At 41.6% G+C, this 72,089-nt stretch overlaps 1 protein-coding gene across 2 annotated transcripts; it reads left to right on the forward strand.

Annotated features, from left to right (window-relative positions):
• The first annotated feature begins 9,824 nt into the window (after positions 1 to 9,824).
• Positions 9,825 to 43,414, forward strand: LOC121296632 (zinc finger protein 362-like). Of its 2 annotated transcripts, XM_041222385.1 has the most exons (11): positions 9,825 to 9,901; positions 18,293 to 18,354; positions 18,554 to 18,812; positions 19,165 to 19,251; positions 19,841 to 20,002; positions 29,912 to 30,141; positions 32,659 to 32,738; positions 33,183 to 33,407; positions 38,328 to 38,406; positions 38,520 to 38,678; positions 42,402 to 43,414. In XM_041222385.1, the coding sequence occupies exons 2-11, from the start codon at positions 18,298 to 18,300 to the stop codon at positions 42,708 to 42,710; spliced, it is 1,647 nt and encodes a 548-aa protein (XP_041078319.1). In that variant the 5' UTR covers positions 9,825 to 9,901; positions 18,293 to 18,297; the 3' UTR covers positions 42,711 to 43,414. The 2 variants fall into 2 exon arrangements, with proteins under 2 accessions (XP_041078319.1, XP_041078320.1); XM_041222386.1 differs by lacking the exon at positions 19,165 to 19,251.
• Positions 43,415 to 72,089: the final 28,675 nt, after the last annotated feature.

Below are 72,089 nucleotides of genomic sequence, written 5' to 3' on the forward strand. Positions count from 1 at the left end.
TGACCTAACACCACCTGGAACTCCCCCGTGTCTGCCATTGTAGCCCTCACCTGCAGCCTCACCTGCAGCCTCTCTGCCAACTGATTCTGGTAGAGCATGGCTATGGCATTTGCTGCTCGGGCCGACAGCGCTGCCGATGCGTAAGCTTTTTTGAGCATCGCGTCTGTCGTTCTGCAAGGCTTGGTGAAGAGGGCACCTTGCACCAAAACCGTGACCATGTCCCCGCTAGTGGGGATTATGCCTAGGCCTGCTTCTTGGGCTCCTGCAGTAAGAAGCAGAGACTCTGCTGTTTTGGAGGCTGAGGGTGCAGACGCTGGGTTCCTCCAGGAGGAGCACACCAGTTCCAGGAAGTCCTGGCATAGGGGGACGGCATGCTGTGGGTGCCCTTTCTGCTGGTGGAAGCAGTTCCCCTTTCCCTCTTGTTCTGCCGGCCAGGGAACGTCCATGGCTGCAGCTGCATGCTGCATTAGGGCCTGGAACTCTTCCCTCTGCAACACGTGTGGCAAGGGTGTTACAGAGCCTCCCACCGTGGCCTGCCCGATGGAGGCGGCTGGTTCCGAGATGTCCAATCTGAACGAGGACAAGGACAGTTCGTCTGGGCTAGGGGGTCTAGGCAGAGGGGATGGGGAACAAGAATGTCGGTGCTGGAGCTGACTGGTGGTAGGGGGCATCCCACCGAGAGATTTCAATAGGGTCTCCAGCATGGTCTGCTTAGCCCTTACAGTCTCTGCCAGCTCCACGAAGCGCCGCTTGGCCAAGCTTGGGCGCCTTCGAGGCGACTGTGACGATGCACGTCTGCACCTGCGTGGAGAAGGGGAGCGGTGTCTGAGCCGCAACCTTCTGTCCCCTGGGGAATGGGAGCGGTGCCTGCACCGCAACCGCCTGTCCCCTGGTGAGCGTCCCCTCGAGTGGTACCACCTCGGCGGTGACCATCTCGCTTCCCTTGAGAGGTTTCTGTGCCTCTGTACCGGTGGTGGGGTAGGGGAGGGTGACCCAGATGAGCGTGAGAGTTCCCTGGTCACTGTAGCAGGGGGTGTACTGGATGACCTCTGCGGAGGCTCTTGGACCACTGATCTCATTCTCCCCTAGTTGGAGGAGAGAGACTCTGTTGGGGATAGGGCTGCTCTCCGTCGCTTAGTTCTCCTTGAGAACTTCCTACAGGGAGAGCAGTCCAGCTCACCTGCCAGTGCCTTGGCCGTGTGTTCTGGCCCTAGGCACCTGGCGCAGGATCAATGTTCGTCCTGCCTGGGCAGCTTAGCTGCGCACCGGTCACACTGGTGGAAGCCAGCTGAAGACCAAGTCGACTGCACTGACATGTTTTCAGTTGATTATTTTTTTAAAAACTGCTGTGCTCAATGAGAAGCCTGAAGATGCGTTTTTTTTTTTTTTTTTAAACAATCAGTCGGTGCCGAGATCGGCGTCGAGGCACGCGCTGTTGGCAGTGAGGTTGATGTCGAGATGCACGCAGTCGGTGCTGAGTGGGCGGAGCCAAGACGATCGTCTCCGATGTCGATGCCGACGTGTAGCGCGGACGGTGCCGGCTGTTCCCAGGTGCCGAATCAATCGGAGGCGGAATCAATGCCGAGACAGTCTGCGGCGAGTGGACCTGTTCCATGGTCGGTGCCGAGCTGTAGGCGGCTCCGAAGATGTTTACACCGGTGCCGAGTCAATCGGAACCGTGTAGGCGCTGTTTTCTCAACCTTGAAAAACCGCGGTCAATGCCGGGGTACGCAGCTGATTCAATCGTCGTGGTCGCCAAGGGCAAGCGTAGCCGCGCTAGGAAAGCCCGAGGATTGAGAGGGGCACTAGGCCCGAGCTGTTTTTTTTTTTTTCTTTTTGGTCGCTGTGGCCGATGAAATAGGCGTAGAGGACCCCAACAGCTCTCAAACGGTGTAACAACTACACAAGACCTTGTGTAGTGATAAGAGCAATGTAATCTCTTCAGAGGGGTCGAAACCAGCTCTAGCCAGAAAACTGACATGAGAAAAAAGCAAAGACACTCTTTTAGACACACTTGAGCACAATTTTTACTGTGAATTAATCTTTAATTTGCAGATAAATCCAACAAATTAGCCAAATTCGGTATGTAAAAGCAAAAGCAATGTACGACCTGTCTCAGAGAGATGAGAGAGAAAATGGCGATGTGCTATTGTGAGGACGTCCCTCTTCAGCAGGAGGTGGGCGGAACTTCCCCCACACAGCAGGGCCCTGATAGGGCAGCTTTTGTATATTTGCTCAGAGATTGATGGTCAGAGAGGCTCTTCCCATTCGTTAATGGTTGTCATTCGAATTGAATGGGAACGGCAGATCAGAACATGAGAGAGAGAGAGAGAGAGCGAGAGAGAGAGAGGATCAGTGTAGGAATACTGCACATAAAGGATGGGAAAAGGGAGTCTTAAAAATCAATAGGAACTTGTGTATGAAGGTAAAGAGAAAGCTGATATATTGGGAATAAGATTTGAAAAAGTTAATAGTAATGGCAAATTATGATTTAGAATTTTTGCTACAAATAGAGGAGTTTCATAAAGTTCATTATAGAGAAACAGAATATCAAGAAGAAGAAAATGTTAATTATAAATATTGTCATATAAAGAATTAACAGAGGCTATTAAACAAGGGACCAATGCAAGTCCAGGAGATGCCGTGCTGCTATTTTGTTATTATTATCTACTTGTAAAAAAAAAAAAAAAAAAAAAAAGTGTACAAAGTAGTTTTACTGTTAAATACTAAAATTGTGTTGCTGCTGATTAATAGCTTTTTTGTTTGTTTGTTTTTAAATTCTGCAGTTGATTTCGGGTTCTTTTTGGGACAGAAATGAGACTGCGATGAAGGCTGTTTATTTTGGCAATAATTAAATAATCACAAAATAGAATCATAAAGTGACAAAAGGGGACTGGGAGTCAAAAGTGAAAATAAATTGTAGTAGTTTTTCTTTTACCTTACCCTTCCTAGTCTTTTCCCTGCACCCTCCATATATGCCCTCGCCTCCCGCTCCCTCTTTTGCGCCAAACCTGCACTCCCCCCCACACACATTAACAGGCAACTCTTGCACGCACGCACACACCACCATGCAACCTCTGCATGCATAAACCCACCATACAACCTCTGCACGGACACACCACCATGCAATCCCTTCATTCATACACCCATCATGCAATCCCTGCCCAATCACATCACCATGCAACCCTGCATGCATACACCCACCATAAAACCCCTGCATGCACACACCTACCATGCAACCCCTGCATGCATACACCACCATGCAACCCTACACGCACACACCACCATGCAACCCCTGCACGCACTCACCCACCATGCAACCCCTGCATGCACACACCACCATGCAACCCCTGCAAGCACACAGCACCATGCAACCCCTGCATGCACACACCCACCATGCAACCCCTGCAAGCACACAGCACCATGCAGCCATTGCACACTACACACCAGATATAGACTCAGGGGAGCACCCCAAACCACCTCCTAAAATGGCGCAGTGGTTCGCCCAAAAACTCGAGTTATGACGAAAAAATTAACTTTGCTGAGCCATCCTGGACAAAATCAAGTTCCTAACCTCCACAGAACCAGAGATATGCCCCGTCATAAATGTCCAAAAACAACTTGCCAGAGCGTTTTTCTTTTGTTGGTCACCAGACCCGGATTACAATTAAAACCACTTTCCTACCAGATTACAATTGTTTGCGATTCCTTTTGCACCGCATCACCTCTACACCTGTTCACAATCACCGGTCAAATTGCCACACGTGGTGTCAGAACACAAGATGGATCACAACGCATCGACGGAGCTGCTGGAGGCTCTGGAACACAGATGGGATGTAGAGGAGAGAAGGATGGAAGAGCGCTATACTGCGCTCATTGAGCGGGTAGGGCTGGCAATGTCCACAGTGCCAGCTCCTACCGCAACAACCGTTATGTCGGCACCGAATGCTCGGGCGATGAAGATGTCATCGGAGGACGACCCGGAAGCGTACTTGCATTCAAATGGCTGGCTACCACTGCAGCTTGGCCGAGGGAGTTCTGGGCGAGCCAGCTGGGACCCTGCCTGATTGGGGAAGCTCAGGCAGACTACCAGGCTATGAGTGACCTCAACGCCGCAAACTACGACCTGGTTAAACAGGCCATCCTTCGCCACCTCAACATAACGGCAGAAACCCATCGGGCACGCTTTAGGGAGTACCGAAGATCACCGGAAATGCCCCAGGGTGGTCGTAGAGCGGTTGTGTGACCACACGGTGCACTGGCTGACCCCAGAAAGACCGTGGCACAGATTTGGGAGGCAATAGTGGTGGAGCAGTTCTGCCGTGTGGTCGGCGCCGATACCCAGGCGTGTATATGGCGCCACAACCCCAACACCCTGGAGGAGGCCGTGCAGCGGGCGGAAATCATTGAGGACTCCCTAGCTTCTGCCCGGGTTAAGATACTGTCGGCCCCTGCCCTTCGGAGCAGCAGACCTCTACCTCTCTCTCCTCCAACACCACCCGCACCATCCGTCCCGGGACCCAAACCTCCGAGACTGTCGACCCCAATGGGCCCCCTTGCCTCCCCCAAAAGGAGACCAAGGTTGGACCCCAGCTGGGGTAGAGGTGCTGCCCCTGCCCCTTTGCCATACCAGCAGCGGGACAGATTCTTAACCCCTGTTCCCTCTGTCCCCCCTGTTTGTTTTAGGTGCCACTAACCAGGACATGTGGCCAGGTCATGCCCCGCTGCCATGGATTGTGACCTGGTCGCTTGTAATTGGGCACCTGAAATAGGTAAGCGCAGGGAAAATGGTCGGGAGGGGCTTGTATGATCGATGTGGTTTTAGGTAATGTGAAAACCTGCGTAATAGTGGACACGGGTTGTGAGCAAACCTTAATTTGGACAGCTCTCCTGGGTGGTGTGTTGTGGCGGCCACGAGGTCAGGTGGCCATCTCCTGTATCCATGGAGACACGGTGGCATACCCCACCCTAAAAATATACTTATCGGTGGGACTGATAAAACATCACCTCGTAGTAGAGGTGGCGGAAAGGTTGCCACACCTAGTTATTCTGGGCTGAGACTGGCTAAAATTCAAAGAATTGATGCAAATAATGGCAGTCTCAGCCACACATGTAAACATGGCAGAAAGAAAGAAAGGGGAACGAATTGGTGATGTGTTTCCTTTTCACCCTGAAATGTTTTCCCCTATTTTCCATCCTAGAAAAAGGAATAAGGAGAGACAGCGCGATATGGGAGGGAGCATCTTTGAGACAAGGCTGGGGTTTGGTGAGAAAGTGCTTGAATGGTAACAAACAGCAGTCAAAGGGAGACAGAACGCAGTGTGACGGAGAGGGCGAGGTTACTGGGCCAACCAGGGCAGATGCTACTCCGGCCCCTCTCAATGTACCGGACATGTGGTACTCAAGTGTGGACATAGTGTGGGGCCAACATAATGACCCGTTACTAGTCATTCTATTGGTTAGGTCTTCATACTGATGTGTCGAGATATGTAGCCACATGCCCAGACTGCCAGCGAGTAGCGCCGGGTCAAGTGCGCCCAGCCCCCTTGGTTCCACTGCCGATTATTTCCACCCCCTTTGAATGCATTATAGTGGACATAGTGGGTCCTTTGCTACCTTCTGACTCTGGGTATACGCATATATTAGCAGTGGTAGATTATGCAACACGATACTCAGAGGCAGTTCCATTGACATCCACTAGCGCCGCTGCAATAGCCAACGAGTTAGTCAGAGTAGGGATACCCAAAGAGATTTTGACTGATCATGGAACCAATTTTCTGTCTAACACGCTACACCAGGAAGTCTGTTTATAATCCACAGACGGACGGTTTGGTGGAACGCTTTAATCAGACCTTTAAGTCGATCCTGAGATGGTTTGTAACACAAGAGCAGAAACATTGGGCATCGCTTCTTCCCTACCTCCTTTTTGCAGTGAGGTGCCGCAGAGTTCAACAGGGTTCTCCCCCTTCGAGCTCTAGTATGACCAATAGCCTTGCGGCACCCTCGATTTGTTGAGAGAGGGGTGGGAGGAGCACAAAGGCTCGTCCAAAAATGTAGTGAAGCATGTGCTCCTACTAAGAGATCGTCTAGATTTGGTTGGTCGTTTGGCCCAGGACAACCTTAGATCGGCTCAACACCGACAACAGCAGCATTACAACAAAAATGCACTAACCTTTGGACCAGGAGACAAGGTAGTGCTGCTACTTCCCTCATCAGAATCGAAATTGTGTGCTAAATGGCAGGGGCCATATGAAGTGATTCGGGCTATAGGGAAAGTGAATTATGAAATTAGACAGCCCGATCGCCATAATGAACGTGAAATTTATCATGCAAATTTATTAAAGCCCTGGCAGGCATGGGAGATCTTGTTCATAGCCCAGGGCAATATGAAGGATGATTTAGGCCCCTGTCCAAAGACTTTTTGATGGGGGAACAATTGGTTCCAGATCAGCAACGGGAGCTGCGAAAGCTTATTGAGGAGTTCAGCAATGTTTTTTCTGACTTGCACGGCAGAACTAATTTGGTTGAATATGACATTATCTCTCCACCAGGTGTCATCGTGTGAGAGAGACCATACCAGATCCCAGAAAGTCGACGAAGTGGTGTTTGCAAAGAGGTATGGGACATGCTCAAGCTTGGGGTGATTGAGCCTTCCAGGAGCAAGTGGTGCAGTCCTATTGTCATAGTGGCCAAGAAGGACGGCACCAACCGCTTCTGTGTACATTTCAGAAAGGTAAACGCTATTGCCAGGAACATATTGACCTGGAAGATAAATGATGTAGCAGCTGCAACCTATAGCTGAAATCATTTACCAAGGGATCATGTGGGGTAGCATAAAAGGGGCCAGAGAAATGCTAATCTTTTCGTTCGCTTGGGGTTTGTGCTTTAAACCTGGAAGGGCTGAGAGCTGCAGTAGAAACTGCTGAGGAATATTCGTGTTTGTTTGTTTTGAGTGTTAGCAATTGTTTTGTTTATTGTATCACTAGACGGCTAAACACGCTCTAAGCTGTCGCTTTTTGGGCCAGCACAAGCCGGAACTGCACTGCATGAACTGTCACCAAATAACATGTTATCACCCACCACGAGCACTACTACACACACCCAGGACTGGTGACCGTGTTTTAGTATTGTGGGGCGGATAATGTTTATTGTTTGGAACTGTAAACCCATTTGTTTGGCTCCACGCATTACACATTGTTATGTATTGCGGGAGAGTTTTTCTTTTGTTGGTCACCAGACCCAGATTACAATTAAAACCACTTTCCAACCGGATTACAATTGTTTGTGATTCCTTTTGCACCACATCACCGCTACACCTGTTCACAATTACCGGTCAAATTGCACAGGGTCATATCTCAGTGACCCTGGGGCCTAGAACCCGGGTTGATCTTCCTAGGGTTATGTCTGGGGCCCCTCTTTCATAGGGAGCCATCCGTTTTCAAATGCTACATATTCAACAAATGTTCACATTTTCAGCATTTTGGCATGTCAAGGTTGGATTTCCAATAGCTTTTGAGCTCCAGGTTGGCAAAAAAAAAAAGGTCTAAATTGGGGTCCTTTCCAGCTGGGGACACGTTGCTTGGAGGGATCGACAGGGGCCCCACGGTGGACCCTCATACCAATTTTCAAGTCTCGGGGACCCCCGAAACCCAAGATATAGCACCCTGAGAAATGTCTATGGTTAATCCCAATATAAACCACCTTAAGGGCAACGTCTGCCATCTGGCGGCGGGGTGGCTTACGAACCTGTGGGCGGTGATTTTCTTTCTTTCACTGAGTCATATGCACATGAAGAGTGTGCTCCCTAGTTCCTTGCCCCAGGGGTCATGGAGATATGATATACGATAAGAGACTACCCCGCCCCCATGGCAAATCCCATTATAAAAACACCAAGGTAAGGCTCGGCAAATGGCTGTCGTGGGTGGTACGAACAAGAAGGAACCCAATTTCTTTAGCTAAGACTGTTGTGCATCTAAATAGAGTACTACCAAGTTCGTTGGCACATGATTTGTGGAATTTTGGGTACCACCCCCGAACGCGATTTCGTATGGAAATCTGTTCATCATATTATTCTCCATTTTATTGCAACTGAGGTAACGTTCAGTTGAACGAAAATTGTAAAGGGGTACTTGAGCTGAAACTTCCAGGTAGAAGGGGTACAGTTTAAAGGTCTGATAAACCCTACGCATGGCTATATATTGATGGACATTACATAAGCAAATGAAATGTCCTTTTTTTTTTTTTTTTGAATACTGTGTTCCTTCTCAAAAGTGTTTTAATAGTACCCATTATAAAGGAAAACGACCACTTTAATTAATTTTCAAATATTTATTTCAAGTTTCTTAATTGTACTAAGAAATACGTTTTTTTTTTAACATTAACATTTTATTTGTGTAAATTCTAAATTTTTATTTGTATCTATATTATATATATCTATATATATATATATTATATAGAATCTTCTCATTTTTTATCTAATTGATATATATATATCAATCTTAGAAGAGTAAAAAATAGATTAACTTTGATTCATGTAGTTAGGGTTACTCTCAAAATGAATTCACGAGCCAGTTTATGGTAAACTGTTGATGCACTACTTAGAAACTCGGCTGTCAGCTAAGCAGATTATCCCAAAAACTGGGCTGAATTCGAAAATACTGAATTTGGGACGTTATCTAAAAACCAGAGCAGCCCACAATTTGGGCCATTATCTGAGATATATCGGCCCATAATTTGTGACTTTATCTGAAGTGAAGTGGCACAGCATTTGGGACGTAAATGAAAACAGGGACAGTCGATATTTAAAACTGTGATTACATTAGAGATAAACTATTGTATTCTGTAACAAAACTGCAATAGTGTATATATTCGATATTACAATACATCGCGAAACGATTATATACTATTTGAAAGAAAAAAGTACACCACTAGAGAAAAAACAAAACAAAACAAAAAAACGATTCTTAACATTACATGGCAATTCATATAAAGCAATAACCCATAGTTTGTTATATTAGTACTGCAAAATACCACGTTAGATTTTAATTGAAAGGTTGTGGGAAACAGATCCCTCGCTCTCTTTCTCTCCTTGATCGCAATATCAAAAATGCCTACAAGCTTTTCAACTCGCGTGATGACATATTCATGTGATAGACATGGACCAATCAAAACGCGGGACTGTTATGCCTTCCCAAACCCTGAAACGGGCCCCTTGTCATACCTCACTTTCACAGAACTGCAAGTACACTTCCGTTTTAGCTGAGCCTAACCTCCCGAAAATAATAGCTAGTGAGAGAGTATTGACCTCATCTACCGGAAATGTGATAGAAAAATGTTGACTAGACATTATATAATAACTGTATGACAAATTTACAAATATATAATCAAACGAATGTATTCCTTCAGGAATATCTGCATTTAATTGATCAAAACTCACAAATTGGTTATGTTATCAAAGTAATTTGGCCTCAAGTGCCGGAGGTGGTATTGCGTCCATACCATTTAGCAGTATTAGGGATTGTTGACCTTACCTTCCGGAAGTGTGGCAATATACATTCTAATTTGCATTTTCATGTTGACCATTTTACCCTCTTTTGGATTATTAAACTACTTCCGTTAAATTGTTTTCGTTTTTATTGATTCCCCGATTAAATCTGACTCTATTTCCATATATTATTATTTAAATCTAATTCTGTGACCCGCGGTTGTTTCCCGGATCCGGAAAGGAACTCTTCTAGCTGGCGGAGTGACTCTCGCCTATTCGGTGTTTGAATTTTTTTTTTTCTGAGCTTAATTTTTTTCTTTTTTTTTTTTTTTTTTTTTTTTTTTTTTTTTTTTTTTCTTCCCCATTTCAGAGAGAAGATATAAACCCGGAAGTTTTCCCCGGTTGCTTGCAAACGGGGTGAGTAAATGAATGCGCGGGGGTTTATTGGGTGAACGCAGCAGGTATTATCACATTATAAGTAATTATAATAACATACTCAGCAACTAAAGCGGGTTTACTCAACACGATTTACGAGCGAGTTTAGTGATTGATTTACGTGTTCTTTACAGACAATTAATTGAAGCACCGATTACTAACAATACCCAGCTTTAAATGGGTATATATATATATATATATTATAATATATATATTATATATATATATATTAAATTGACGTTGTTGTATTTTAATAAATAACACTGTGGTGTGTGCTTTTAATTCAATAAATGTACTCGTAAAAGCAAGCCCTGGCACCTTTGTCTATATGTATGTATGTATGTATGTATGCATGTATGTGTGTGAATGTGGTGATTAGTACAGCATATACTACAAATGTATTGAAAACTGCAGCGAAATATCGGTACAATTATCGATAGATAATGACATTATAACACAACAATGTAAACGTGTGAAGAGAATAGCGTACTTTTGGTAGATAAAATAATAATCTATAAAAAATACCCTCACGATAAATTCAGCATGCTCGATTTCCGCCAGATAATACATTATTTTGTAACCATTTAACCATTTGTGTACATATAAACACCTACTTGTAGTCCCAAACGTCCTCATATAGTTACATTTTTTATATCGGTTATTCACATTTATGTGTACCTGTATTACCTTTTTCTTTTTAATGTTGCTCCTTTTGATACAGAAATGAGAATATAGATCGATCAATCTATCTATCTATCTATCTATCTATCCATCCACCCATATCCGCCGGCCGCATAGACATTTTACTGGCAGTATAATATTTGTTGATAGTTCACAAAAAATAGTTTTATCAATGTGCGTTTAATATATTAAATAAGGGATCACGAGAAACTGCAATAACAATCAAAATTTAGTCGACAACGTAAGTGTTGCATTACAAAGTAAATGTTAAATGTTCTTCATGCTTCAGTTCAAGATAAATTTGATTACAGTCATAGTAAATTCTAACGTTCACCAAAATTGAACATAAATACCAAATACAAGTTTACTTTATCTAACGTGGTTACATTATGATTTACTATCAGTAATTTGAATCCCTTTTTCATATTTTTTTGCACCTACAATAATAACAACAGAATGTTTTGGACTGTGGAATTTTGTAATAAAATGTGTTTAAAATAACCGTCGCTATATTAAAATTAAAACTTCATTGGTTAGAATAAAATGACAATCGGATGTAAATACAGAACCCCCTTTGCAACACACAATACAATTCCATATTACTTTTTTTTTTTTTTTCAGTGGGGTGAACTTAATGTTGATAGGCATAGTATAAGTGCGTTTAATTAGCCCCCACAGAAGTCCACAACATTTACAGTACTGACTATTGGATGCCATTTTTTAAAATATACATACAATTCTTAAAAAATAAGTTATACAGTTATGGCCAAAACATGACTGTATTTAATTGCATAAGTAATAATATTTGCCTAGCAGAATAAGATTGTAGTTGTGCAATGGGATTCAAATTCACATTGGTACATTTTACAAATGTGTACTAGGCTTGGAGCATTTTGGTACAAATGTAACAGTATTTTTAGAAACATGTTTCACCAAAATGTTGTAGTTTTAAAACGCATTCACATCAAGACAGCACACAGAAATAGTTTGGAAGCTGTGACAAGCTCATGGAAACAGTGACAGGCAACACTGATTGGCTGATAAACTAGCATTTTTGTTTCTTTGAGCAAGGCAACAATGTGAAAGTGCTACCATCACATAGGAGTAACAGAACAACGCTTTGCTTTCAACTTGCGACTAAACTATGAAATCCTTTTGTGACATAATAATAATAATAGTAATAATCTTGCCTTATTTTCAGTAGTCACTGTTTGTCTATTCATGGTCGTTGTCATTGTCTTCTGCCATTTTAACAGAAGCTATGATTGTCAGTTATTGGAAATACTGGACTTGCATTTTGCATTTGTGCCCTGTCTTTTGCCTTTTATACTAAGAGCTCATTTAATTGTGTTTCCGGTGCTCACAGATGGCCTTAGGAATCTCTCCATGGCTGAACTAAAGCTCACACTGAAACCCCACCACACTTTTCACTATACAAATAGTGTGTATGCACTCTAGTGACATGTACAGTGGTACTAGGGAGCAAATGAGTTTTGCAAAAATAAAAACGGGAGAGAGTAAATTCAGTGATTTTTTATTTATTTATTTTTTTCTGTAATCACAGATTCCTGGAAGGACTATTGAATGTATCAAATTATGAATTACAAAACTCTTTACACAACAGCATTGTACACAACACAAATGTTATAAAAATGCAATATTTACTCACACATCCAGACAAAATCTGAGAAAGGCCTCCCATGCTTTCCAGTTGCACAGACAGTCCCGAACATTTATTTGCAGCTTCAAAAATGAGCTGCTTTGAGTGAAGCTAAAGCCGCCTCTGCTTGTGCAGAGGCTATTTGTGTTGCCTGCACTGCAGAAACCCCCATACAATGTTAATGGCACTTTGACAATTCATGCTCTTTGACACTGTCCAACTTTGAGATACTTGTTCTTGCCACAAATTGATTTTTGAGTTTTCTCATGTGACTACAAGTGGCATTCCGAGCAGTATGTGTTCTGGTTGGTATCGTTGTAAACGAACCATTCCTGAGTTTGTCCGTTGTCATCCATCCTCCAGTTTTTGTTGTTGCAAACGCTTTTATGTTTTTCTCCGGTTTTAGATAATTGGTCTTTGTCCATCTGTTTTCTTTTAGGGACTTTTTGATCTGTTCAATATATCTCCCATGATGTGTATGCAGTTTGCCTGAAGATACTCTAGAGTCACTTCATATTATCCAGTCATTGCTACCTGGACGTTTAAATGCTATGCAGGTGTCAAAGTTGAAACCATATATACGTACACACATTCTCTTTATATTACATTCTAATGTATACTGATAGCCCTGATTCCTATTTTCCACACAGAGAACCCCTAAAGAGTTTTAACATCGCAAAGACTTAACTACAAAGTAATGCAAAAAAAACCCCCAAAAAAACACATACACCCCAGAGTATATATTGAAATTAGGGTTGACCATAGATAAACATTTTTGATCAGCTAATTTATGGGCATTCGTTGATTAACCTGTAGATCAAGTGGTAGATTCATCCGTGCACATTTTTAATAAAGATACCGATCTTATAGCAGCTGTCCTGCATAGTAATACTAAAAATCAATAGAATCTAAAAAAAAAAAAAAAAAAAAAAATCCTAATGGAAATTAGTTTTTTCTTTAAAGCATTTGTTTTATTATTTTTATCTTGGTAAATGTCTTTGTCTGTATTTGTACTGCGCTGTTGAGATGGCCCTGCGGACACAAAGCGAATAAACTAAACTACATCTTTTTTTTTTTTTTTTTTACATTATATTATATTCAAAGAACAAAACAAAACCATTATAATAATTTAAAAACAAAACGCAGCTTACTTATGTTGCAGAATCTATTAAACTCACAGATTCCAATACATTGATCTATTAACTCTACTGTTCAGGGATCGGTGTCACAAATGGGAAATTCATTATTTGTTTATTTTATTATTTTAAATCCCCTTCATTTGAAAAATCCATAGATATCAAGGACATTTTTTTAAACAAATTATTTGCATGAATTAAAGCCTATACATCATTCATTTACACTTATGTGTTCTCTGAATTAATATTGAAAAAAATCCTTTTAAAATTGTGTTAGTCCTATTCACAGTCGCCATCTAGAGCGTTCTGTTTATTATGGATGTTTGCTTTTTACCACATTCGGTAACTCCATCCACAGTAATTCTGAATGTTTTCATTTCAAATTATGAAGCATTGAGCTTGTGTTTTTGTGGTATGGCAGTTTTGTTTGGCATAATTATTTACATACAATGGTTTTCTCCTCCGGTTCCTCAAACAATTCCAAACATGGCTTTGCCTCGATCCTTTATTTAGAGATGCAGTTTTATTAAAAATATATTACAAATGAGAAAAAAAAAAAAAAAAAAACACTTTTCTTACCCTGTGTGGACTGAACCACACCACGGCCACTACAGCGTGAACACTGGGTGCACCAATGAAGCGCCAGATCGACCGAGAATAAAACCCACCCCGGTGTCAATCTTTCTGTGGCACTAATTAGAAACTACTTGGAGGCAATTGCCAAACCCCATCTTTTGTATAATATTCACCCTTACTGTGGCACCACAGAAATAGGATACGCAACAGACTCCTGTATATGATGATAGATTACTAAAATTATATATATATATATATATATATATATATATATATATATATATATATGCATGCATGCGTTTGGTGAATTTGTCACATGACCGGTTACACGCCTACCATATTATTCAATGTTTAACCACTTATTTAGAGTTTATACGTTTAAACGTTTAAAATTGCCACCCCTAGTCAGTAATCTAGGTGTGGTTTTCATGTCTGTAATGCTACGTTCCATCTCCGGAATATAGCCCTTGTTCGTTCTATTCTTTGTCTGTCTGATGCGGACAGGCTGGTGCACGTCTGTCTCCTCCTGGCTTGACTACTGCAATGGCCTGCTTGCAGGTGCATCAAAGGCTGCTCTAGGCAGGCTACAGTATGTCCAGAATTTCGCTCCTTGTGTTTTAACAGGATCCAAATTGTTTGTACCTATCACACCAGTTCTATCTTTTTCTTTGAACTGGTTGCATGGTTGGCCTTAACTGTCACGATCCCAGCTACATCTCAGATCTGTTACAGTACTTTCCTGCACTTAATTTGCGCTCTGCGAACTCTGGTTTGTTAAGAATTCCCAGAACTAAGCTTTGTTCTGTGGGTGATCGGGCATTTTGCTGTTCTGCACCCAGGCTCTGGAATGATCTCCCGTAGGCAATCAAGGACTCAAAACCCATAGGTATTTTTAATAAACAACTAGAAACACATCTTATCTGTTGGCATTCCATCAGAGTTAGGTTTTTATGTAATTTGGAATTAAGTATTGCTTTTTTATATTTTAAGTAAAAAAATGTGCATTGTCTGTGTACTTGCTGTGTTTTTACAACAAATGTTTCTGTGTTTTTATTGTTACTGTAAAGTGCTTTGAGTTGCTCTGCATTTAGGTGCAATATAAATTAAAGAATATGATATTATATTGTACAGACCGTATGTACCACAGATAGCTTGATTGCAAAGTGTACACTATTTCTATGCAAGATTAACTCAATGATGCAAAATCATTTAGACTCAAGCCAAGCCAAGTAAAAAAAAAAAAAAAAAAAAAATGGATCTGCGAATGTGGCGTGTGTGTGTGTGTGTATATATATATATATATATATATATATATATATATATATATATATATATATATATATATATATATATATATATATATATATATATATATACAGCTCTGGAAAAAATTGAGACCACTGCAAAATTATCAGTTTCTCTGGTTTTACTATTTATAGGTATGTGTTTGGGTAAAATGAACATTTTTGTTTTATTCTATAAACTACTGACAGCATTTCTCCCAAATTCCAAATAACAATATTGTCATTTAGAGCATTTATTTGCAGAAAATGACAACTGGTCAAAATAACTAAAAAGATGCAGTGTTGTCAGACCTCGAATAATGCAAAGAAAATAAGTTCAGATTCATTTTTAAACAACACAATACTAATGTTTTAACTTAGGAAGAGTTCAGAAATCAGTATTTGGTGGAATAACCTTGATTTTCAATCACAGCTTTCATGCATCTTGGCATGCTCTCCACCAGTCTATTACATTGATGTTGGGTGACTTTATGCCACTCCTTGCGCAAAAATTCAAGCAGCTTGGCTTTGTTTGATGACTTGTGACCATCCATCTTCCTCTTGATCACATTCCAGAGGTTTTCAATGGGGTTCAGGTCTGGAGATTGGGCTGGCAATAACAGGGTCTTGATCTGGTGGTCCTCCATCCACACCTTGATTGACCTGGCTGTGTGGCATGGAGCATTGTCCTGCTGGATAAACCAATCCTCAGAGTTGGGGAACATTGTCAGAGCAGAAGGAAGCAAGTTTTCTTCCAGGACAACCTTGTAATTGTATTTTTTTATAATAGATGGAAACCCTTGTGATGCTATTAAAGAAGACGAGGTTCAGCAGCACAGTTCAGTTTTTTTAAACAGTGTTTCAGTGCTGTACAGACGTTCCATGTCATTATCTGTTTCTCTGAGGTACCAATGTACTATCTTTTTTTTTTAAAAAGTACTCTCATTTTGTTGATCATTAATGAACATTTTGTATTTGAATTGAAAGTGATGGTGTCAAGAGTTGAATGGGTCAGAGTTAAAATATATTTTCCTTTGGAGGAATTATCACTTTTTGACATCACTACTGTGGTATTATGCCTTTTTTTTGTTTAGGAATGGCTCAGGATGCAGATATAGCCTTCATATATATATGTGTGTGTGTGTGTGTGTAAAAGTTAGTTCTCGAATTATACAGAAGTCTGTATGTCTGCCCTGTTATTAGTAAACGCAAAGATCTACAAGACTAAACCATCTGTAAGTGCTGCACTATAATGCTATGTATTGTATGGTTGAGTGTTTGTCTAAAGTTGTGTACTGAATGTTTTGTTGTGAAAATCATGTACGCATAATAGTTTAATATTGGTAGATAATTTTTTTAAATGCAAAACACACTAGTGTGTCACCTTTTTAAACGAAAAAAATACTCTCTTCAATACACTTCGATAAATAAGATGACAACATATTTAAACAAAAATTACTGTCTGCAATACCTGTTTTTGTTTCTCAAAAAAATACATATGGCATCCTGTAATTTTGGATGATTTTCCTCAGGGAACCTTGCCTTTTAAGTTCTAAGATTCGCTCATGCATAAAAGGGCTCAAAAAGGCAAACACTAACTTATTTCCTGTGACACCAGTATAGTTGCGGAACAGTATCGCAATGTATGTTCACACTGGAGTTGTTAACGGCATTGTACTGGTATAACTGTATCTATATGAAACCCAGACAAGAGCACTTTTCTTACCGGTACAGTTGTGATATGACTTGGAACAGATCAAGTGTGGCAGGTGGATCGCAACGACAGCGGAGTGGATGAGTCTGAGGCATGCGCATGCTTAAAAGAAGGATATTGTGTATTAGATTCTCAACTCCGCCTTTACTTCTGTCATGCTTGTTTCATTAATGTGTTTTTTAATTTTTTTATTTACAGATAAGTTACAGGAATAAAAACTGACAGCTAATACCAATAAATACAATAATTGCACCCGTCTACTAGTACTGTACTGTGTAACACGGTCATTTCTGTGTACTGTACTGTGTAACACGGTCATTTCTGTGTACTGTACTGTGTTTCCTGCGCACGTGCCATCTCTGGTACTGCATTAAGAAAAGTGCATTTTTCGTATAGTTTACTGTATGTCATCATTACCACGGGTTATGTTTTTCGTCAAGTTTATATTTTTAAACATCCGTAAAATAAGCTCAGAGCAGCTCAATCCGTCATTAAAAAATCTTCTCCGGAGCTCTATACACCTCAACCCTTTGCACTCAGCATGACGGAGGTCCACATCGAGAATCAGTGGAGTTGAGTATCTTGGTGTGATTCAGAATATCCTTTATGTAAGTGTGGTCAGGGTACATTGCAACGGTATCAGTCTTCAAGTTGTGTTAAAAAAAAGTGAGTTAGGAAAGTGTTATTGTATATTCTAAATCTACACTCATTTGACTAGTATCATTCCGATACTAGTATGAAGAGGGCGTTAGCTTTTTTCTTTTCTAGCATACATTTTTATACATTCATTGAGTGAAAAGTTAGGCTGGTGCCCCCTATAGACCCCAATATTAAAGCCAGGTTGCCCAATAGGCAAGTTTCAAGTATAATTCTACAGGAAAGACCCGGAAACAAGTATCAGATGATTACATTCTAGTCTGAAAGACATGTCATTAAACCTGTTATTCTACTGTACACAACTACAGTAGCTACCCACTACTGTCTATATAAAGTTGTAATCTTGTGTGCTGGCATTGCCTGCTGAGGCAGAGCCTCACTATGCTGTCCTGTACACAGATCAATGCTGGCGCACCCCACTATATAACGCTAATATAAAACCCTGCACAGAACTACAGCAGTTACCCAATATCTCTTTAGGTTGTCTTCAGCAGTAATATTGAGGGAATTATAAATCAAATATAATAAGTAAAGCAAACACAATCAAGGATTTGTCAATGTACAGCTGTCATGCTGTGCACAGAACACAGTACAGATGTAACGGACAGTTGAGGTGTGATTGGTCGTGTTTGTGCTGGAGGGTTTGATTTCTGTCTCTCTTTTCAGGAGCGATGGAAGACTCTCATTTTAATTCTTCGTATTTCTGGTCTCCGGTCTCCACAGGGCAGGTAGGGCACAGTCGTAGACTCTGATGCTCTGAAATGTTTCTCACACACTTGTTCACATGAGGACAGTGCAGAGTTTAATGAGAAGTCCCCAGATCTGTATTTTTAAAACACTTAATATAAACTAATAGAACCATTCAGTCACCTCAGCAACCACTATAAACTACAGGGAATTGTCTTTAACAGTGTTGTTTCTCCTTAGATTGAGAACGCTGTGTTTATCAATAAGATGAAGGATCAGCTTGTCTCAGTAGACAAGGCTGGCAGCTTCGCTCCCCCCAGCGGCGCCTCTCACTACCCCACCACCGTGCTCACCATGCCAGGCTCCGCTGTTACTATGGAGACGGGCCGAGGGGGGGGGAAACCTCAGGAGTCTGGGGGGCACCTCCACCCCCCCCACACATCGCAACAGAACATCACTGTGGTCCCAGTACCATCCACTGGGATTATGACTGCTGCTGGTGAGTTTTATAGTTTAGTGACACACATTGGTTTAAAAACAGACCTGCTGCTTGGATCCTGCAGCAAAGGAGATTGTTTTGAAAATGTCGTTTTAGAGTCAGATTACTAACTTCTGTTTCTCAAAAGTCCAAACCTGTGCTTTTGTACTTCAGCTGTATTGCTCAGTGCAGTTGTGTTGTTGAGTAAAGTGCACTCAATTTGATTTCCCCTTGTAGCAGCTGCCAGGGGTTTGTTATAAGGCTTTGAGGCACCCCTGGCACTGTGACCCTGTATTTGATTGACTGCTACTGTGACCTCTTTTGATAACTTCCTGTTTTATGAAAAGGCTCCATTGTGTCTCCTACTCACTAGATTACCCAGAATACATCACTTCCCCTGCCGTGCAGTGCCTGTCCGCACGAGTACACAATACAACTGTACAGTACTACACAACCACAGGTACAACTACACAGTACAACACACAACTACTTCATACTACTGCACAACACATACAGACACACTCAGCGCTGCAGTACTGCCAAGCCAGTGCTGTGTCTCTGTGTTGCTGTGAGTGTCTGTCTGCAGGGAGTTTATCTCACTGTGCTGCTGTGAGTGTCTATGCAGGGAGCTCGTCTCACTGTGTTGCTGTGAGTGTCAGTGCAGGGAGTTCGTCTCACTGTGCTGCTGTGAGTGTCTGTCTACAGGGAGTTCGTCTCACTGTTGCTGTGAGTGTCTGTCTGCAAGGAGCTCATCTCACTGTTGCTGTGAGTGTCTGCAGGGAGCTCATCTCACTGTGTTGCTGTGAATGTCTGTCTGCAGAGCTCGTCTCACTGTGTTGCTGTGAGTGTCTGCAGGGAGCTCATCTCACTGTGTTGCTGTGAATGTCTGTTTTCAGGGAGCTTGTCTCACTATGTTGCTGTGAGTGTCTGCAGGGAGCTCATCTCACTGTGTTGTTATGAGTGTCAGTGCAGGGAGCTCATCTCACTGTGTTGCTTTGAGTGTCTGCAGGGAGCTCATCTCACTGTGTTGCTGTGTCTTTGTGTTGCAGGTCTTGTGATCACCACTCCCCAGGGAACGCTTGTCTCCTCCGCCCCGCCAGGCTCAGTAGCCGGTCAGTCCTTCTCAGTGTCCGGAGTCACTGGTCATCCTTCAGCTGCCACCATGATAGTGTCCACGCTGCACCCTTCTCCTGGCACAGCGCCACCTGCAGGTAAAAGAAAAATCAGCCCAGCTTCACGACTGATTTATTATTATTATTATTATTATTATTATTATTATTATTATTATTATTATTATCACCTCTGTGTATGTAACATGTATTGCTCTCTAAAAAAAATAGCAGAATAGAAAAATGTAAATATTATAAAGAATAAAAAGTAACAGGAAGTGATTGATGCTGAAATCCTAGCCAAGGATCAGCAACACTCACATTGTTTTATTTCTATCTCAGACCCCTTGATGGAATTACGCAGTGCTATAACTAGGCTTGATGGATTTACACAGTGCTATAATTAGGCTTTCTACCATTCAATTTAAATTTTTTCGCCAAATTGACGATTAATATCTATGTTTATTTTAGAAAGATTTACTGTTTTTTTTAATCTTTATTTTTCAATTGAAGCAGAGAATGTGTGAAATCGAACTTAATGCTTTACAAAAAACAGACTTTTTATGGCATTGAGAAATGTCTCATTTAGCGAAATTGTTTACCATATTCAAATAACTGTAGAAAATGAATTTATAAATAAAAATAATATGCACAGCAGGGTAGAAACCTGAGGCAAGTTAAATCTGATCTAGTTGATGTCTGTGTCTCAGTAGTCCTCTGGGCGAGTACTTAAAACACATGTACACATATACTCTCACACTCAGTGTTGCTTACAAAACAGTCGAGGTATGACACAGGCCCGGTTTTTGGGATGGAACCACATAAGTCTCGCGTTTTGATTGGTCCATGTCTGTCACATGAATATGTCGTCACACGAGTGGAAAAGCTTGCAGGCATTTTTAACATTGCGATCAAAGAGAGCGAGGGATCTGCTTTCCACAACCTTTCAATTAAAATATAACGTGGTATTTTGCTGTACTAATATAACAAACTATGGGCTATTACTTTATGTTAATTATCATGTTATGCATGAATGTAAGAATTGTTTTTTCTGTAGTGGTGTACTTTTGTCTTTCAAACAGCATATATCTATAATCGTTTGCGCAATGTATTTTAATATCAAATATATACACTATTGCAGTTTTGTTACAGGATACATTAGGTTATCTCTAATGTAATCACAGTTTTAAATATAGACTGCTCCTGTTTTCATTTACGTCCCAAATTCTGGGCCGCTTTGTTTAATGTCCCAAATTGCGAGCTGCTGTGGTTTTTAGATAACGTCCCAAATTCTGCATTTTTGAATTCAGTCCAGTTTTTGGGATATTCTGCTTAGCTTACAACTGATTTTCTAAGTCATGCATGCACAGTCTCTTATCGTACCTCATATCTCCATGATCCCTGGGCAAGTAACTAGAGCGCACTCTCTTCATGTGCGCATGACTCTCAGCTAAAAAAAAATCAGCGGCCAAGGGTTCGTTCACCACCCCGCCGCCAGATGGACACCCCAAAGGTGTTTTATAATGGGATTTCCCATAGACATTTTCAGGGTGTTATATCTCGGGTTTCGGGGATTCCCGAAACTTGAAAATCGGTACGGGGATCCACCTCAGGGCCCCTATCAATCCCTCCAAGTGACGTGTCCCCAGCTGGAAAGGACCCCAATTTAGACTTTTTTTGCCAACCTGTAACTCAAAAGCTATTGGAAATCCAACCTTGACGTGCCATCATGTTGAAAATGTGAAAATGTGTTGAAAATGTAGCATTTCAAAACAGATGGCTCCCTGTGAAAGAGGGGCTCCAGACATGACCCTAGGAAGTTCAACCCGGGTTCTAGGCCCCGGGGTCGTTGAGATATGACCCCGAGAAGGGTTGTTTTTGGACATTTTTAACATGGCATATCTTGGGTTTTGTGAAGGTTAGGAACTTGATTTTTTTGTAGCGGGACCCCATGGGGCCCCCGCACAAGGAGTTACCGTTGTCAGGACAGCACGACTCCATTCTTTGGGTGAACCACTGCGCGGTTTTAGGAGGTGGTTTGGGGCACTCCTCTTAATCTATATTACTTTCTTGGTTCTAAATGGTCAGGTTCAAGAGAGATGCATGAAAATGTGTTTTTCAACCCTGCTGTAGACATGAATGAGGCTGAACACCTTGAAAATATTTTTTGCAAAGAATTGCTACAAATTCATGGCATGTTACATTCAGGCTGGTCCCGTGAGTCTAGAACCCTTTGAACGGTGGTTGTAGATGCTCTGGGTCGAGAGATTACTGAAAATGTCTTTTTTAACACTGCCATAGACATGAATGGGGCTGGACAGCCTGATATTTTTTTTGTGCAAAGAATTGCTACAAACTGGTCATGTTACATTCAAGCTGGTCCCCTGAGTCTAGAACCATTTGAATGGGTTGCTTAGTGGTGTGTAGTGTGCAAGGGCTGCATGGGGGTGTGTGCGTGCAGGGGTTGCATGGGGGTGTGTGCACGCAAGGGTTGCATGGGGGTGTGTGCACGCAGGGGTTGCATGGTCGGTGATACATGCAGGGGTTGCATGGTGGTGTGTGCTCAGAAACTCGGCTGTCAACTGAGTCCCAAAAACTGGGCTGAATTCGAAAATTATCTAAAAAGCAAAGCGGCCTAGAATATGTGATGTTATCTGAAAAGCAAGCGGCCCAGAATTTGGGACGTAAATGAAAACAGGGGCAGTCTATATTTAAAACTGTGATTACGTTAGAGATAAACTAATGCATCCTGTAACAAAACTGCAATAGTTGTATATATTTGATATTAAAATACATCGTGCAAACGATTATAGATATATGCTATTTGAAAGAAAAAGTATACCACTATTATAATATGTTGCTTAAACCATAATAACACAATATATTCATAATAAAGCTGAGTTCTTTCCTGTAAACAACAGTAACACATTTAAAGTTTGGGACTCGCTGTCTGTAGCTTGGTGTTTACATTATCATCAGCATGTTTTAAGTGATTGAAAGCTGAAATTACTTTTCTTATATCAATACAGTACTTTAGTAGCATTGTAATAGCACAACTGTATTTATCATACATACCAGTATATAAATTGTGGGGAAACCTCAGCGTTTCCAGAAATACATTTTGAGGGTAATTCTCATATCTCCCATTAAATCTGTATTGAGCCATGCTTGCTCTAGCATTCAGAGATAAAAGGGCTTCATTCACGAAAGTCTACACAATTAGAACTGTCACAATAAGAACTGTTATTGCACATTTAAAAAGTAAAACACAGTGGCGGCTGTGACAAACCGGAAGGCGATCCTTGACACACTGCGTTTCCCTCGTATTTCTTTTGTATTTGTTATGCTCTCATTAGTATCCAACCTAGTAGATTCGGCATCCATCAGTTTTGGCAGATTCTACTGTCCTTGATTAAGCGTTTTTCTCCCACTGTTAATTAAAAAAATAAAAATAAATGTTGCTACCTAGCTAACAATTTCATCCCAAGGGCTGCAGTGAAATGTACTGTCTTTAAATTGGGACTTAAGTGAAGAGCGTGTGTGTGTATGTGAGTACATTCATTATTGTAGATAGTAATTCAGTTATTCAATCTCTCACAGGTAGGGATGTCATGATATGAAAATTCTCTCAGACAATTATTCCGTGGGGTATTATCATGATATTTTACAAAGAACTACAAAAAAAAAAAAAGAGTTCTTACTATTTTAAAATGTTAACTATTTATTAAGGTAAAACATGTTTTACAACATTATAAACCAAATTGAAAAAAAAGTGTTTAATTATAATACAACAGATATTTACAAAACATTCAATATTTTCAATAAAGAACTCTTAGAACTGTTTTTAAACATCAACGAAACATAGATTTCAATTATTGTAGACTTTAAGTTTTGTTTTTTTCCAGATTAGTTTGGATGTTTCTCATAATTGTTAGTCTGCTTTTTAGGATGTTAAAAATGTCTTATTCCCAAATCCAATAGCGACACTATTATTGGGTTAAAGGCATTTCTAAATGGAGCTGTTCAGGTCAGCCTGCCTTAAGCTTTACTCCAGTACCAGTAATTCAGCATATGAAAATGGTGAGCCTCTCCTTACAGCTTTTTAAATGTTTCTCGTTTAGAACGTTCTAAAAAAACAAACAGGTGAAATAGCTGCATTAAGACAAGATTTCAAGACTACGATAACAACGACGTTAGGAGTCAGAGCACATGTGTTTGCTGCTAACCTGTACATCAACAAAATGTTAAACGTTAATTAAATTAATGTTTGAAAATGCTGATATTTAGTTGAAAATAAATAGCTAGAAAACAGCCACAAGATTTCCATTACATGAGAGTAGATGTTAAAACTTCATGCTGATTTGAACACGGCTCTCGTCAAGATAAGCACCAACTAAGACGTATCTTTGCAGTAATATAGTGTGTGCTGAGTGTTGAGGGAGTAGCCAGATATATTTACACACCATATTCACTATATCCTGTGTCTGTTTTAAATAGTGTTAAAATATTTTTTTTAAATGTCTCCTTAAGCTATCTAGCTAAAAAAATATAATTTTGGCTTTTTAATCATAAAACGGGAATACTTAAATGCATTAGGATGATTATTATACATGCAGTTGGTTTTATTAAGACTGCTTTCAATAATCACTGTTCCTAATCTTTAGAGTGTATATCACAATGATCTTTTTATCGTGATATCGCAACACCCCTACTCACAGGATGTAACCCCTAACTCCACAAACCAGCCAGCATTTTTGTAAATAGCTACACATGTAATGAACAATAAAATAAACATTTGATTTGTGTCATTGTGTCAATTTCATGCAGAGCATAATGGTTGGCAAGGTGGCAGCTGAGAACTTTTTCTCTGTCATCACGTCTGGTGCTGTCAATGTCAGCGAAGGTGCTGTCAGCAGTTGCTCAGTAACAAGGTGTAAACAGATGATTGATCGATCTGTAGGAGTGTTTACAAAGGTGCTTTTGTTTTAAAAAAAATAATAATAATAATCTAGATTTATGACTTTTAATTTTTTTTGAAAAATAAGATTCAATCCAAGTATTTTTAGGGACCCCAACTGTTGCTGTTGATTCCAAATTAGGCACTTCACATAAGGAATACTACGTTTACATCAGGACTAGCAAGTTTCAAAAGGTACATTAGATTGTTAAACAGAACTAACTTGCACTTATTATTGTGAGTCTGAGCTTCACCCCTCTCCTGAGTCACTGGAAGGCAAAGCAGACTGGCCCTCTTCATCCTGCCACGGAGGCTTCAGCCGTCTGTCAGGGTATTGTGTGCAGTACTCATTAAGTGTTTTCCTCTTGTGCCCCATTTTCAAATCAAACTAGTAACTGTCACCGTGCTCACCTACACCATAACCCGCTAATTTCAAAACAGGCGCTTTGAATGACAGGCGCAATAGCTGGCAAATGAAAGTGCAGTCAATGCAGGTCTTGATGAGATCTGTCAGAAGAGGATGAAATTACAGTGAAACTACAATAGCCTGTAAGGGACCACTGAGGTGACTAACAGTGACCCCCAGCCATTCAGAGCGGAACGGAGACTGGACAGACAGCAAGTATAAAAACTATACAAACTAGAGATGATTTTTAAATGATTATTTTTGGTAAGAAAAAAAAAAAAAATAGCGAGGGGTTTTACTGACGTTTATCCTATGTAAATTTATTTCAGTCAAAGTATTTTTTGTGAATTTGATGTTTAACGAGCTTTACCGATTTAACCCTTTGCAGTCCCTATTTAGGCTTGTCAGGCACGTCAGGTCTAATTTATTTTCACATGCTCTGTTTAAATTTATTTTTTCAGAGTAAAACAGGTTAAAAAGGCATTGAATAGCAACAGGACACTCAGTACTGTATCTCCATCCAAGCCCCACACCTTGTTCGCTGTATTTTTCACATACCTCTTTGTCAGAAATCTTGCACGTACTATGTACGTACGTGTGTGTGTGTGTGTGTGTGTGTGTGTGTGTGTGTGTGTGTGTGTGTGTGTGTGTATATATATATATATATATATATATATATATATATATATATATATATATATATACTACTCTGAGCACACTCTTAAACTCAGGGGAGACGTTCAAGGAGGACATAAAGATGTTTCGGACTCCTGTAAGTGACTGGGCTTGCAACATATCCAGATGACTTTTTAATAATCAATAAATAATATATTTATTATTTTATTACTATTTTACTCCATTGATAAATCTTTTAAGTTTTGAATGGAACGTCCAGTTATTTATATCTAAATGCAGAATACTATTAACAAATTTGAATGGTATAGTGTTATAGTGACTGAAATCTGACCTTCTTCACTGTTCATACAAATTCCAGTCAAAGTAGGTTTTTAAGACAATCTTTGCTTTTTGCCAATTTTTGGGTTGATTGGTATGAAACACTTGTAAGCATTTTTCAATACTCATTATTTCAAACCAATATCTAACTTAATGTATTAGCACATCCTACGCTTTCCATTCCCATCTCTTCCTGCCAGGTTCTAATTAATTTCTGTTATAGATAGAAAATGATTATTTGTAAGATAAACTCCTACGTTCTGTTATCCGAAAGGTATTTCCGTTCGTTAATAGTAACGAGATCGCTCATTATGGAGAGGATCTTGGCTGTTGAATCACTGATCATCAGAAAAATTCCTGCTTCAATGAGTCATTTTCAACACTGCCTGTACCACAAGCAGGTGAGAATCAAGGTTACAACATCAGTTTGTATTCCTTTTAAGTAAGTTTACTGTTAGAGTTCCAGTTTATACTATTTGTATTTTATTGTCTTGCTTCTTTTAAATACAACATTCTAATAGCTGTATTATTGTAATCTAAATAAAAGATTTACTTCTGACTCGGGCTCCTTTTAGATCAAGTCTTAATAAGTTTTTCAAATAAGATACATGACTGCTCAGTCATCTAAACTATACATTTGTTTAGCTCCACAGTTCTAAGACTTTAAATTGTTGATTTCAGTTAGTCTGTTTTCATCACTTTAGAATACTTGCTTTTAAATCAGAGACCGTCTTTAAATCGGACTCAGTCCTTTCCTTAAATAAGAGACTTGATTATAAGTCTGCTCTTTTAACCAGTTACCCTCTACACTGGTTTTCTAAATCGTTTTAGTTTTTCCATTACAATATTTTTATTATTTTTCTACTTTAAACATCTACACTAATATAACTTGTATATGTTTATTTCAAAGTATGTTTTTCCTTTTTTACACCGCACAGCAGATTTCTCCAGAAAGTTAGCTACCAAGATCTGGCACCTAAATCAAAGAGTGGCCTACTTCTGATAAGGGTCAGCCCCTGACCTTTTTCTGCATGCTTTTTCACAGACTGTACATAACAGCTACTTAATATTTTCTACCAAGTATACATGTCTATTTGAAACAGTACATACAGTATTACTTTGATTGTTACATGTTCATTTAGATCATCCAATTCATGTCTAACAAATCAGCACGTACCCAGGAAGATTCGAACTCTGCGCCAGGCTCAGCTCGGACTGGTTCTGCAAACACCACAACAGACTACACAAATCTGCTTATAATACTTTCTACTAGTTGTATATTCTTTAAAACACATTACAATATTTGTTGCAGTTTCACAAATATTCAGTTTGTTTCCCAAAGTCTTTAAAAGACTGATAACTGCAAAAACTTCTTGTTAGCTAGGCTCCCATTTCTACATTCCCGTCGTCAGTGGGCAAACACATTTTAACTGAATCTGGGTCCATCAAAGAACCACACACCCTTGCAACCAAGGCCTTCCATGCAAAAGGATCTATTGATTTATAGCACAAAAGGGCCGTGCCAGAACTATCTGACATCTTTATAGATGTGCATACTGATAAATCCTCTCCTGATCACTCGTTTTATCACCAAACTCCTCAATAATGTGATCCAAGTCATTATTTTATTACTGTAACATTGCAAAAAGCTCTCCAAATGTTTGTGATGTTCTTTTAGCGCTGGGTGCAGAAGCAGCTATCTCCTTTGTTTATGTCTGTGTTATTTCCCTAGTTCATGGGGGCTATGTGAGCCGCACTTTATTTTTTCTTTTTGGCTTCATTCGGCTCATTTCGGTCTCACTTGGTCATTGAAAGATTTTTTTGGCATTTTCCGGAGAAAGAGACCTGTGCTTTACGTCTTTTTCATGAGGGTCTGACATCGGACCGCAAAGGGTTAAAATTAAAAAGTAGCAAACCTAGCTATAATACACTGATGATATATAGTGCCGTGAAAAAGTATTGCTCTGTCTGATTTTCTGCATTTTTGCATATTTTTGACACTGAATGTTATCAGATCTTCAACCAAAATGTAATATTAGATAAAAGAAACCCTGAGGGAACAAGTAACACAAATTTTTAATACTTATTTCATTTATTTATTAAAGAAAGTTATGCAACACCCAATGCCCCTGTGTGAAAGAGTAATCGCCCCCTTACTCAATAACTGGTTACACCACCTTTAGCAGCAATAACTGCAACCAAACACTTCCTGTAGTTATTAATCAGTCTCTCACAGTGCCGTGGAGGAATTTTGGCCCGCTCCTTCATGCAGAAATGCTTCAGCTCTGTGACATTTGTGAGTTTTCGGCATAAACTGCTTGTTTCAGGTCCTGCCACAACATCTCAATGGGGTTTAGGACTGGACTTTGACTAGGCTATTCCAAAAGTTAAAATTTCTTGTTCTTCAACCATTCTGATGTAGACTTGCTTGTGTGTTTCGGATCATTGTCTTGCTGCATTACCCAGTTTCAGCTAATGGATGGATGGCCTGACATTCTCCTGTAGAATTCTATGATAGAGATGATATCATGGTTCCTTCAATGATAGCAAGTCATCTAGGTCCTGATGCAGCAAAGCATCCCCAAATCATGACACTACCGCCTTACCATGCTTGACTGTTGGTATGAGGTTCTTACTGTGGAATGCAGTGTTTGGTTTTCGCCAGTCATAACGGGGCAGTAACTTTTTCACACCTGAAGATTGCATCTTTGATTATCTTGCACACCAAACAAATGAAAGAAGCACCAAACTTTGGTATCATTTTTTCTCTTAGACTCCCTCTATATACTACTACAACCCACAAAAAGATCTAACCAAATTCAATGTGAAAAATGTGCAAACATGCAGAAAATCAGACAGGGGGCAAATACTTTTTCACAGCACTGTATATGCAGCGCTCTGTTTAGATTTTTAACTACTGGCCCCTTGGGCCACTGAGGTAGTGTTTTTACTGGCCCAGATACAATTTTATCTGGCCCAATATATTTATATATTTTTTATGATGGTTATTATTTTCAGTATGTTTCTAAGTCTGTATGGTAACCAAAGAGAGCCCACATCTCAAAAGAAAGCAGCTAGACAAAGCCTTTCAATATGTTACTTCAGACATTTAACGTGCACACATTTGTGTGCTTTTCAGAAAATTAAAATACTGTATTCAAGACTTGAAAATTTATGTGTACAAATGATGCTCATTTTTTCACAAACAAACCTGGTCACAGCAACTCTTAAACAAATAAAGCTGTTGTTTTATCTGCAAGTCTGGGGAAACTGACACCTCACAAGGCAGAACGTTCACTATCATAATGAAGCCTCCACTAAGTGTTCATCTTCATTTTTTTTCCATAATTACTTTCTTTATGATTTATTGATTTCAGCACTTTCCTTTTGGCTTATTGGTTGCTTAGTTGTAGAAAACCCGATTTGTAAAAGATTTGCTATGTCAGGAGAACAAGTACCAACAACACAGCACTTCGGTACGCAGTCTCAGAGTCTGACTGTACGACAAATATGACGCGCAGCGGGAAAGTTAGGTTTAGTTTGTAGTTATGTTTTTTTTTAATTGTTTGTAAATAAATGTTCAGCTTTTTGGCACACTGGCCCATTTTCCTGGATCCAGGAAACAGAACACATGTGCACTATATATTCTCATAATTAGTGTTTTTATTCGAATAATCCTATTTCCTCTCCCCAGACGAGAAGCCCAACCCATCCCCATCCTCCTCGCAGCTTCCCCCTCACCCCTCTCCCTCCTCCTCTCACACCCACCCAGTGTCCTCTGCCCTCCACACCCCGGGCAAACGCGGGCGCAAGAAGAAGCAGCCAGGAGGGGGCGGAATCAACAGAGCCGTCATGACAGCACACTCCGCCATCACCGGCGGCAACCAGGCCATGATACTGGCACACTTAGCAGCAGGGGTGCAGGTGAGAGAGAGACTTTTTAAATTTTTATGTTTTATTTTAACAAAACTTTATTTAAATTGTCTTTTAACTAGTGTAAGAAAAAAATCAACAAAAAGCAAAAAAGCAGACAATTTTCTAAAAATCTGAATATTCTATCCCCCTACGACAACTTTTCCCAAAGTGAGGGTCACGACCCAAATATGGGTCAAGACAACGTTTCTGATGGGTCGCCAAACAATCTGCAAAATATGACTTTCAGTTCACACTATTAAGATTTTGTTTCACTATACAACCTCTTGTGCTTATATTCAAAATAAATATAGAGTCAAATATACTCATGTTTAAGTGACCACTTTTAATTCCTCCCAATGATGTTTGTGCTCTTATTTAACTGTATTAAGCAACCACAATTCTCTTACCCAGCAACGGACTCAAACCTGTATTAAGCACCCATACACAGGGCTATTGCTATAAGGAAAATATGGTTTTAAATGGTACGTCCTAAATTCAAAGGAATACAGTACCATTTTAGTGGTCTTTTATATGTAACAACAGCACTCTTGTAAAGGAAGAGAGAGAACATGGAGAAACAGAATTAAAGTTATTAAACTTGTAAAGACAGTAAGTGCCAGAAAAACTGCTGAAAAATTAGACACTAGAAAGTCGCAGATGCAGCATTATGAAGGAAAGAACTAGGGCTTGAAGTTTTAGGCTTTTATTTTTGTTCACGTGACCATGTTTTGGGCCGATTCAATATCTTAAAGTTAATTACTAAACACTTATTTTTTACCTTGATGTCCTGATTGACTTGCTGATTCTGTTTTACCTTCATTATTTGAACACAAGAGCAAGCAATGACATTAATCGCTTCCCCCCCAGATGCTACTTTAACTTGCATTTCGTTCTCTCACTTGCCTGGGAACTAGGTAGCTTCCAGTGTGTCTGTTAAGAGGCCACTATTGGACTGCCCCTTGAGTGGTCTCTTAATACAGGTTTGACTGTAAATCGCATACAAATCATTAGCAGTAATTATGTTAGCAATGTATTTTCTTATCACCAGTGTACTGCTTTAAATATGAACTGGAAAATGAAGCATAGGAGGACATTTTATGTGCAGTTTTGAAAACAGTTGTTAAAATGGATGCAAAACTAAAAATGTCTAATCCTACCTAAGTTCAGAAAAACAAAAAATTATTGCAATTCCCTACCTTCTTATATTAACTTTAGTACTCTCAAAAGTATTCATCCTCCTTGGACTTTTTCACATTTTATTGTGTTACAACATGGAATCAAAATGGATTTAATTAGGAGTTTTTGCCGCCGATCAACACAAAGTCCATAATGTCAAAGTGAAAAATAAAATCTACAAATTGTTCTAATTTAATTACAAATATAAAACAGAAAATAATTCATTGCATAAGTATTCACACTTGAGTCAATATTTGGTAGAGGCACCTTTGGCAGCAATTACAGCCATGAATTTATTTGGATAAGTCTCTACCAGCTTTGCACATCTGGACACTGCAATTTTTGCCCATTCTTCTTTGCAAAATTGCTCAAGCTCCGTCAAGTTGGATGGGGACCTTTGGTGAACAGCAATTTTCAACTCTTTCCAATTGAAAATTAATATTTACCTGCCTCTTACCTTTGGGTTTTTTCAAGAAACTTGCTGATCTCCTGAACAGTCTGAAGTTTTGTTTTGGTTTGGCTGACCTGGGTTGTCAGAGAGCTGCAAGGTATTCCCCATCCTCCTTGACGTCCCCCTCGTACACAGACATGTCCCCCTCGTATACAGTCATGTCCCCCTCTCCTCTCACACATACATGTCCCCCTCGTACACAGTCATGCCCCCCTCTCCTGTCACACATACATGTCCCGCTCGTACACAGTCATTTCCCTCTCTCCTTGTACACAGACATGTCCCCCTCGTACACATTCATGTCCCTCTCTTCTCGTACACATACATGCCCCCGGCGTACAGGGATGTCCCCCTCTCCTCTCACACGTACATGTCCCCCTCATACACAGACATGTTTCCTTTGTCCGCTGAGACCTCTGCAGCCTCCGACCCCGCCAGGGGCAAGAGGAGCCTTCTTTGGGGAATCGCCATCAGTGCCAGCTTAAGACTCAGGGTTTGCACTCGTGCCCCCCCCCCCCCCCCCCCCACAGGGCGGCACAGCCGGGGACGATTGAGGCTACCCCTCGCTGCTCCCCCCAATCAAAAACTGCCATTTCCACGTACACCCAGCCCGATGCCCAGTCCCACTACCCTCCGCAGTACCCCAGGGGACTGGCACAGGTCCCCAAATCGACCCCTTCCCGCTAGCAGCAGCAGGGGACCTTCTCTTCTTCAGCCGCCATTTCGTTATTTATTCATGTATGTATTTTATTTATTTATTCATTGTATTATACAAAGGTATCGCACATAACTACAGTCCATAGCAGGAATGTGCCTTTATGATGCTGTAGGTTCTGGTTTAGCTGGATTTGCTCTTGATTGGTGGAGAGGATATTGATTTGTTTTCTTGGTTTTTCCAGCACCACAGCTCTGACCCCTATGACCTTGGCAATGAAGATGAAGAGACAATCACAGAGAAGGACGGCAGTAGGTCCTATCGGTGAGATCACTTATTCATATAATTTTATTTCTAAGTAATTTTATTTATTTATTTATTTATTTATTTATTTATTTATTTCAATTTGAATGTCATCTCACCACTCCAACACACTCACTGATCAGGGGCCTGAAAGTGTACAGCCAACCTCCCGTCCCACCCTGTCTGTCTGTGTCTTTCTGACAGCCTATTACAGCTGGGAAGTCTCTTTCATTATTAGTGTCATTGTTATTCATATTTCTTATGTGTTACACGTGCTTCAGTGCACCATGCAATGCTTGACCCCCACAGTCAGCACTAAGCAGTCTCCTCAGAAGTAAATATTCAACAATACATTGCACTGAAACATTAGGAAATGTAGATGGTGTAGATAATCTCTTTCATTCTGATATCTGATATATATTAAAATGGAAGCTTATGTTTTATTTGCTGTTTGTTACCTTCTAGCTGTCGGATGTGTGCTATGACTTTCTTTTCCAAGTCTGAGATGCAGCTCCATTCTAAAACTCACACTGAGAACAAGCCCCACAAGTGCCTGCACTGTTCCAAGACCTTCGCCAACTCCAGCTACCTGGCACAGCACATCCGGATCCACTCGGGAGCCAAGCCTTACACCTGCTCCTACTGCCAGAAGGCATTCAGGCAGCTGTCCCATCTGCAACAGCACACCAGGTAGCAACATGTGAAGCCCCATGAAGCAGGAGGGCTGGGGTGAACGTTCCATTACTCTTTGAAATATTTGTGAATTCTTTCATTTAGTTAAGCTGACAAGAATGTCTAATTGTGATAATTATAGCTAAGAAATCTTGGGGTAAAAACTAAAACCCAGTGGTACCTTGTGAGAGGAGAGAATGTTGGGTTGTTATCATAACCTTGGTTCCCTGAAATAGAAATGTAACCATTACCAATTGGGTGTTTCCCTGTAAAGATCCCGAACCTGAATATTATGTCAAAGCTGTGCACAAGGGCCTGTGACACAGTCATGCTCGCCCCCGAGAACATAAGAGGATTGCAGACACGTGTACTACTAATAATTCTTCCCTCAAACATGCTGCAATCATAGATGCAGAAACCTTGAAAGTTAATGGTTGCATTTTTAGTTCAGGGAACCATGGTTATGATGATAACCCAATGGTTACCGAATGGGTGACTGCACCAAGCTGTCTCAAGACGATATTGCAGAATGACTGAACTGCTACAAGGCTGCCTTATGTGTTACCATTTGGAACCCCGGTAACAAATCACTAGGGATAAAGGTTGGGGGAGAACTCACCTCTGTGTTATGTTGTAGGCGTTGACCCTGAAGCCACTCTCAACACTATCGTTCCAAAGCCATGGTTTTAGGGATCCATGACATTCAGTCGATATGATCTTTTAAAGGTATGAGGAGTAGCCCAAACCACTGCATTGCAAATGTTATTGACACACGCACCCTGGAACAAAGCACATGAACTGGTGGAATGGGCAGTGAGCTTTTCTGGAGGGAGCAAGTTGGCCTGCTCATAGGCTGCCCTGACTGCGTCTGTTATCCATTTTGATAACCTCTGTTTAGACAGGGCTTGCCCATGGGCCTTGGCCCCAAAACAGACAAAAATCTGTTCGGACTGCTTCCAACTTTGTGTCCTGTCCACGTATTAAACTAGTTCCCGCACAGGGCAGAGAGTGTTGAGCTGTCGCTTACGGTCAGACTGGAAGGTGGATTCCACAAACTGGTTAATGTGGAATTCCAAGATAGTTTTAGGCAAAAAAGGAGGATTGGTATGAAGCGTAACTTGTGTCCTGGCTCCTGAAAAAATTAAGCAGGCTTGCAATTGAAAATGCATGCGTCTTACTCACTCACTTAGCGGAGGTGATTGCAAGCAAGAAAGCCGCTTTAAGTGATAACAATTTCAACTCTGCTGAATATAAGGGCTCAGATGGAGGCTTCATGAGTGCCTCAAGCACTACTTTAAGCCTCCAACGAGGAACAATATCCTTCAGAGGTGGCCGAAGCCGCCAAGCTTTGTTAAAAAATTGAAGTGAGCTCTTGGGGAGATTTTAACATGAGAGGCCGAAATGGCTGCCAGATAGACCTTTAACGTGGATGGGGATTTCCCCTCATCAAATAGGTCCTACAAAAATTGCAGTATTACTGCCTTCGGACAAGTCGTGGGGTCAACCCACGAGGCAGACACCACGTCCTCTGAACGTGTGGACGCTGCTCTGGCATTTTGCAGGGTGTCAGTGACCCTCCTGGACAGACCCAGGCAGCATAAATGCAGCCGTTCAGGATCCAGGCATCTATCACCAGAGCGGCCCTGTCTCCTGTTACGGAGAACCAAAGGGGGCAGTGAGTCGATATTTTGGGAGGCAAAGAGATCTAGCTCTGCTCTCCCGAACCTGTCCCAAATGAGGCTCACCACCTCGGGATGAAGTCACCACTCTGAGGTGCTAGGAACTCTGGAAAGGAGGTCTGCCGCTCAGTTTACTACCCCGAGCAGGTGTACCGCCCGCAGTGAGAGGAGGGGTTTGTGTGCCCAGAACAACAGCTTGCAAATCATACACTTGAGACTGGGAGACCTGAGGCTACACTGGTAGTTTATATAAGCCCCCACGGTAGTGTTGTCTGTCCAGACAAGCATGTGAATCCCTTAAACCTCCTGTTAAAAAAATTCTGCAGGGCCAGATAAACTGCCTGCAGTTCCAGATGATTTGTGGTGACCCTGCCATGGGGAGTTCCACAGCCTCTGTGCACCCCTGCTGTTCTACACAGCGCCCCAGCCGTGGCTGGATGCGTCCATGGTGATGACCCCTCTTCTGCTGTCGCTGTCCAGTGTTACGCCTAGACGTAGATGGGCAGATTGTGTCAACCAAGACAGCCCTTTTAGACATTGGCAAGACATTGTCACTAGGCGGCCATGGTTCAGCTTGGTCTGAAAAACCCTGTTGTTGAACCAGGCTTGGAGAGGGCACTTCTGCAGGAGACCTTGGCTTAGCCTGAGGTCTTTGCCTTTGTGGCTAGCGGTGGAACTTGTTAAAGTTGCCATGGTGTGCAACAATGGCCGGTTATGAAAAACCCCTCTGGCTGTAGCAGCAGCCGGCTGTGCTGGTGTCTGAGGCTGCTGGGGCCTTGGGCACCAGTTTGCTGCTGGTTTGTGCACCTGGGGTGGCCACTTGGGATGCAGACGCACCAGTTCTTTTGTGGTCTCGTGCACAGTGAGGGCACGGTAAATGTAACAGGCTCATTGTCAAAGATTAACTGTTTCTTTGTGCCATCCGCAATCCAAGGCACTTGCAGTTTTGCAGTGGTCCTCTAAATTAATGACAGCAGCTCTGCAACAGCAGCAGCCTCAGTATGGTACATGTGCGGCGACTTGCACCAGGTCGGTACAGTATCCTTGGCGGTGCCCTTGGTACAGTACACATATGATGCCTTGCACTAGGTTGGTTCAGTACCCTCGGCAACAGTATGGTACACGTCCGGTGACTTGCACCAGGTCAGTACGGTACTTGTGCGGTAACCTCACCCTGCGTTACCACAGGAAGCTGTATGTGGGAACTCTATAGCATCTGACAAACTGCCTTCATGGCAGCAGTGATATACTGTGGCAGACAACAGTCTATCCAAAGCATATCAACACACAGCTGCTGAGCCCGGCAGCTATAACCATGTTGTTTTTTATTGATTTATTTTAAACCAAAAATACACACACAAGAGAAACTCTCACAGTACAGTAATCACAATAATAACACTATGCAACACAATTTTTGTTCCTGGGTAGTAAGTGGTATTTCCTAATTGCTTATGCCTCAAAAGTATAGAAAATGGCTATTATTCCCCACAAACTTAACATAACGGTGTTATCGTTCTGGGAGGGAGGGTGAGTGTGGGATTGTTATCACTCTGGGAGGGAGGGTGAGTGTGGGATGGTTATCGCTCTGGGAGGGAGGGTAAGTGATATTTCAAAATATCACTATTTCCAGTGGGATTACGGGCAAATGTGTGTCTTTTCGTTCACATAGTCAGAAAAAACAACATATGAATCCAAATTAACATGTATTTATACTAAAGTAATACAAAAATGACTACAAAAGATTTAGAAGTGAGTAATTTTTCGAGATTTACGACTATACTGTAAATTTACAGTATATTTGTAAATCTCGAAGAAGAGTGTAGAGCATTCCACAACACTGGGGCTTTACAAGAGAAGGCCCTCCCTCCCTCACCATCTTTATTCACTCTTTGAACAACAAACAGCCCCACATCCTGCCATCTTAGAGTACAGCTTGGAGTGTAAGGGGTCAACAATTCCTGTAAATAACTTGGTGCTAATCTATTTAGGGCTTTAAGTTAAAAGCTAAATTTTATAATCAATTCTAAAATGCACAGGGAGCCAGTGCAAAGAAGCTAAGACAGGGGTAATAAGTTCATTTGCCGAATGCACTTGCAAACTGCATTATGAACACTAACAGACTCGGTTCTGAAAAAATCCGAAAGGGGAAGGAGAAAAACTTTAGCTCGCTTGCATATTTTTTCATGATGGTTTTTAATTTCCGTATGTTTAATAATGTGTACGGTAACCAGAGGGCCCACGCCTCAAATAAAAATTGGTTAAGGGAAGCCTTTCAATATATGCTATTGTAGTTATTTCAGCCATTTAACATGCACACATTGGCGCGCTTGAAAGAAAATGAAAATGCTGTATTCAAGATTTGAAAATGTGTGTGTGCAAATTGTAATGAATGACCCCTACTACTGATACTCATTTTTTTACAAGCAAACTCGCAACTGAGCTGTTAGCAACGCTAAAAAGTTAAGCTATATACTAATCATAATAGTAAACACTATTCAAACAATAATCATAATACAAAATAATCGTTCTCAGGTAGTTGTCGCATGTAGCCTCTCCCAAGTCAGCACCAATCTTACTGCCGATATGAACGAGTCCTGTTAAGATTGTGAATGGCATTTCTGACCTGAACACATTGTATCATCATGAAGCCAGATTAAGTCTTTCTTCCACTCCACTCTATATTTTCATCTTTTTTAAAAAATGTTTGTTTTTAAAAATGCGTTTATGTATTTGTTTTTGTTTTTTTGTTGTTGTTTTCAGCTTTTTGGCACACTGACCCATTTTCCTAAGTTCATAAAACAGAAGCCATGTGGACTATACTATATACATTATGCAGTTAAAAAATGTTACTGGCCCAGTTGGGCCTGTGGTGCTTCATAACTACTGGCTAAAATGCGATCTGTACCCGCCCCTGGCCGCTGGGCCACGGTTACTGTTGAAACCTACGGTTCTAATCTGTATGCTCTATCCATCGGGATCTGAAAGGACAATGATTACTAGTACCTGTGTCTGCAGTCCTCTTATGTTATCGGGGGCGAGCATGACTGTGTCACAGGCCCTTGTGCGCAGCTTTGATATACTATTCAGGTTCGAGATCTTTGCAAGTCCAACACCCATTCGGTAATTCTTACTTTTCATACTTGATAGGGAACCTCTCTTCTGTGCATATTGAAACATGAGGTATCTTTCATTTAGTGTGATTGTTATTTATTATCTCCTAATTATTTCTTTTTGTGTTGCTGTTTTGTTTTTTACTCAGAATCCACACTGGAGATAGACCGTATAAATGTGCACATCCCGGCTGTGAGAAAGCCTTCACCCAGCTCTCAAACTTGCAGGTAAGGCTCTTCTCAGCCTGCTCATAAACTCTGACATTGAGGCAACTTCCTGCAGAAACTATAGGGAAGCTGGATCCAAGATGGCTAATACTTTTTCTGTGTTTTTTCTACAGTCCCACAGAAGGCAGCACAATAAAGATAAGCCCTACAAGTGTCATCACTGCCACCGCGCGTACACCGACTCTGCCTCGCTGGAGGTGCATCTCAGCACTCACACGGTTAAACATGCTAAGGTGTACTCTTGCGGCATGTGCAACCGCGTCTACACCTCGGTGAGTGTGTGTCAAGCAGCCTCTTTCAACCCAGAGCAAAGAGCTACGGTGATGCTGCAATTCTAAAGCTCATACAGTAATGCTTCAGTAGTCAGTAGGTCTGCCATCGGTTTCTCTGAGGAGCAGCTGTAAGGAGGCAGAACAGGGATGAGAGACGGGGCAAGCATGAGTGTGGGATGGTTATCACTCTGGGAGGGAGGGTGAGTGTGGGATGGTTATCACTCTGGGAGGGAGGGTGAGTGTGGGATGGTTATCACTCTGGGAGGGAGGGTGAGTGTGGGATGGTTATCACTCTGGGAGGGAGGGTGAGTGTGGGATGGTTATCACTCTGGGGGGGAGGGACGGGGAGGGTGAGTGTGGCGGACCCCCCCCTCACTCCTGGGGACCCTGTGAGAGTGTGGGATGGTGATCACTCTCGGTTGCATGAAAGTGGGGGATGTGTTATCTACTTGGGAGGGAGGGGTGAGTGTGGGATATGTTTTCATCTGATCTGGGGGGGAGGGATGGTTATCACTCTGGGAGGGAGGGTGAGTGTGGGATGGAGAGCCCCCTCTACCTTCCCTCCTCCTGGGTGTCTCTTCGTCCTCTCTCCCCCTCTGCCATCCTCCCTCTTCCTCTCCCCTTCCCACCCCCTTACTCCTCCTCTCCACTCTCTCCCCCCTTCTCTCTTGCTCTAGTCTCCCTCCCTACTCTCTCTCCCCTCCCTCTTCCTCCACTTTATTCTCCTCCCTCTCTCCTTTCCCTTCTCTTTCCACTCGTCCCCCCTCTTCCTCCCTCTCGCTCCCTCCTTCTCCTCCTACCTCCCCTCTACCTACCTCCCTCTCCTCACTCCACCACTCCCCCTCCCCCTCCTCCCCATTCCCCCTCTCTTCTCCCTTTTCTCTCCACTCCCCTCCTCTCTACACAACTCTCCCCTCCTCTCTACCCCTCCTTTTTTCTCCCCTCTCCCCTCCCTCTCACCTCATCCCCCCCTCCTCCTCCACTTCTTCTCTCCTCTCCTCCTCTCCACCTTCTTTCTATATCCTATCTCTCCTCTCCTCTCCCTTTCCTCTCCTCTTTCTCCTTCATCCCACCCCCTCCTCTCACTCCATCCTCTCCTATCCTAAATTCTCTCACTCCCTTTTTTCCCCCCCTATCCTCTTTATCTCTTGTCCATTTTCTCCCCCCTCTCCTCCCTCTCTTCTCCTTCCACCCCCCACCCTCCCCTCCCTACCTTCTTACCTCCCACTCCCCCTTCCCCTCTCCCCTTCCTTCATCTTCCTCCTCACTCCTCTCTTCTGCTACCTAACTTCTCCCCCTTTTTCTCACTCCCCCTCACTCCTTCCTTTTACACACTCCTCCTTCCCCCCTCTTTCTTCCCCTCTCTACCTTCCTCACCCCTCTCCCCCTCTCTTTTTCCACCTATCTTCCCTCTATCCTTTCTCTCTCCTACAATCTTCCTACTCCCTCTCTCTATCCTCTCTCTCCCTACTCCTTCTTCTCCCTCCACTCTTCCTCTAGTCCTCCTACACTATCAACTTCCCTTCCTCTCTCCTTCAACAATCAAAACTCACAACTTTACTCCCCTTCTCTCTAATACACTATCAACCTCATTATACACTTCCCCTACCACACTTTATATAATTCCCCTCTATCACATCTCCTACTCGCTCCTGAATCAACCTCTAATCTCTTCTCCCTATAATACACACTCATAAAACTAAATCACCAACCTACACTATATAATTATAACTATCCCATCTAGTATATATTCCATCCCCCACACTAACATATATTAATTCTATAATCTTTTCTCTATATACTATTTATAAAACCTATATTAATAATCTAATAAAAATTATTAATAAATAAAAAGAAAATAATAAAAATTTATAAAATATATCATATATATTAAAAGTATTTATAGTCATAATTTAAAAATGTATATAGGATAATATAAATTAAATTATACTAATAAATAACTAACTATAATATTATATAAGATAAACATATGTAATGAATATTATTAAACATAATACTTATATAAAATGAAGTAATGTGTGTGTGTTAAGTATATTATAATAATAATAAATAATATAGATATTATACTATTTAATATATAATATGTAAATAATATAAGTATAAAATTAATTTATATTCTTTTTTTTTTTTTCAAAATAATTAATTAACAAAAAAGAAAATATTAATATATATATAAAATAAACGATCCCATATTAATTAATCTACAAACATAAAATAAATGAATAATTAATTTATCAATAAAATTATAATATAAAATGAATTATCATAATAAATAAAATATATATAAATAATAAATAATATAAATATATTTAAAATTATGAAACCAGCCAATAAATGCCTATAATAATTTAAAATATATTATTGAATATCAATAAATAATTCAAAAACTTTTTTTTTATACAACCAATAGAAAATAAAAAATAAAATAATCATAATTATAATTAATCATAAATAATACTTTTTTTTTTTTTTCTAATATAATTAATCATAATATATAATATATAGATAATGTAACAAAACTGTATAGTTTAAATCATATAAAATAAAAGGATTAAAATAATTAAGAAAATATCACTCTGGGAGGGAGGGTGAGTGTGGGATGGTTATCGCTCTGGGAGGGAGGGTGAGTGTGGGATGGTTATCACTCTGAGGGAGGGTGAGTGTGGGATGGTTATCACTCTGGGAGGGAGGGTGAGTGTGGGATGGTTATCGCTCTGGGAGGGTGAGTGTGGGATGGTTATCGTCTGGGAGGGAGGGTGAGTGTGGGATGGTTATCACTCTGGGAGGGAGGGTGAGTGTGGGATGGTTATCGCTCTGGGAGGGAGGGTGAGTGTGGGATTGTTATCACTGGGAGGGAGGGTGAGTGTGGGATGGTTATCGCTCTGGGAGGGAGGGTGAGTGTGGGATTGTTATCACTGGGAGGGAGGGTGAGTGTGGGGTGGTTATCGTTCTGGGAGGGAGGGTGAGTGTGGGATTGTTATCACTGGGAGGGAGGGTGAGTGTGGGATGGTTATCACTGGGAGGGAGGGTGAGTGTGGGATTGTTACACTATGTAACACAATTTTTGTTCCTGGGTAGTAAGTGTTATTTCCTAATTGCTTATGCCTCAAAAGTATAGAAAATGGCTATTATTCCCCACAAACTTTGCTTTTGTGACCAGGACAGTGATATTTCAAAATATCACTATTTCCATTGGGGAAAACAGGCAAATTTATGTCTTTTCGTTCACATAGTCAGAAAAAAACAACATATGAATAACATATGAATGTAAATTTACAGTATAATCATAAATCTCGAAAAACTACTCACTTCTAAATCTTTTGTAGTCACTTTTGTATTACTTTAGTATAAATACATGTTAATTTGGATTCATATGTTGTTTTTTTCTGACTTTATGTGAACGAAAAGACACACACAAAAAAAAATTATTACACAGTGTTATCGTTCTGGGAGGGAGGGTGAGTGTGGGATTGTTATCACTCTGGGAGGGAGGGTGAGTGTGGGATGGTTATCGCTCTGGGTGGGAGGGTGAGTGTGGGATGGTTATTGTTCTGGGAGGGAGGGTGAGTGTGGGATTGTTATCACTGGAAGGGAGGGTGAGTGTGGGATTGTTATCACCTCTGGGAGAAAGGGTAAGTGAGGGATTGTCCCGGTGGATCCTGGGAGTTCATTGCTATTTATTGTTTCTTTCAATTTTTTCAGGAAACGTACCTGATGAAACACATGCGGAAGCACAACCCTGATCCCAGTAACCCAGTGCAGCAAAACCAGTCTGCCCAGTCCAACAGCTCCCAGCAGCAGCAAGGTTCTCAGAACCAACCCCACTACACAAACCAGTCTGAGCCCATCCCAGGCCAGTGCCCTTTCGACCTGCACCAGTACAAACCAGTATCGTCCGCTGAGCTGCAGTACAAACCAGTACAGAACCAGACAGACCACCAACAACATAAAGACCTGTGTCTGACTGTTTCCACCTCTGCTATCCAAGTGGTGGAGCATTTGAATTCATAGACATGGGAGAGAGAATGGAGATTGACAGGGAGAGGGGAGTGGAGTAAGGGTGAAAGGAGGGGGGAAGAGTGGGTATGGCAAGGAACGCAAAGACTTCCACACAAAATCATGATTTTAAAACACATATGGCTTAAAATGCCATTGAAACATATTTGTAATCATTCTCTTTGTTTGCAGCCATTATGGATGGTTCCAGTAGGTGTGCTCTAATATTAAGATATTTTATCATTAGTCTATTAGATAACAAAATAGATTTTAAAATGTCAATGTCACAGCAACATAATTGGGAGATTCATAATGAGTGCAGACATGCTGAGCGTTAAGTGAGGGGCCTCACAGCACACTATACAGCAGACTGGCTGGGCAGAGGCATGGTATTGGTTTGAAAGGGTTTGTGAGTTGGCATTTAATGATTTACACTCCCACTGATCTCTTTCATTGTTATTAGCTGTATATAATATTAGTTACATATTATAACCTCATCACTCTCTCTCTCCTCTCTCTCTCTCATCCACAGGGGGTGCAGTTTTATGTGTAATAACTTGTAACCCCATTGTATATTATTTGTATAACCTGCTTATACAAAAGTGCTGAGAGGACTGTCTAATATGTAGATACCTATTGATTACAGTATCTGTGTGTGTGTATGTATGTATGTGTAGATAGATAGATAGAGAGATAGATATAGAGATACACATACACACACACACACACACACACACACACACACACAGTTGTAGTCAAAATTTGACATACCCCAATGGAAATTTGTGATTTCTAGACATTTCTCAAAAACAAATAATTATAGAAAAAATCTTTTGTAGAAAAAAAAGTCTAATTCAAAAGTATTCATACCCTTATAAGGAAAATGAAATTAATATCTAGTTAAGACACCTTTAGCAATAATAATCTCTTTTAAATGATTAAGATATGTCAGCAAGCTTTTGGCATGATTTTTGACCATTCTTCAACGCAAAATTGTTGAAGCTGTTGTTTGTATGCATACAGTATGTGTGTGTCATTTTTATATATATATATATTTATAAATATATATATATATATCATATATAGGTGATATATATATATATATATTATATATATTATATATCTCCGTGATAATACGCACACATGCAGTCACATGGGGGCTTCTCTATCCAGTGTAGCGTGCCGAGTGCTGAATATGGGCACAGAATAAACAGTGTGGATCACAATGAAGCAATTAAATAATAAGAAGCCCCATGTGTTTGTACCCTCACCGTGGTGCGTTGCTGTGACGATGCCTGACAGGGAAGCAGCCACAGCGAGGGCTCAGTATGGAGCTGTTACCTTCTTGCCTGGAGGTGGCTGTTGACATGGAAGGTGACCATGTATATTAACTTTTTTATTCGTGTTTTTTTTTTTTTCTTTTATTGCTTTATTGTGCTCTACATTGCGTGTTCTGTGCTAGTGCCTACGTCAGCTAGATAAGCCTCAGCATGTGTGGATCCGCACCCCACCAGGGCGCTTCATACCAGCACTGTCTGTCTATCTATCTATCTATCTATCTATCTATCTATCTATCTATCTATCTATCTATCTATCTATCTATCTATCTATCTATCTATCTGTCTATCTAGATGAATACACACAGCCACATATAGATATATAAATGACTTATTTTGTTAAGGCCAGGTTGCTTGTTGCACAAACAGTTTTAATCTATTAAATAGTTTCATTGGTCATCTGCAGTGGATCTAGAACAGTGTTGTAAACATTCTAGAAGATTAAATAACACCTGTCTGCATTGAGGCAGTTTGATTTGGAGCAGACAGATGGTGTTCTGTGACATGTAGAGCACATGTGACACACAGGTACAAGTACAGTGCAGCCCCTCACAACAGTACTCCAGCCTGCCTGCCTGCCGCACCCCTTTTAACCCAGGAGTGGCAATGAAAAAAGCCTTATCTTCAGACTGTAGTCACATCCTTAGTGCCCCTTTACCTTTTCGTGATGTGCCTATTGTAGCTGCTCAGGTAGAATAGAGCAGCTTCACACACAATAACACAGCACTGGAGTCACTGCAGTTGGACCTCTCAGAATGATTGCAGACATGTGAAACGCACTCCTGGTCACAGTGGATAGGTATTCCATCACTGCTGTTTCTACGGGGTAGGGCAGTGAGGCTCCTGGTCCCAGTGCACAGGTATTCCATCACTGCTGTTTGTACAGGAAGCATAATAAGTTGTTTGTAAGAAAGGAGTCGGCTTTTTTAAACACAGCTGTCACTGGGGAAAAAGGAAAAATTCTTGTTTTATATTTAAATTTAAGGATTTCCATCAATATTTTTTCATTATTTGTTTTATTTGTATATTGTAATGTGTATTTTTTGTCTTCCTAAATGCAACCACCAGTTGCACCATCATAATAATAATAATAATGATAATAATAGTTTACAATTTATAAAATAAAAGGGAATTCATTTCTAGCCTGGACACATCAACAACATGTGTATTATTATTATTATTATTATGTAATATTGATCTATAACGATAACAACTAACTAGATGACAGAATATCAAGACTAATACGATAAGACGTATATGAAAAGTTTTAATTCATGTTTTTGTGTTTTGTTTAAAAAAAATAAAATAAAATAAACAATTTAAAAAAGTCTTAGATTGTGTTTTGTTATTTCTGTCAGTTTGTTGTGTATTTGGGAGGTGATGAAAGAGAGCTCTGCAGTAAATAATATGTTGTATTGTACCATAAACCATATAAAGGCCTCCATTAAAGTAATAACAATAATCATAATGTTCCATTTGAAGTATGAAATGTAACTATTACCTAATGGATGTTTACCTCCTAAAGATCCCGAAACCTGAATAAGATATCAAAGCTGCTGCGCCAAGCCTGTGATGCAGTTATGCCGCACCCAAGCAAGCACAGATCCCAGCATCTTTACTTTGAGAGAACTGAACCTACCAGCCATATACAGATGAGTATTGTTGCTTTTATCTGTATGTATTGCTCTGTAATTTTTGTGTCTTGCACTAATGTGATAATTATAAACGTATTTGTTTTTCTATTACATGTATTTCTTTACACAGCCTGCTGTTTTTTATGTTCCGCAGCGGCCTTGTGCCCTGCGTGAAGCTGGCAGCTCCTGTTGCCGCTTCCCAGGTATCAATCAACTTGAGTCCGCAGACTTGTGATCTCCTTACAGGCTGCAGTTAAAATTAAAATGTCGTTTTTTGTAACTATTCTATAATTTTGTTATTACTGTTGTCCGTGAGAACATGTTTTTTTCATGTCTTTTTACACAGAAAGACGAGCACTGCTGCAGGGCTCAGCAGCTCTGCATTGACCGAGTTGTGCGCTTCGGCTGAGATTGCTTGCAGTCTCTCGTTGCCATATTGGTGACTGCTTGGTGAAGGCTGTTAGGTTTTAACTTGTACTCACTGGTTTTACCAGAAGCTTATACAGATGGATATCCCTGTATACAGCTTCCCGTGGTAACACGAACCGAGGTCACTGACCTGCTCCTTTTGTACCGTACGAACAAGGTTAACAAGGTTACCACACCGGTACCATACTGTACTGACCCGGTGCCACCCTGGTTCCATCCCGGTACTGTACTGTACTGAACCAATTCCCAACCGTGGTACCATCCCTCGTCCAGTAGCAGAGTTCTCAGTTTGGGTTTTGACCCACCCCATAGCTCTTTCAGCAGACTGAGACAGTAGCTGTACATTACTGTACACAGAATTCCTACTTGCATCATTCCAGGGTTTTATCCCTGTGACTTATGCTTCCTGCCTGGGGGTCAGAGCACACCAAAGAGTAACTAACTGATCACAGTTTCTATGAGTTTTGTGCAAGTTTCTCTAAGCGCACAATGGAGAAGCATGTCTCTCACAGCTCTACAGAGTGCTTACCGTCCATTACACCAGGGCAGCGGGTTTGCCCATCACCCTCTGTCAGAGGTGGCTGATTCCTCTTCACTTAGCTCTGTGCCAAGGGAGAGCAGGCAACGTGCCTGGGGGGAAAAGCCCATGTAGGAAGCAGTCTTTACAGTCTTCCACATTTTCCTTTGCCTTTCCCTCTCCTCCAAGGAAGAGGAAGAAGAGTCGTCACCGATCTGAGAGACTCAGAGTAGCTGAAAAAAGTGGGCAGCTGTTTCCCATCGGAACGGTACTTGCAGAGCTGCTGCGTGATTGTGTGGCTCCACCTGCTTCCCTGTCCCCTTGATATGCTGTCCATCGCCACCTCTGAGAAGGTGGACAAACAGGAGCTAGTGTTCCCTTCTGAAGAGGTGGAGTGAGACAGCACATCGCGGTTAAGCTCTCCCTGTCGGCAGAGCTTCTGTCACTGATTAAGAGGACCTCAGCAGTATTGCAAGTGCCCTGACATACAGATGAGATGAGGCAGTCCATCTTTGATGAGCCTGCTGCCTCTCCTGTGTCACCCCCAGTGCAGATTTTCTTTTTGAAATCCAATTGTCCTGGGATCACCACGCTACAACTCAGGCTATTTCTCGGTCAGTAATGCAGAGAAACTGGGTTTGACCCAATTTTCACCGCTGTTAGACGTCCCCATTACATACCTTTGGTCCTGTGAGGGATGAGATGCTGCAGCTTTCTAACCGCACACAGGTGTCCACAAAGGAGCTGGAGCATATGCTTCCCAAGTGACCACCCCCAGGTGCACAAACCAGCGGCAAACTGGCACCCAATGCCTCAGCAGCCTCATAGACTGGCATAGTCAGCTGCAACTATTGCCAGAGGTGGTTTTCATAACTGGCTCGCGGCTGCGTGCTGTGGGAGCTTTAACAAGTTCTGCTGCTAGGTGCAGAAACAAAAACCTCAGGCTAAGCTGTAAGCCCAGCAGCAGCCCTAGGAGCTTGGTGCTTACTACACAGTCCCCCTGCCTTTCGGGACGTGTCTCCAACATTAGTCACTGACCTGAAAGATGCTGTGGTGGTGTCTCGGGAGGTAGCAGCTCTGCTTCAAAAGCGGGTTATTCGTATGATATATCTCCTCCACTTGAAGGAAGGGTTCTACTCCTGGTACTTCCTGGTGCCCAAGCAGGATGGTGGCCTCGGAGCAATCCTTGACCTCAGTCGAAGGAGGTCAGGTGATAGTTCATTATGGTGGAATTGAAAGACGCTTATTTCCACATCCCCATAAGACCAGGGTACAGGAGGGACCTGTGGTTCACTTTTCAGGGAACAGCGTATGAGTTCCGGGTCTTGCCATTTGGCCTTCCCTAGCTCTCCATGTCTTCTCGAAGTGCATGGAAGCTGTCTTGACCCCACTGAGACTCAAAGGTATCTGAAGGAATTAATTATCTGGATGACTGGCTCATTTGTGCCTAGTCTCCAGCACAGGCTGAGGCCCACACAGAACTCGTCACCAGCCTCCATCAATTGTTGTGCCTGTCGGTGAATTATGCAAAGAGCCAACTTACACCTTCACAGACAGCTAGGAGTGGGCTTAGACTCCAGGTCCATGCTGTCCACTGTCGGACAACAGAGTGCAGAGAATAGCTGCCTGATTGGACTTTTTTCAGCTCAACAGAGCGCTCACAGTAGTGACGTTCAAGAGACTTCTGGGCTTGACGACAGCAGCTTCCCAGACCCTTCCATTGGGTCTCCTGTGTATCGCCCTCTCCAAGCCTGGTTCAACAGCAGGGTTTTTCAGCCCATATTGAACCGTGGCCGCCTATTGACAGTGTCTTCCCGCTGCTTGACAGGGTTTTTTGGAACTGCAGGTAGTTTATCTGGCTTTGCTGAATTTTTTTCAGGAGGTTCAAGGGAGACATGTGCCTATCCGTATGGACAACATCACAGTGGTGGCTTACATAAACGACTAGGCCGGCTTCAGGTCTCCCAATCTCAATCGCATAGCCCGCAAGCTTTTGCTCTGGGTGCACGAGAACCTCCTCTCACTATGGCCAGTACACCTCTCAAGGGGAGTTCCCAATGCCTCAGAGTAGAGGCTACACCCAGAAGTGGTGAGATTCAGGAGAGTGAAGATTTGCTTCCCAGGATCTCTTTGCTTCCCAGGAATCGACCAGTTCAGCAAAGAATGAATGATTCAGTTCCAAAAAAAAAAAGTGTTCAACAGGCAAGTCCCCCAAGCCTTCGACTCCCTAAGCAATAAGTGGGTAAGATACAGCTCCTCTTCGAAAGGCTGTGTAGATCATGTAATTCCAATAGAACAGGATAGAACACACAGGATGCCTCAGAAAAACTTTGTATAGATATTCCAATGGGGCAGAGTTCTAACCAGTACAGAACATGCCTCTTCAAAAGAATCTGGGCAGATCAGATGCTTCTTATGCAACAGGATATCCAACAGCACATGAGGTTTCTCTTCCAAACCCTTTAATAGGCCCTGATATTCTCCAATAGAGAGAGAACTCTGTAAAGGAGGATATAGACATTATACTTGACAGGGATACAGGGGTGTAGAACAGCAAGGGAGGTCACTGATACAGTGGGTAGAACAGCAAGGGGCCAGTGATACAGTGGAGTAGAACAGGAAGGGGTCAGTTATAGTGGAGTAGAATAGCAAGGGGTAAAATATAATACGTGGAGGGTCAGTCGAATTAGTAACTCTCTGGACAGGCTGCTAACTCTACTACCACTGCTGCACCCCAAACTAACAACCAAACCCAAATCAACTAAGTAGAGGGCTTTTGTCTAACACTAACCCAAAGCCCACCTACTATCGCATCATTAATGTTGATATTGGTTAATCCTACTGTCAGTCACCAAGGTTAATTCAGAACGACTAACACTGACACATTCCATGTGTAATTGGAGAAATATTCAGCTGATAAACACAGATCCACTTTCAATTAACTGTGAGTACCGCCCATTCCACACATAGGAAGAACCGTCTCCTAAGCACAGACCAGCCCTCAATCAAGTACCGTCCATTCCACAAACAGGAAGAACCATCTCACTCAACACAGACCAGCCCTCAATCAAATACCGTCCATTCCACACACATGAAGAACCATCTCACTCAACACAGACCAGCCCTCAAGCAAGCACCGCCCATTCCACACACAGGAAGAACTGTCTCACTCAACACAGACCAGCCCTCAATTAAGAAAGGGAAGTGTTTGTATGACTGCATTTTAAAACAAATGTGTTTGCTATGTCTTACATAAGAACAGAAAAACATAACAAAAGTTTGGGAACGAGAAAAGGCCATTGGGCCAATCGAGGCGGAACCCTTGTTAGCACACCCTTCTCTCCTGAAGCACAGAATCTAGCTCCCAGTGTTTTAGATTGTACTACTTCACCTGATAGGTTATTCCATGCATATATAACTCTGTAAAAAAAGTGCTTCCTACTGTCTGTTCTAAACTTAGTTTTACTCAGGTTGCATTTATGCCCTTGTGTTCTTTTCTCTGTGAGGAATTTTAAGTATTGTTTTGGGTTAACTTTATCTAGACCATTTATGATTTTAAATACTTCAGTTAAGTCACATTTCCCTTCTTTTTTCTAGGCTGAAGACATTTAATTATTTTAACCATATTAGCATGCCAGTAAGTCCTGGGATCAGCCTAGTTGCAATTCTCTGTAACTTCTCGAGTGAAATGATCTATTTTCTGTTGCGAGGCAACCAAAACTGCACACAATGCTCCAGGTGGGGTCTATCTAGGGCATTGTATAATCTCAGCATAACTGCTATGGACTTGTATTCTATGCTTTTTTCAATATAGCATTCTATTTGACTTTTTAATTGCCCCCCACATTGACATTTAATGATGATTTCACTATAACCAAGAGATCATTTTCACAGTCCTCGCCCCCTACTTTCATCCTGTTCATTGTATTTATTTATTGTATTTATATAGTGTTTTTTATACAAGGGTATCGCAAAGCAGGAAAAAAAGAACAGACCACAGTACATTTGTATAGCATGTCACACATACAACTGCCACAGTCAGACCATTTAAATAACAGATTTAAATAATATACACAATAATAATACAAAAGCAGCAATTTTAAAGTTACATTAAAATCCACTAAGACAAGAAAGCCATTTTATAAAAGGGCTTGACTTAAAAACTGTAATAGTCCCAGCTTTCCTGACAAACGATGGCATTCCATAATGTAGGAGCTCTACAAGGAAAAGCCCAACCTCCCTTGTTGCTGTTACTGACCCTAGGAATAACGTTAGGTTATTATCATAACCCTAGTTCCCTGAAAAAAGAATGACAACCATTACTGAACGGGAAGAGCCCTCTCTGACTGTCAATTACTGAGCCTTTATAAAAAAGCTGCCCTATCAGGGCCCTCCTGCTGAAGAGGGACGTCCTCACAGTAGCACATCGCCATTTTCTTTCGAAATCAGAGGTCAGCTGGGGACACGACCTTGAAGGGTAATGGTTGTCATTCTTTTTCAGGGAACCAGAGTTATGGTAGTAACCTAACGTTCCCTTTCAATGGAAGGACAACCATTACCGAATGGGAAGCTGTACCAAAGCTGTTGTGGCTCCAGATTACCGACAGTACAGCCTCACGGTGATGGCCTCAGGGCCCACATGACGCCTAAGGGCATGTCGCCTGCAACACCCTAGAGCCCAGAGAGGGTCTCACTCGGTTTGCAACATCAAGGCGGTAAAAACTCGCAAATGTCTGACTACCTGTCCATGTAGCAGCATTGCATAACTCATCTAAGGAGGCGCCATGAAGGAAAGCCCACGAAGTTGCCTGGCCCCTGGTAGAATGGGCCGTAATGTCCCCCGGTAAGGTGGAGTCCGTCTGTTCATATGCCAAGCGTATAGCATCTGCCACTCTGCACTAGACATTGCTTTGATAGGGCCTGACCTCTAGAGCGGAACCCATAGCAGACAAACAGCTGGTTGGACTGTCTCCAGGACACCATCCTATCCAGGTGACAGCGCAGAGCCCAAACGGGGCATAGCGTGTGTTGTCTACGGTTCTCCTCTGACTCGTGCGGGGGGAGGTCTGAAAGTTTCCAAAACCACTGGTTGGTTAATATGGAATGAAGATAACACCTTTGGCAAAAAGGCTGAAGTTGTTCTTAATGTTGCCTGCGAGTCATTTGCAGTGAAAGCCATACATGTGTCATCGATGGACAGTGCATGAAGCTCACTCATCTGGCAGACGTAATGGCTACTAAAATTGCCACCTTCAAAGAAACAGAGCACAACTTTGCTGATGCCATTGGCTCAAATAGGGGACCCGTAAGGACCCGTAGTACCAGTTCTAGATCTAGATAGATTTTCATGGGAGGACGAAGCCTCCGAACACGTTAAGAAATTGCATTGCCAGGAAGTGTCCCCCAGGGAACACAGAGTCAATTTTGTCGTGGCACACTGATATTGCTGCCAGGTATACCTTCAAAGTGGACGCTGATTTTCCTGAGTCAAACAGGTGTTGTAAGAAGATTAATATTGTCTCAATATGGCAGGTCACAGGATCGTGTCCTTCGGCAAGGCACCAGTCTTGGAAAACTTTCCATTTGTATGTGAACTGGGCTGTAGTGCTCGGCGCCCTAGCAGACTGTGGTGTCTCTACTACGACATCTGGCAAGGCTCGTCTGAATAGACGGCTCCATTCAATGGCCAGACCCAGAGTTGGAGCTGGGCTGGGTTCGGGTGCCATAATAGCCTCTCCGCTTGGCTCAGGAGGTCCTTGCGAAGCAGGAGCTGCCATGGTTGACTCGACAACATGTTGGAGAGGAGAGCAAACCAGGGGTGCCTCGGCCATCTGGGTGCAACCAGCAGAACCTGTGGTCTCTCCACCCTGATCCTCTCTAGTGTCAGGGGCAATAATAGTAGCAGAGGGAATGCATACAAAAGCCCCTGTGGCCAGTTGTGGGCTATAACATCTACTCCCAGGGGGCCCCCGTCTCTCTCCATAGACAACAATAGGGGGCAATGAGTGGCCTCGGCTGTGGCAAAGAGGTTGACTCGTGCAGTACGAAACCTCTCTCAAATCAGTTTCACCACTTGAGGATGCAGTCTCCATTCCGAGCTGGCTGGAGCTCTTCTGGACAGGAGGTCAGCTGTCTTGTTGTCCACAATGGGGAGATGAACTGCCCTGATGGAATGCAAGTTTCTCTGCATCCAGGACAGGAGTCTATGTGCTGCGTGGTGAAGGCCCGGGGAGCGCAGGCCACCTTGGTGGTTTATGTAGGCTACCACTGTGGTATTGTCTGTCCGGAGTACATGTTTGTGTATTAATTGCTGGCAAAAATGAGATAACTCCAGGTTCACTGCTTGCAGCTCTTGGGCATTTATGTGTGCTTGCTGCCAATGTCCCATCCACTGACCTCGTATTCCTCTCCCATTCCAGACCGCTCCCCAGCCCAGACTGGAGGTGTCTGTAGTGACCACTTCCCTTCTATGAGGGGATCCGAGGCGCAGGTTGCTGGGACGGAGCCACCACTCCAATGTCTTCCGGCATTGTCTGTACACTCGTACCAGCCAGTACCGATCGCGGACCGGGTGCACCTTAAGCGTATTTACGCAGGCTTGATTCTGACCTGTAGGAGAGCATCCCCTCTGAATAGGGAGAGTGTGGCTTCCAACGACCGAATCCTGTCTTCCGACAGCGAGGCAAGCATGCTCACAGAGTTCAGTTTTATCCCCAGGAACACTTGGTCTCTACCATCTTGGCCTGAGTTAGCCACAGGTGTCTACAGGCGGCTAACAGCACCGCTAGAGACCTGCCTGATGCCTGCCCTAACTCCCTCATTAGGTCGGTCATCGCCCTTGTTACCACCAATAGCTCCCCTGTGTCCGTCTCCGTTGCCCTCTCCTGCAGCCTCTCAGCCAGCTGCGTCTGGTACAAGACCAGTATGGGATTTGATGCTCTAGTTGACAGTGCCGTGGACGCATATGCCTTTTTTAGCATCGTGTCTGTTGTTTTGCATGGCTTGGAAGGGCAGGTAGTGTCTTTGTCCCCTTTGGTAAGGTTGGACCCCTGCACCAGTGCTGTGACTGTGTCTCTGATGGTGGGGAAAGTGCCTAGACCTGCTTCTTGGGCTCCTGTGGTGTGTATCAGGGCCTCTGCTGTTCTAGAGGCCGAGGGGGCGGATGCTGGGTTTCTCCAGAATGAGTGCATCAGCTCAAGAAAGTCCTGGCACAAGGGGAGGGCATGCTGTGGATGCCCCTTCTGTTTTAGGAAGCAATTCCCCTTTCCCTCCTGCTCAGCTGGCCAAGGAACATCTGTGGCAGCAGCTGCATGCTGCATGAAGGCCTGGAACTCCTCCCTCTATGATACATGCGGAAGGGCAGTATACAGCCCCCCGCTGTGACCTGCCCAACTGACGTGGTGGGTTCGGACACGTCCAACCTTGAGGCTGTGAAAGACAGCTCGTCTGGGCTCGGAGGTCTGTGTGCCGGAGACGGAGATCGGGACTGGGGTGGTTGGGGCTGCCTGGTGGTATGGGGCAATCTACCCTGAGATTTTAACAAGGTCTTGAGCATGGTCTGCTGAGCCCTCACTGTCTCCGCCAGCTCCTGGAAATGCCGCTCAACCAAGCTATGGCGTTTCTGTGGTCACCCCGACGGAGAGCGCCTGCCTCTTGGGGAACATCCCCTTGAGCGTTGTCGTCTGAGCGGCAACCATCTCGACTCTATGGACGGATATCTGCGCCTTTGCACTGGTGGCTGAGAGGGTGACGGTGATCCAGGAGTGTCCCTGATCCAAAGTCCCCTCAAAGCCGGGCTGATAATAAACGGCAAGTATATCGGCTTTGGCATCGAGAAGGAGTCAATCTGTGCCAAGGTTGGTGCCGAGACTATTGGTGCCAAGTCTATCCGTGCCGAATCGGTCGGTGCCGAATCTATCAGTGTCTAGGTCGACGTTCTGACCGGTGCCCAGTTCAATCCATGTCAGAAGTGGCGCCGAAGATGTTTTCCACCGGTGCCGAGCAATCGCCGTCGAGGTAATTGTGCTGATGTAGCTGAGTCAATCGGCATCGGCGTCAACAGTAAGCACAGCTGTGCTTAGGGAAACATGGGCTTGGGAGGGGCATGTAGGCCCGAGATGCAAGTATTTGAGGCCAAGTAAATCGGCGTAGGGGACAACACCGCGAGCCCGTGGGGTCACCCTACAGCACCACAACAGCTCCAAACACAGTCTAAATACTACACATGGTACTGGAACATAGAGTAATGGCCACAGGGGGTCCCCAGGACTGAGGTTGAGAAGCCCTCGTATTTACTATGTACCAGTATTGATCCTGGTGTCAGTGTAATGTTGGTTTTTGGATGTTCTAGTCACTTTTTTTTAAATCTTTGTTCTTGTGCAGTTACTATACAGCTTTGTGCACAACAGGGCTCTGGGAAGCATCGTGCCAGTCGGGTATGAGGATGCTGGTATTGCATGGTGCTAACATAAGCCAGGGCATGGTATGGATTTTTACAAAATTCATGAAAACAATGTAGTATGCTTTCATAACAGCGACAGAACAATGCAGAATGTTGCTGCAGACGTCGTGGAAACGAAGTAATTGCCAAGTGTGTGTGTGTATGTTTGTTATCTTTCAAACCCATTTTTCAATATTTTACACAATAAAAACAAAAGCAGATTATTATTATTATTTTTATTATTAAACATTTTTTTTTTATTATTATTACTACTAGTAGTAGTTGTGTGTAATATCATTCATTTACTGATTAAACAGTAGTACAACACAGATTTATATTTTGTTTTTTTTCTGCCCTGACTGTCTTCGCCTGCCTTTTCACATGTTAACGCCTTGTTTCTGCCCCTTCAAAATGTCACAAATACCGGCTGGGGATTGGTCAACAGCTGCTTTCATGTTGCTTTCAGTGGTCCCTCCTACTCCTGCGAAACTTCTCTCCGCCCATTTCACGGATTGGAAATGGCTAATTTTGGTTTTATGATAAAGAAAATGTGATATGGAAACTAGCGATATTATCACATAAACACTCTTTCACAAGAGCGATCAGGGTTTGATTTGGTCCGACCATTAGCAAGCAGACACGGATATTTAAATATCCCCTTTCCAAAATGACTATGAATTGAGTAATCGGAACTGGTAGGGCTGATTTTTAAATCAGAACTGCATAGCAATGCATCACCAGAAAAGTATGGCAAACATTATGTGAGAAAAACTGTCATGACTTGTGCATGTAAATGCCGCGATGAAAGAAAGTCAATGAGATGTTTGTTTTGTCCTGAAAAAAAAATTATTCGCTGCAAAAAAATAAACAGCTAAGATCTCTTTGAAAAATCTGTAATTAAAACAAAACTGGTTTATTATAGCACATTTTAGAGTTGTCATTTTACAGGCATACGCAGACTATACTACCAACATTTCTATGGTTATTTTAGTCAGAATATGACAGTCTTGTAACTGTTTGAGTAAAACCACAAAAGATCCCAGAGTTCCATAAACAGACGTTTATTTCATGGTATCAGTCAGTATTAAAGGTTTGACGCCATGTGTCAAAATGCTTTTATTCGTCCCTCATCCTGTGACAGATTTCATCCCTCCCACATCCTGTGATGCGTTCTATCCCTCCCACATCCTGTGATGCGTTTTATCCACATCCTGTGACGCGTTTTATCCACATCCTGTGATGAGTTCTATCCCTCCCACATCCTGTGACGCGTTTTATCCCTCCCACATCTTGTGACACGTTTCATCCTTCCCACATCTGCTTACATCCTTTCTGATTGACAAGACCAGGCCCCCACCCTCTGCCGTCATTGCGGCGTCCATTTTGTTACGCCATGAGTCCCCCTCTGTTGTTTAATATGAAGGTTTTTATATAGGGTTATTTGTGTGAGTGCAAAATGTTAATATACATTTTATTATTTTTATGTGGTTACTTTGTTTTTTTTTAAACTAAAAGCCCAGCGCGGTTGTTTTGGCATTTTTTGGTTTTAAAATGTAATTTTCTCCAGTTGTATAACTTATATGGGGCTGAGCGTTCCTGTACCTTTCTGTCTGTATGTATTAAATATTCTCACAAAGCATGAAAAGCAGGAGTGCAGAAATAAAGAAGATATATCACATTGACGGCCACACAGAAAACAATTATATTTTGATTATACAGAACTGTGTTCTACTTTATTATTTTTATTTACCAATCTGCAATGTGTTTATCTGTAATCAAATAAGTCTCTACTCTGTCTGAGTTGTTTTCAGTCAGCATTTTGAAGGCTGATGTTTGCTTGCCATCTGCGCTGCTTTGGTCAGTCGATTAGCATCGGTACTAGTGAAAATAAATACCAGAGACCGTGGAGTTTTACTACGCAACAAATAAGAAGTTGATGTTTTGGATCAGGTGGCCATGAAAGCTGGCTCCCAACGGTGGTCTGTTGAGGTGTTTTAACTCCTGGGTATGCAAGGAGAGAATGTATTTTACAGTTAGCACAGGAACTTCGCAAGAAGCCTCTGGAACAGAGGGAGACTGCCAAGTGTGTACCCACAACTGAAGCTGGCAAAACCTTTGAGAGATCTTCAGGGGTGAGTTTGGGAGTCCCCACCCTATATAAAGATCAGAAACTTTGTGAGTTTGGTCTACACCATACAGGTGTGTGGAAACATGTCATGCCACGATCAAAAGAAATCTTTTAGGACCTCAGAAAAACAGTTATTGATGCTTATCAGCCTAGAAAGGATTACAAAACCATTTCAAAGGATTTGGGGTTCCACCAACCCACTGTCAGACAGTTTACAAATGGAGAAAGTTCAAGACCACAGTCACTCTACCCAGTAGCAGTCGTCCTACCAAACTCTCTCCAAGAACAAACCAGAAAATCATCAAGGAAGTCACAAAGAACCCCAGAGTAACATCCAAGGCTCTGCAGGCCACTCTCGCCTTGACTAATTCGAGTGTTCATGACTCAACTATCAGAAAAAGACAGAACAAGAATGGTGTTCATGGAAAGATAGCCAAGAGGAAACCACTGCTCTCTAAAAAGAACATTGCTGCCCGTCTGAAGTTAGCCAAAGAGCACATAGATGATCCACAAGACTTCTGGAACAATGTTCTCTGGACAGACAAGTCAACGGTAGAACTTTTTGGTCTCAATGAGAAATGTTATGTTTGACGAAAACCAAACACTGCATTTGAACAGAAGAACCTCATCTCAAGCGTCAAGCATGGTGGTGGGAGTGTGATGGTTTGGGGCTGCTTTGCAGCCTCAGGATCTGGACAGCTTGCCATCATTGACACAACCATGAATTCTACATTGCATCAGAAGATTCTAGAGGAGAATGTCAGGCCATCCGTCCGTGAGCTGAAGCTGAACCAAAAGTGGGATAGCAAGACACTGATCCTAAACATACAAGCAGATCTACAAAAGAATGGCTGTAGAAGAAGAAATTAAGCGTTTTAGAATGGCCTGGTCAAAGTCTGGACCTAAACCCCATCAAAATGACAGGACTGAAGTGAGCTGTCCATGCAAGGAAAACCTTAAATGTCACAGAGTTTAAGCAGTTCTGTAAGGAGGAATGGGCCAAAATTCCTCAAAACCGATGTGAGAGACTGGCCAAGAGTTACAGGAAATGCTTAGTTGAAGTCATTGCTGCTCAAGGGGGTGCGACAAGTTGCTGAATATAAAGGTTCACATACTTTTTCACACATGGATGTTGAATGTTAAATCATTTGTGGATAAATAAATGTTGAAAAAGTATCATGTTTGTGTCATTTGTTTAATCAGGCTATCTTTATCTATTATTAGGACTTAGATTAAGATCTAATAACATTTTACGTTTGAAGTATGTGAAATATGTGAACATCCTAAGGGGTTCACAAACGTTTTCTTGGCACTGTAAAGGAATACCCTTTTATCAAAAAAAAGAAAAAGAAATTACACTTTATTTTATAACTTCTTGTGCTGTGCAATTCTGTAAAATGTTTTTTTCTAAGTTTATTTATCTATGTTGTTCAATTGCTTTTGCTCATCTGATAATAAAGCAATTGCTGTTGAAAAGTAAAAAATGTTTTGCTATCGTTTGTTTTATAAATATGTACAGTATGTTGTAAACTGATGTCTGTTCAGATATTTATTTACATTTTCTTGTTTTGATTTGTAAAATAAATGTGTGTGTGTGTGTGTATATATATATATATATATATATATATATATATATATATATATATATATATATATATATATATATATATATATGCTTCGGTTGTTTCAAATGTTTGTGGCGTACAGGGCTAATAAAAAAAATTACATCCTACTGTCTGTTAGTTCTCTTTTCGTCATAATATTTACATTGTTTTGAATACAGCCGTCAGAAAGACTGTTGCAGGGCTCTTAGGTATGAGTATATCTCTGGTCCTTCAAGTGTTAAGATGCAAGGGTATAGTATTTCTGTTAACAGGTTACATAAAGTAACAGTAAAAAAGTATTATAAAAAGGGTTGAAACATGAACAAAATAAAAAGCTTATTCTCCCACAAAAATCAGAATTAGACCTTTTTTTTCAAACAAGCTTTAGAACCGCTTTCCAGTTGTTTTGAGGAGTTGCAAATAAATCTCTTCTCTTTTATTCATTGTGCAATATATGCTTTCTATTTACATACACCCTGCAGCCCTAATAGACAAATAGGGCTAGTTTAAGCATTACAAAACATGTTTATAGAGGAAATACTTTCTTAAAAAAGAACAGTCTGTAGGCATCACAAACATCTGAACAACTGAAGCGCATACATATATATATATATATATATATATATATATATATATATATATATATATATATATATATATATATATACACACACACATACAGTGCCTTGCAAAAGTATTCAGACCCCTGACCAATTCTCTCATATTACTGAATTACAAATGGTACATTGAAATTTCGTTCTGTTCGATATTTTTTTTTTAAAACACTGAAACTCAAAATCAATTATTGTAAGGTGACATTGGTTTTATGTTAGGAAATATTTTTAAGAAAAATAAAAAAATGAAATATCTTGCTTGCATAAGTATTCAACCCCCACACATTAATATTTGGTAGAGCCACCTTTCGCTGCAATAACAGCTTTAAGTCTTTTGGGGTAAGTAGGTACCAGCTTTGCACACAGTGTTGGAGTGATTTTGGCCCATTCTTCTTGGCAGATTTGTTCCAAGTTGTTCAGGTTGGTTGGATGATGCTTGTGGATCGCAATTTTCAAATAGTGCCACAGATTCTCAATGGGATTGAGATAAGGACTTTGACAGGGCCACTGTAGGACATTCACCTTTTTGTTCTTGAGCCACTCCAATGTTGCTTTGGCCTTGTGCTTGGGATCATTGTCCTGTTGAAAGGTGAATTTCCTCCCAAGCTTCAGTTTTTTAGTGGACTGAAGCAGATTCTCTTGCAGTATTTTCCTGTATTTTGTACATTCCATTCTTCGTTCAATTGTAACAAGATGCCCAGTCCCTGCTGATGAGAAGCATCCCCACAGCATGATGCTGCCACCACCATACTTCACTGTAGGGATGGTGTGTCTTGAGCCATGGGCAGTGTTAGGTTTGCACCACACATAGCTCTTTGAGTTTTGTCCAAAAAGCTCTATCTTTCTCTCATCTGACCACAAAACCTTTTCCCACATTGCAGCTGGGTCACTCTCATGCTTTCCGGCAAACTCCAGACGTGCTTTCAGATGGTACTTTTTGAGTAACGGCTTCTTTCTTGCCACCCTCCCATACAGGCCAGTGTTATGCAGAGCTCTTGATATGGTTGACTGGTGCACCATTCCTCCACTCCCAGCCACTGAACTCTGTAGCTCCTTCAAAGTGATTGTTGGCCTCTCTGTGGCTTCTCTCACAAGTCTCCTTCTTGTTTGAGCGTTGAGTTTTGAGGAACAGCCGTCTCTTGGCAGTGCCTGGGTTGTGTGATGCAGCTTCCACTTCCTGATTATTGATCCAACTGTGCTCACTGGGATATCCCATATAACACTTGGATATTATTTTGTACCCTTTCCCTAATCTATGCATTTGTTTTACTTTATCTCTAACTTCTGTAGAATGCTCTTTGGTCTTGGTTCCTTCAGATTCACAGCCTTACCAGTGATCCTTCAACAGTGGGGTTTTTATCCAGAAAATGTGACAGCAACTTTAATGGTTCACAGGTGGAGGCCAATGGTAAGGTAATTGTGCCCTCGTTTGGGCAATTTCTTTCATCGGTGCAAACTGGAAGCTTCCACAGCACAGGGGTTGAATATTTATGCAAGCAAGATATTTCAGTTTTTTTATTTTTCTTAAAAATATTTCCCAACATAAAACCAATGTCACCTGACAATAATTGATTCTGAGTTTCAGTGTTTAAAAATAAAATATCAAATAGAATGAAATTTCAATGTACCATTTGTAATTAAGTAATATGAATGAATTGGTCAGGGGTCTGAATACTTTTGCAAGACACTGTGTATAGAGTACTGTGCAAAAGTTTTAGACAGGTGTGAAAAAATGCTGTAAAGTAAGAATGCTTTCAAAAATAGACATGTTAATGGTTTATATTTATCAATTAACAAAATGCAAAGTGAGTGAACAGAAGAAAAATCTACATCAAATCAATATTTGGTGTGACCACCCTTTGCCTTCAAAACAGCATCAATTCTTCTAGGTACGCTTGCACACAGTTTTTGAAGGAACTCGGCAAGTAGGTTGGGCCAAACATCTTGGAGAACTAACCACAGTTCTTCTATGGATTTAGGCAGCCTCAGTTGCTTCTCTCTGTAATCCCAGACAGACTCGATGATGTTGAGATCAGGGCTCTGTGAGGGCCATACCATCACTTCCAGGACTCCTTGTTCTTCTTTACGTGAAGATAGTTCTTAATGACTTTCGCTGTATGTTTGGGGTCATTGTCATGCTGCAGAATAAATTTGGGGCCAATCAGATGCCTCCCTGATGGTATTGCATGATGGATAAGTATCTGCCTGTACTTCTCAGCATTGAGGAGACCATTAATTCTGATGAAATCCCCAACTCCATTTGCAGAAATGCAGCCCCAAACTTGTAAGGAACCTCCACCATGCTTCACTGTTGCCTGCAGACACTCATTTGCGTACCACTCTCCAGCCCTTCAGCAAACAAACTGCCTTCTGCTACAGCCAAATATTTCAAATTTTGACTCATCAGTCCAGAGCACCTGCTGCCATTTTTCTGCACCCCAGTTCCTGTGTTTTCGTGCATAGTTGAGTCGCTTGGCCTTGTTTCCACGTCGGAGGTATGGCTTTTTGGCCGCAAGTCTTCCATGAAGGCCACTTCTGACCAGACTTCTCCAGACAGTAGATGGGTGTACCAGGGTCCCACTGTTTTCTGCCAATTCTGAGCTGATGGCACTGCTGGACATCTTCCGATTGCAAAGGGAAGTAAGCATGATGTGTTTTTCATCTGCTGCAGTAAGTTTCCTTGGCCGACCACTGCGTCTACGGTCCTCAACGTTGCCCGTTTCTTTGTGCTTCTTCAAAAGACAGCACATCTGGAAACCCCTGTCTGCCTTGAAATTTCTGCCTGGGAGAGACCTTGCTGATGCAGTATAACTACCTTGTGTCTTGTTGCTGTGCTCAGTCTTGCCATGGTGTATGACTTTTGACAGTAAACTGTCTTCAGCAACCTCACCTTGTTAGCTGAGTTTGGCTGTTCCTCACCCAGTTTTATTCCTCCTACACAGCTGTTTCTGTTTCAGTTAATGATTGTGTTTCAACCTACATATTGAATTGATGATCATTAGCACCTGTTTGGTATAATTGTTTAATCATACACCTGACTATATGCCTACAAAATCCCTGACTTTGTGAAAGTGTACCTAGAAGAATTGATGCTGTTTTGAAGGCAAAGGGTGGTCACACCAAATATGGATTTGATTTAGATTTTTCTTCTGTTCACTCACTTTGCATTTAGTTAATTGATAAATATAATTGTGGCAGAGCAAGGCTCTGCCCTTTTTAAATTGACAGGGATGGGGTTAATTTCCCCTACCTGCCTGGGTTTATTATGTTCAAGTGGCTGGGGTTGATTAGTTGATTAGTTTAATTAATGATCAATCAGCACCCAGCCACCTGACATAAAAGGAGGCCTCTGCTTCTCATTTGGGAGGAGGGAGCTGAGGAAGCAGGTTAGTTTTGTTTGGTTGTCTAAATCTTTCTAAATCCAGTGAAGGCATTGCCCAGCCTGGAAATCTTTATTTTTGTAAGTTTTGCTTTTTGTATTTTTTGTTATTTGTGTTTAAATATCTTTATTTTTGCCCCTGTGCCTTTTTATTTTGTGTTTATTTATAATAAAAGTATATTTTTTTTGAACTGCAGTATGTCTCTGGGCCTCTATCCACTGGCCAGCCTGCCACAATAATCTATTAATTTTTTTGAAAGCATTCTTACTTTACAACATTTTTTCACACCTGCCTAAAACTTTTGCACAGTACTGTATATATATATATATATGAACATTTATTTTACAAATCAAAACAAGAAAATGTAAATAAATAAACATGTGAGCAGACATTTGTTTACAACATACATATAACTGAAATGATAGAAATAAATTTTTAACTTTTCAACAACAATTGGTTTATCTCAGATGCACAAAAGCAACTGAACAACGTAGATAAATACACATAGAAGTACGGAAATGCTTAATCAGACACCTAATTGTACCCATAGTGTTGAAGAAAGAGCCTTAGCTGGGGTTTGGTGTTTTGTGGAAGTAAACAATACTGTTGAGAGAGGGTACAACATGACTACATGGCATTTCCCTCAGACCTCTAAGATATTCTTTACAGATTACATCAAGTCATTTGAAGGGGAAACAGGAGAGTTCGGGGTATCCCTCTCAATGTACTGATTATAAGAGTAAAGAAAAATGCATCCGTGATTATTTTCTGACAGAGGAGATTCAATTAGAACCTCAAAATATCACTGTTAATCCTTCAAAAAGACACATTTCCAAGATGTTTCTAATTCTTTCTGGGGTAAATTTGGTCAGAAAACAAACCCTTTAAGTACCATTTTGGTCAAAGATCCTGAACAGCTTTTGCTATATATTTTTTCTAAGAGCTATCAGGTTTCCCGTTGTTTCTTTGTTAGTGACACAGTGCCGCAGATTTTGTTACACACACACCCACAGGTAATGTAAATATCTTTATCGCCACCTTACATTTGGCTAGAAGTATATAATCTAATGGATCATCTACAGAATCATTGTCTATACCACGACAAAGACTCTGTTATCTTCATGAGTAAACCTGGTGAATGGGTCCCTCAGCTAGGTGATTATCTTGGGGAATTAACTAGCAAGCTTAAACCCAGTGAGTACATTACAGAATTTGTGTCAGGGGTCCAAAAACATATGGGTACGAGCACCGGTAAAACGTGTCTGAAAATAAAGGGTATTACTCTTAACACTTTGCAGTCCTATGTTGGTCCAGGCCTGACATTACAATTTTCCCTTTCCAGTCCGATGGCAAAACCTGTCTGACATCATCAAAAAGACGTAAAGTACATGTCTCTAGTTTTTGTTTTCTCCGGAAAAAGCTGAGAAAACCTTTCAATGGCCGAGTGAGACCAATAGGAGCCGAATGAAACTGAAAAAAAGGATGTGTCTCATAGCTCCATCCACTACAGAGATAACACGGACATAACAAAGGTGGTAGCTGCTTCTGCATCCAGCGCTCAAAGAATATCACAGACATTTGCAGAGCTTTTTGAGATGTTATAGTAATAAAATATTGACTTGGATCACATTATTGAGGAGTTTGGTGATAAAATGAGTGATCAGGAGAGGATTTATCAGTATGGACATCTATAAAGAGGTATGTAAAAAATATAGCAAACAAGTGGTGGGGCTTGGCTGGAGATGCAGTACTGAGTATGTTGTATTTATCTTTCTGAAGGGAACGTGTATTGAGACCTGTTGATATTGTAGAAATATTGTATATGTATAGCACTTAAACTTGGTTATTTCTAATCTTTCATTTTTAATTGGTACAGTAGTCTTAGTTTCTGAGCTACTGAATTAGTGCCTGATTTGAATATTTATACATGCATATGAAAGAAAAGTTTTTTTAGAAAATCTACAAAAATGTTTTATATATACAACTCTGGAAAAAATTAAGAGACCACTGCAAAATTATCAGTTTCTCTGGTTTTACTATTTATAGGTATGTGTTTGGATAAAATGAACATTTTTGTTTTATTCTATAAACTACTGACAACATTTCTCCCAAATTCCAAATAAAAATATTGTCATTTAGAGCATTTATTTGCAGAAAATGACAACTGGTCAAAATAACAAAAAAGATGCAGTGTTGTCAGACCTGAAATAATGCAAAGAAAATAAGTTCATATTCATTTTTAAACAACACAATACTAATGTTTTAACTTAGGAAGAGTTCAGAAATCAATATTTGGTGGAATAACCCTGATTTTCAAGCACAGTTTTCATGCGTCTTGGCATGCTCTCCACTAGTCTTTCACATTGATGTTGGGTGACTTTATGCCACTCCTGGCGCAAAAATTCAAGCAGCTTGGCTTTGTTTGATGGCTTGTGACCATCCATCTTCCTCTTGATCACATTCCAGAGGTTTTCAATGGGGTTCAGGTCTGGAGATTGGGCTGGCCATGACAGGGTCTTGATCTGGTGGTCCTCCATCCACACCTTGATTGACCTGGCTGTGTGGCATGGAGCATTGTCCTGCTGGATAAACCAATCCTCAGAGTTGGGGAACATTGTCAGAGCAGAAGGAAGCAAGTTTTCTTCCAGGACAACCTTGTACTTGGCTTGATTCATGCGTCCTTCACAAAGACAAATCTGCCCGATTCCAGCCTTGCTGAAGCACCCCCAGATGAGTCCAATTTTCAGCTTTGCCCAACACCTGGTCATCTAATGGTTAGACGGAGACCTGGAGAGGCCTACAAGCCACAGTGTCTCGCACCCACTGTGAAATGTGGTGGAGGATCGGTGATGATCTGGGTGTGCTTCAGCAAGGCTGGAATCGGGCAGCTTTGGCATGAATCAAGCCAAGTACAAGGTTGTCCTGGAAGAAAACTTGCTTCCTTCTGCTCTGACAATGTTCCCCAACTCTGAGGATTGGTTTATCCAGCAGGACAATGCTCCATGCCACACAGCCAGGTCAATCAAGGTGTGGATGGAGGACCACCAGATCAAGACCCTGTCATGGCCAACACAATTCCAGACCTGAACCCCATTGAAAATCTCTGGAATGTGATCAAGAGGAAGATGGATGGTCACAAGCCGTCAAACAAAGCCGAGCTGCTTGAATTTTTGCGCCAGGAGTGGCATAAAGTCACCCAACATCAATGTGAAAGACTGGTGGAGAGCATGCCAAGACGCATGAAAGCTGTGATTGAAAATCAGGGTTATTCCACCAAATATTGATTTCTGAACTCTTCCTAAGTTAAAACATTAGTATTGTGTTGTTTAAAAATGAATCTGAACTTATTTTCTTTGCATTATTCGAGGTCTGACAACACTGCATCTTTTTAGTTATTTTGACCAGTTGTCATTTTCTGCAAATAAATGCTCTAAATGACAATATTTTTATTTGGAATTTGGGAGAAATGTTGTCAGTAGTTTATAGAATAAAACAAAGATGTTCATTTTATCCAAACACATACCTATAAATAGTAAAACCAGAGAAACTGATAATTTTGCAGTGGTCTCTTAATTTTTTCCAGAGCTATATATATATATATATATATATATATATAAGTCATATATATATCTTATAATATATATATATATACACACACACACAGTAATAAAAAAAATATACACCTGAATCCAGGATCCTGTGTTACTAAGAAAAGATCCAGTATAAAGCGTGCGGTGTCAGTGGTTTTTACGGTATTGAATCTCGGAAATGCTACTTCGCTTACTGATTCTTTTGAATAGGTTTTAGCTCATTCTTTTTAAAAACATTATTTTAAAAACCTCCACTCACTGAAGTATTTATTATAATATTATCTTTCCTTTTGTTTTATCTGTATATCCCTGATCTCTTACTCTTTTCAGGGGCTGTGAGAGAACCCCCTCCCAGAAGTGATGTGGAGGTCTACTGCACATGGATAGACCATACAGGATTGCACTGGAGCTGATGGTGGAATGCGGGAGGTGTGGCGAATGGTTCCATGGCCAGTGCCAAGATCTACGGCCAGGTGACCTCATAAGTATGGATGAGTTTTATGTGCTCCATTTGCAGAGTTACACATTGGGAGGCCTGGTAAGTATGAGTAAGTAAAGGTGTAACAGATTTATTATTTTGTTTTTTATGTAGCTTGATTTTTTTGAGGATGCAACATCGATAATGGATAATTGCAAAGCATATGACATGGTTTATTTAGATTTCCAGAAAACTTTTGACAAAGTCCCGCACAAAAGATTAATTCTCAAACTGAATGCAGTTGGGATTCAAGGAAACACATGTACATGGATTAGGGAGTGGTTAACATGTAGAAAACAGAAAGTACTGATTAGAGGAAAAACCTCAGAATGGAGTGTGGTAACCAGTGGTGTACCACAGGGATCAGTATTAGGTCCTCTGCTATTCCTAATCTACATTAATGATTTAGATTCTGGTATAGTAAGCAAACTTGTTAAATTTGCAGACGACACAAAAGTAGGAGGAGTGGCAAACACTGTTGCAGCAGCAAAGGTCATTCAAAATGATCTAGACAAGATTCAGAACTGGGCAGATACATGGCAAATGACATTTAATAAAGAAAAGTGTAAGGTACTGCACGCAGGAAATAAAACTGTACATTATAAATATCATATGGGAGATACTGAAATTGGAGAAGGAATCTATGAAAAAGACCTAGGAGTTTTTGTTGACTCAGAAATGTCTTCATCTAGACAATATGGGGAAGCTATAAAAAAGGCTAACAAGATGCTCGGATACATTATGAGAAGTGTTGAATTTAAATCAAGGGAAGTAATGTTAAAACTGTACAATGCACTAGTAAGACCTCATCTTGAATACTGTGTGCAGTTCTGGTCACCTCGCTATAAAAAAGATATTGCTGCTCTAGAAAGAGTGCAAAGAAGAGTGATCAGAATTATTCCGGGCTTAAAAGGCATGTCATATGCAGACAGGCTAGAAGAATTGAATCTGTTCAGTCTTGAACAAAGAAGACTACGTGGCGACCTAATTCAAGCATTCAAAATTCTAAAAGGTATTGACAGTGTCGACCCAAGGGACTTTTTCAGCCTGAGAAAAGAAACAAGAACCAAGGGTCACAAATGGAGATTAGACAAAGGGGCATTCAGAACAGAAAATAGGAGGCACTTTTTTACACAGAGAATTGTGAGGGTCTGGAATCAACTCCCCAGTAATGTTATCGAAGCTGACACCCTGGGATCCTTCAAGAAGCTGCTTGATGAGATTTTGCGATCAATAAGCTACTAACAACCAAACGAGCAAGATGGGCCAAATGGCCTCCTCTCGTTTGTAAACTTTCTTATGTTCTTATGTTCTTATGCTCTTATATGTTTTTTTTGTAAATTGTATACTAAGCATTTTAGCCATTACATGAGAGTAGATGTTGAACTTCATGCTGATTTGATCTTGGCTACGCCAAGATAAGCACCAACTAAGACATAGCTTTGCAGTAAACTAATGTGATCTATCTGCATCTCCATCCATTTGCGTTATTTTCCATCTGATGATGTAGATATCCTTCTGTCTGGTGTTGATTGCTGAAGTGTAATGCTGGTTCTAGGGATCAGCTCATTTTGCCTGCCCAGCGCATCAGCACACACAACGGCTGCGATGCTGGGTCCGGGGATCAACCCAATGCTGTCTCCCCAGTGCATCAGCATGACAACCGTCTGGTTATCTAAGTAGGGTACATCTCTGGGTCTTCAAGTGGGCACCTTCCATCCTTTGTGTTTCGTTGACTACCCCACGACACCTCAAGAGGGCTCAACAGTGATTCTGGCATCCAAGCATCACCCCCTCCATCACTCACTCAGATCAGCCCAGCTTACTTACCTGTACATCAGTGTTGCTTTCTTTCTATTGTGCTTGAGATCCCCATCCAGAATCTTTCCATCTCAACCACAGCCAGTTGCTGCTCCTTTTTCAGAGGCTTCAGATAAGATCTTCACTGTGCAATGCAACTCTTGGCCACTGAACCAACGTCTCTGAGAATCCGTGTTCTAGAGTGTGCCACAAATCCTTGACAGCTCACCTCCACTGGGTAAACTCAGACTTTCCATCCTCGCTGTTCTGCTTCAGCAGCTAGTTGAGCATACTGAAGTTTCTTCCTCTCATACACCTCATCCACAGCATCTTCCCATGGAACTTTTAACTCTACTAGATGAACAAGGCATGCAGATCCAGACCACAAGACAATGTCTGGTCGAAGGTTAGCGGTGGAAATCTCAGGTGGAAAAATAAGCCGTTGACCAAGATCTTCCAGCATCTTCCAGTCTCTAGCAGCTTCCAGTTGTCCTGGGCTAGGCTTGGTTTTAACACCTTTTCTTGGTGGTTGCTCTCCTGGACAGAGGAATATTGTCTTTTGTCTGTAATGCTTTGATGGAACTGCTGGCAACTTATTGGTCAGGTTACGCTTGTCTTCCAATGCTAAGGCCAAACATTGCAGCACCTGGCCATGGTGCCAAGTAAACCGTCCTTGGCTAAGACCCACCTTACATCCTGTCAATGTGCCTTAATGTTGCACTTGATGAACACAAAGGACATGAGGGATCCTCACCCACCCAGAGGTTTAGGTTCTGTGGTGATGGGAGAACATCATATTCTGATCTGATGAGGAAACTGATCCTGCTCTGTTCCATTGTCCACAGGTCTTGCCAGCCGATCTTGCATTGTTTCACACTTTCCCATCTCGTCCATTCTCCCTGCTTGGCCTGGGAAATGGCCTTTACACACCTGATCCTTTTCTCCTGCTTTTGCACCTCATTGACTACCAGCTTCCTCCGTTGAGCTGGGGTTGCCTTGTGCCATGTAGGAGGAGCTGAACTGAGACCAAAACTTCCTTTTTCATGCTGAACTTGCCCCATAATATCTTTGATTTGAAGGGCAGCCTTAGCATCTTCCATAGCTTTTTTTGCCGTCCATTATCTTCCAGTTTTCAACACAGGTGCTTCCTCCTTTAAGCATTTGTCGCGTGCATCTACTAATGTCATTTCAAGTCGGACTTTGGCACACTTAAACTCCTCAGTTAGAGCAGAGATTGGTAGCTGCAGTATTCCTTTACCATAAAGTCCCACTCTGTTGAGGCAGCGTGGAACTCCAAACCATTTCCTGATGTATGAACTGATTAAAGCTTCCATCTTCTCAACTGTTGTCAAGGAAACCTTGTACACAGTCAGTGGCCACAGTAGTCTTGGCAGTAGACCAAACTGAAAGCACCAGAGTTTCAGTTTGCCTGGTGAAGCGCTGCTGTCTGTGCTCTTCAACACTTCCACTGCTTGTTGTCTAACTTCTACCACACAAACTGTGTCTTTTAGATCCCAGTCGTACCATCTCCCTAGACTTTTCACTGGCTTCTTGGACATTGTTGGTATTGCCTCAGCATTAATGTAGAATCTTTTATCTACTACTTTGCCTTTAATTATAGAGATGCTCATTGATTTAGCTGGCTTGAATTGCATTTGTGCCCATTCAATGTTATTGGTTAATTTGCCCAATAACTGATTAGTGCAGGCTATGGTTCTAGTCATTGTTGTCATGTCATCCATGTATGCTCAAATTGGTGGTAGTCGCATTCCAGAAGCCAAGTGCTCTCCTCCCACTAACCATTTTGATGCCCTAATAATTACTTTCATTGCCATGGTACAAGCCAGTGGAGAAATGGTACATCCTGCCATTATTCCAACTTCTAGGAATTGCCGTGTAGTGCTGAACTCTGAAGTTGAAAAACTAAATTGCAAATCTAAATTTGTTATTGTCATCGGTACGCTGAAAAAATCAAATGCTGCCCAAAGAAGTTCATGTGGCACTGAACCGTATGCATTAGGCAAATCCAAGAATGTCAAATGGAGTTCCTTCCTCTCATTTTTTGCTGATTGAATTTGTTACCAGATTACCCTGATGTGTTCTAAACATCCAGAAAAACCTGGAATGCCTGTTTTTTGTACTGAAGTGTCAATGAAGCAGTTCTTTAATATGTAGGATGACAATCTCTGCACAATAATGCTGAAGAACATCTTGCTTTCTACGTTTAATAGGGAAATAGGACGAAACTGACCGATGCTTGTAGAATCCTTTTCTTTTGGTATAAAGACTCCACCTGCTCGGTGCCATGCTCTTGGCACAATCTGTTTTTCCCATGCCACTTTCATCAATTTCCACAGGATTTGTAGAACTCCAGAAGCACTCTTGTACACTCTGTATGAACTCCATTAGGCCCTGGAGATGATGATGCCCTTGCTTTTTTCACAGCTTGCTCTACGTCTTTCCACTTAGGTGCACAGTCCTCCATTCCTCCATTTGGTATTTGGGTGAATTGATAGGTGGGATGTCTGAAGGAATTGACATAGGCTCCTGCCTTTTTAAATCTGTATGTCCTTCCTCCAAATATCTCTCCATCTCCAACTTAGATGATTTTAGTGTGCCATTTTTCTCACTGGTGAATATCTTCTTTACAAATTTGAATGGATGTTCTTTCTTTTTGTAGCGTTTCCATAGGCGCTCAGCTCTGCACAATGTTGCAAGCTTATCTTTTATGACCCTTTGTAACACATGGAGGGCCAGATCTTCGAAAGGTTTGTGCACTGCGCAGAGGGGTATGCGTGTCACAAATGGCCGTTGTGCCAAAATTGTGTCAAGTTGCCATATTCAAAACGTCCTTTTGCGTGTCACAATCAATTCTGCGCTGTGCAGAAATAAAATGTATGCATCATGCAATATGGGGGGAGTGGCCGACAATATGCGTGATCCTGGTATATTCGAAGGTATGCGCCAAGCACAAAACCAGGTTTGTGACATGCAGAATAAGGATTGTTAAAGGACTGCGTTAACTCTGCTCACACTACCATTCCAGCACTGACTACAAACAGGCAACAATGGGAAATGTGGGTAGCCTGCAGCGTGTCCGTTGACTTGTGGATGTGAATGATGCAAGGCACACCCAGCATCAGCAACCCCGGCATAGGCCAAGATATGCTGAAAGTGTGTACTGGCCTCTGCACACACATGAGGAGCTCAAAAATGAGCAAATCGTGTCCAGGTATCGTCTTGACTCATCTATGCCACAAGCTGCTTGATGATCTGGCCAGAACAAACCTGCACAGTTATGCCTTGTCTGAGAAATTGGTAGTGTCTGTCTGTATGTGTATCCTTGCTACCGGGACAGCAGTGTCCCACCACCACAACCACTTCATAACTGCATTGCTGCGACGTGCTGAGGAACATATTAAATTCCCCAGTACCAGAGCAAA

Source organism: Polyodon spathula, chromosome 21, assembly GCF_017654505.1.
Source record: "Polyodon spathula isolate WHYD16114869_AA chromosome 21, ASM1765450v1, whole genome shotgun sequence".
Lineage (NCBI taxonomy): Eukaryota > Metazoa > Chordata > Actinopteri > Acipenseriformes > Polyodontidae > Polyodon > Polyodon spathula.

Excerpts from the sequence above, each read along its gene's own strand:
- LOC121296632 (XM_041222385.1), top strand. The coding sequence starts at position 18,298 with ATGGAAGACTCTCATTTTAATTCTTCGTATTTCTGGTCTCCGGTCTCC. Across the intron at positions 19,252-19,840 it reads ACAGTACTACACAACCACAG|GTCTTGTGATCACCACTCCC; the intron begins GTACAACTACAC and ends TTTGTGTTGCAG. Across the intron at positions 38,679-42,401 it reads GCAACCGCGTCTACACCTCG|GAAACGTACCTGATGAAACA; the intron begins GTGAGTGTGTGT and ends CAATTTTTTCAG.